The sequence below is a fragment of the Megascapheus bottae genome, chromosome 2 (assembly GCF_031878675.1).
Source record: "Megascapheus bottae isolate mThoBot1 chromosome 2, mThoBot2.hap1, whole genome shotgun sequence".
Classification (NCBI taxonomy): Eukaryota; Metazoa; Chordata; class Mammalia; order Rodentia; family Geomyidae; genus Megascapheus; species Megascapheus bottae.
Genome location: NC_143510.1, coordinates 7,850,990 through 7,923,078, shown reverse-complemented (window position 1 = coordinate 7,923,078; position 72,089 = coordinate 7,850,990). Strand labels below are relative to the sequence as shown.

The 72,089-nt window shown below is 40.9% G+C and overlaps 1 protein-coding gene and 1 pseudogene across 1 annotated transcript; one reads left to right on the top strand and one right to left on the bottom strand.

The window, feature by feature from the left end:
- Nucleotides 1–11,476, bottom strand: part of LOC150066345 (cytoplasmic dynein 1 light intermediate chain 1 pseudogene) — a 14,342-nt pseudogene extending 2,866 nt beyond the window's left edge.
- Nucleotides 11,477–40,641: 29,165 nt separating this feature from the next.
- Nucleotides 40,642–69,529, top strand: LOC150066344 (serine/threonine-protein kinase 38-like). The gene is made up of 11 exons (XM_090320098.1): nt 40,642–40,662; nt 42,090–42,234; nt 44,629–44,680; nt 51,573–51,695; nt 51,887–51,970; nt 54,133–54,256; nt 64,509–64,663; nt 65,295–65,397; nt 65,577–65,638; nt 68,418–68,535; nt 69,222–69,529. Coding segments are annotated over exons 1-11 (1,131 nt in total). The 5' UTR covers nt 40,642–40,661; the 3' UTR covers nt 69,386–69,529.
- The last annotated feature ends 2,560 nt before the right edge of the window (nt 69,530–72,089 follow it).

Genomic DNA, 72,089 nt, shown 5'->3' with positions numbered 1-72,089 from the left:
TCTGGGGCCAGGGTTACTTACTTAAAGCTGAAGGTCTCTAGTCTTCAGAAAAGAGAAATAAATAGGGAGGTAAACCAGCAAACAGACACACAGTTCCCCAAACTCTCTCCCCGTAAATTCAGAATTTCATCTGGGTGCCTGTGACTCACACCTGTAATCCTTGCTGCTCAGGAGGCTGAGATCTGAGGATTGCAGTTAGAAGCCACCTTGGGTAGGAAAGTCCATGAGACTTAACTCAAATTAATCACCAAAAAAACAAAAGAAGCTTGGGGATAGTGCCCAGGTCCTGAGTTTAAGCCCTAGGACCAGCAAATACATACATACATACATACATACATACATACATACATACATATGTATGTATGTATGTATAATTATTTCCCTTAAAATGTTCATTCCTAGTAGTAAAAATGAAATTATTTTCATCTGACTCCTATCAAACATTCTTGTTGTTACACTTGTACACAAGTTCCTGAATAATTTGAATATTCCCTTTCCTGGTCTACTGACCCCAATTTCTACATGGAAGAATCTCTGATTAATTTTCTTTACCTTAGGATTAAAGCATAAGTATATTTGATCATCCAAACACATCAGTTAAGATCAGTGAGAAGTGCATCAAGAAAATGGGCTTAGCAGGCTGAGAGCAAGGGGTGGAAGGGTTTAGCTTAGTTTCTTCAGGGTTTTTGCTTAAGTCATATCAAAGTTCAAAAGATACTCCAAAGAATTAAGTGTGTGTGGACATGAGTGTGCAGGTTTTCATTGGAGGGAGATGGTGGGATGGAACTCATTATTAGGACAGATGATCTAGTCCAAAATGAGAACTAGGAAAAGGAGAGCTGAAAAAAAATAGTGGTTCAAAATGATCACTTTAGGGTACCCCAAACTTTGATGCAGAACTTCTGTCCCAGATGTTTTTTCTAGGTGGCTCACTCCTTTTTTTTTTTTGGTGGCTTACACCTGTAATCCTAGCTACTCAGGAGGCTGAGATCTGAGGATCACAGTTCAAAGCCAGAAGACATGTTTGTGAGGCATTTTTTTTAAATCTCCAATTAACCACCAAAAAGCCTAAAGTGGAGCTATGGCTCAAATGGTAGAGAGCCAACCTTGTGCCAAACAAAACAAAACACTATGCTTTTTCTGCCAGTTTTTTACCTTTACAATTAAACAGGGCTCCCAAATGTCAGCAAGGTAAGTATTATTAAAATCATCATCTTCATCATTGTTCTCATCATTTTTCCAGCTGCAGTGGCTCAAGCCTATAATCTTAGCTGTTTGGGAGAAGGAGAACACTGATATTCATGGTTCAAAGCCAGCCTGGGCATACAGGTGAGTCTCCATGCACACCAATAGCTGGATGTGATGGCACAGGCCTGTCACCCCAAGTTCTCAGGGTGACATGGTTATGCAGTGGCGTGCACAGGAAAGTATACATAGGAATATTACAGTTCAGGTCAGATTAGGTATAAGCTGAGACATAACCACAAAATGAACCAACTAACTCTAAAACTAACTCTAGCTGCTTGAGTGGCTATGCTTGTATTTAGTGTACATAGCAAGTAGGAACCATCATTTTTTTCTTGTACTATCTATAGTAATTCAATAATTCTATCTGTATGTCTGTGTGTGCTTGCCAGTCTTTGAGCTCAGGGCTTAGGCTCTGTCCCTGAGCTTCTTTGACTCAAGGCCAGTGCACTAGCACTTGAGCTGCAGCTCTGCTTGTGGCTTTTTGGGTTCTTAGTTAGAGAGAAGAATCTCACAGACTTTCTTGCTGAGGCTAGCTTTGAACCATGATCGTCATTAGCCTCCTGAGTAGCTGGGATTACAGGTGCGAGACACCTGCACCAGGCACAAATGGTAGAGTATTAGATTTGAGCAAAAACTGCTCAGATATGGGAGTTCAAGGCCAGGCCTTGAGTTAATACAAACCTAAGACCTGCAGCAACAATGACAACAACAGCAGCTGCAGTACAACAACACAAAGTCAGGTATAAATTCTAAACATGTAATAAGCAGAAAAAGAAAACAGAAAGATGATTTAAAAAACAAAAAAATGGCAAAGAGTCCAGCCTGGTGGCTCAAACCTATAACCCTAGGGTTAGGGAAGAAGAGAAAGAGAAAAAGGAAGAGAAGGAGGAGGAGGAAGAGGAGGAAAAGAAGAGAAGAACTGTTCACATAGACAGCATATATACTAAATTGGAATGCTATAGAGAGGCCCAGGACAGCATCATATATGAATTTGGCAGGCATTCCACACTTTTGTTTATAATTGTGAGAGGATTCTGAAGTAGGAAAAGAAGATATTAGGGGCTGAAGAATACAAAAATATATTGCATCTTTGAAAGAAGGTAACAAAACAACTCACTGTGTAACCATAACCCTTCTATACATTACCACAATAAAAATTTCTTTAAAAACTCATTGAAACTTACTGAATAACTGCAGTGACGAAATTCAGAGGTAATGAGGGAACAATCTCATCAAAATATTTCCATTGCACCAGATCAAGCTGCCATTCCAGTTCCCTTTGAAAGTACTTACTAATGATTATACTTAAAGCATTTTAGAATAAGCAAAGGAAGCTGAGAGTTTGGCCTAGAGGTAGAGTGCTTGCCTAGCATGCATGAAGACCGGGGTTCGATTCCTCAGTACCACATACATAGAAAAAAGCCAGAAGTGGAAGAGCTCTATCCTTGAGAAAGTCCAAGGACAGTGCTCAGGCCCCGAGCTCAAGCCCAGGATTGGCAAAGAAAAAAAGAATAAGCATGGGGAACCAATTAATTTTAATCTGTGTTTTGACTGTGAGTGTGTGTGTGTATGTGTGTAGTACTTGTAGGGCTTGAACTCAGAGCCTGGCATTTTCTTTAAGTTGTTTTGCTCATAGCTGGCCCTCTGTCCCTTAGCCACAACACAGTTTGGCTGCTTAAATTTTTTTAAATAAATATTGAATTTACTGAGTTTTCAGTATTTTCCAAGGCTACCTTTCTTTTGGGGGTGATGGGGAGGGCAGTCCTAGAGTTGAACTCTGGGTCTAGGAGCTGTTTCCGAGCTTCTTTTACTCAAGCCAGCATCCTACCACTTAAGCCACAGTACCATTTCCAGTTTTCTGGTGGTCTCACAGATTTTTCAGGCTGGCTTCGAACTGCATTACTCAGATCTCTGCCTCCTGAGAAGATAGGGTTACAGGTGGGACCACTAGCGCTCAGTCCATGGCTCCTTTGTTAATGCCCAGTTGTCACCTGGGCACATGGAAGCCAACACCCATTCACAACACATGTGCCTCATTACAAATTTTTCATTGCAACTTATTTCAATTAAAGACAGAAAATAACTCAAATGGGGGGAAGAAGCCCCAGGACTGGCCAGAATAAAAAGAAAAAAGAAAAAAAGAAAGAAAAGAAAACCAAAAAGAACAAAGAAATAATGATCATTTCATGATCTGGGATGAGATTTTTAGATTAATGCACTACTTTGCTGAGAATTTAGGATGGAGTCAATCTAAGTTTATCCAATAGATATAAATTTGGGGGCTCATAGGAAAGACCTGGGGCTCCAGAAAACACAACAACACTCTCCCTGACGAAGATGTCTTTGGAAATTACAGGTGTGTTTTATTACTTGCCATAAAATACTCTGCGGGTGTGATTAGGGGTACTCTGTGTGACTTGGGGTAGGGGGAGGGTGTGACGTCATCACGGGGTCCTCAAGAAGGAAAAGCCTCTTCTCTCAACTATGGAAAGAGGGCAATGTGACTGTACAAACATGGCCAGGGAGATGGAACACGGATGGTGTGTGTGTACGACGCCAATCTTGGGGTTTGAACTCTGGGACTGGGCGCTTTCCCTGAGCTTTTTTGCTCCAGTGCTCCACCATTTGAGCCACAGCTCAACTTCTTGTTTTATTGGTATTTAATTGGAGATATGAGTCTCATGATGAGCTTTCTTACCCTAGCTAGCTTTGAACCGTGATCCTTAGAATATAACCTCCTGAACAGCTAGGATTACAGATATATAACATGGATAGTTCTGAAGAGAGGAACAGAGAGGCAGATGGAGACAAGGAACAGAAGCAGACTCCAGAGGCTACAAAAATACGAGGAGATACATTCTCTCCCCAAAGCTCCAGGCATCAGGAACACGTCACCTGTTTCCGGCACTTCCATTCTGGCTCTGCAGGACAGAGTCCCATGCACATTTCTGGGCCCAAATCATGGTATCAGAGCCAAGATGAAAGTGTCAGGAATGGGCTTCGGGTTTGTGATTTCTGACAAAGAGAACAAAGGAGTCGAATTAGAGAATCCACTTACCAGAACTGAGCCCAAACAAACATATTTGTTGTGTTTTAAGTTAAAATATGAAAATGTCCACATGTTTATATGGTATTACATCTTATTTTACTGATTTCAATGAACCGACAGCAATGTCTCTCAAGCACAATGCGCAAAACGAATGATAAGTGGGTGTGCAGGTATTTCTATCCCATGCTTGTTTATATTGCTTCAGGGGTGGTGTCATAAGATCATATTAAAATTCTATCTTGGGGCCAGGAGTGTGGTCTTGTGGTAGGGTGCTTGCCTAGAATGCACAAAGCCCTGGGTTCAATTCCTTGATATTACACAGAAAAAAACCCTAAAGTGGTGCAATGGCTCAAGTGGCAGAGCACTAGCCTTGAGAAAACTCAAGGACAATGCCCAGGCCCTGAGTTCATGCCCCAGGCCGGGCAAAAAAGAGAAGGGGAACGGAAAAAAAATCTATCTTTGGGACGTTTAAAAAAAATGGGACTTTCTCTGGGTAGCATGGGAGTCTGGCAGTAGGAGAAACATCTCCCTCGTTGAGTTAGTTCTGGGCTCCATGATCATAATATAGGCTGGTTTAAGGAAAAAAATGGGAACTTGTCTCAAACATAACTAGAACATGGCTCAAGTTATAGAGCATCTGCCTAACAGGCTCAAAGTAATATGCTCAAGCCCCAATACTGTCAAAAATTTTTTTAAATGAATAAACAAATAAGACTACATGTTACCTCAAAGAGACTTGAGGTGTTGAATGGAACGGGAAACTGCAGGATCTATCAGATTAATTGATGCTTCAAACTAGTTTGGGTAAGAGGGGCAGGGCTACCCAGGTGCTTTCTAGGTTTGAGTTAGCACAGGTCTTGCTGCTTCTAGAGGCCCCCCTATTTACAGATGATATGATGATATATTCAGAAACCATCCAGAAAGGAAGTCTTCCTTTCCTCATGTATATGAGCGAGCTTTTTAGTGGTAGATCTTGATTATTAAAACAAAGCAGCTATTGTTGTAGGGTCTGAAAGAGAAGGGGAAAATGAAGAGACATGTCCACCCCAGGCCTCCTGGAAAACACAAATCACAAACACAAGACTTTGGAATGAAAGAGGGCATTTATGGAGAAGACAATGGTGGTAGCAATGCTGTTAATAGATATTACAGGTCTGAAGAATGAAATAATTGAATTCTCCACTGCAGAGCCTAACCTTTTAAATCAAGTTGGAAAAATCAATACTAAAACCCCCAAAACAAACCAAAGAGGGGTGAAGAAAAGAAGAATTCTGAAAGGAGACAGGCTACTCGCAATATCAGTATTTGGGAGACAGAGACAAAAGGACAGAGTTTGATACTAACCAGTGAAAAGGTAGTGAAATGCTGTGTCAAAAATAAAATACAGGGTAGGCACTGGTGACTCGTTCCTGTAATCCTTGCTATTCAGGTGACTGAGTGCTGAGAATTGGGAAGTCAGTCTGGACAGGAAAATCTGTGAAACTGTGAGCTCCAACTAACCAGAAAAAAGGCAGAATTGGCGCTGTGGCTCAGGTGGTAGAGTGCTAGTCTGCAGCAAAAGAGTTCAGGGACAGCATGCAGACCCCAAGTTCAAGACTCAGGCCTGGCATCAAACAAGCAAAGCATCAAAGTAAAAGGGTTGAGCTTTGAGATTCAAGTGTTAGAACACTTGGTTAGCATACAGAATGTCTGGGTTTTATTCCAAGTACTGCCAACAAACAAACAAACCAGACACAAAATACAAAACACCCACTAGAAAACATCCTCATCCTCTGTTGACAAAGTGGTAATGAGACTCCTCTCTTCATATCTGCCATTGCAAGGTCTTCAGAACCAGTGTTCTAATTTACCTTAAAGGGGCATTGATCAAGAGTCACTATTCTCATAAACTGACATGTTGACATAAAGTTTCTCTGTACAACTACTTAAAGATAATGTTTAGTAAAAGATTAAAAAGATAGGCCGCATTATCTCTCCATCAATGTCTTTGTCCCTCGTTTTTATTTAAGTGAGAGAATACTTACATATTTGAGATAAAAAAAACTTTTCAAGCCCTTATTTTATACCATGGGGCCATAGGATGTAATGTGCATATTTGTTAGGGGATACAGTATATTTGCAGACATTAATAATTGGGAAAAGTGTCATTTTTTTCTTTTCAATTTTAATAAAATCCATTGAAAGCTTTTGATCTCTCTGGAATACTTCAACTGTATTGAAGTAACTTGTTATTCTGTGTTCAACTGTCATGGTTCTTACTGACAAACAATGATTGGCAGTCATTTGATGCCTTCATGTCATTTCTTATTGGATGCAGATGGGGACAGCAAGATGTTTGCAAGTGACAATGAAATCAAATGCCTTGAGCAATGGAATTTGTAGGTTTTTCAAAGGGACAAAAGAAAACCCTACAAAGACGTTTAAAAAATAACTATTAATCCATTCTTACTAATTTCTAAGACTAGAGTTATCCACTTCAATACTAGTCACACCCATTTCCAAATCTCTGAATTGATTACTTAGGAAGTAAACAGAGCAATGTCACAGTTCATTTCCAAAGAAGAAGCCAACCAGGCAACCTCAGCAAGAACTGCCATTCCTGAGTACCAGCCAGTGAATGCCAGCGTCAGGTCGGTACCATGCTACGACGGAGACTTCACTTAACACAGACCTTAAGGACCCAGGACACACTCACACAGGCTGTGGATAACTGGAAGCTCTCTGGACATCAGCTCACAATTCATGACACTATCAACCATCCCTGCTGGCTTGGGAATACACAACAACACTGTCAATTAGAGATACAAGTTCAAGCATGAAAATATGCAGCCTAAAGTGAAGACTATCAACTTGAGAATCAGAGCAACTTGAATTTTGATCCCAGGTCCTATTCATTATGGGAACATAGCAAGCTTATCTCCCTCTGGCAGGGTCACGGTTTTTTGTTTCCTGTGAAAGATTCATAATATGTACTCGAACTTGGAGTTTTATGAGTCAGCTGGATGGTTTTTCAAGAAAATGGGACTCAAGCGTATTATGCAATATATCTCCATCTCTTCATGTCATCTCCACAATAACTGTAATCTGAAAATTGTGTTCTTCACAATATAAATGGCACAAGATTCCCCGCATTCTAAAATGTTTAATAGTTAGTATCATTTCAATGCTAAATATGATAAGTGCTTATCTGATTAGAATGCTAAATGTAGACTTCATCTTGAATAACTTCGATTTCATTATAAAAATATAGATCTATCATTATTAAAAAGTTTGAGATTGGTGTATGGGGGTTATTTTTATAAGGAGTGTGTGTGTGTGTGTGTGTGTGTGTGTGTGTCCCAAGCTGGACCTGGGACTTGAACTCTGGGCTCTGTCCCAGAGCTCTTCAGCTCAAGGCTACCATCCTACCCCTTGAGCCACAACACCACTTCTGGTTTTCTAGAGGTTAATTCTTTAGTGCCTGAGCTGGCTTTGAACCTTGATCTTCAGATCTCAGCCACCTGAGTAGCTAGGAAGGTAAGCATGAACCACCACCCCTTCTCTCCCCTCCCCCTCCACACTCCTCCTCTCTCCTCTCTCCTTCCTTCATTCATTTTCTGCCAGTAATGGGGATTGAACTCATGGCCTTGGGCTCTCACTTGGCCTTTTTGCTCAAGGCTGGTGCTCTACTGCTTGAACCATGCCTCCAATTCTTTTGTGGGGGTATTTGGGAACAACAATCTCCTGCATACATTGATTCCAAACTTAGGTGCTAGCCTCCTGAATGCCTGAATGCCATTTTTTCTGGAGAAAAAATGAATATCTACCTTTTCTTTAGTTATGCTACATTTATCACTACAACAAATTCTGGACAGATGTGGGTGTTTTTTGCCCTTAAATACTTTAACTCACCAAGACTGTGCTTTGTTCATGAATATGTCCAGGTATTAGAGTTTTGTGTTTGTTTTTTTTTGATAGTGCAATGTATGATGTGATTACAATTTTAGAATCTAAAGAATAATTTATTTTCTAAATTTCATGTATATGGGTAGCTGCTGTAGTAATCTCTTCATTCCTATTAACTTCCTTCTGGAAAAGTAAGCCTTTTCTAGACACAGATTGCAGAGATGCAACAGTAAATGGATGTAACTTCAGAGGCTTATTCCTGTCTTAACCTAGCTGCTGTTCCTCAAAGATCCCATTTCATCAAGAGATTTAAAATGTACCTCTATCTCTGAACAGAATTAAATCTGAGTAAGGAGAACTCAGTATCTAATTCATTTGAACTTTATTTTGCAAGGCCAAGGAAATTGGACTTCTGACTTCAGTTTCTTTCCATTTTTAATATCTGTGGACTTTAGCTGACAACATTTATTTTATTTTTGAACCTTAAGTTACTCCTGAGAACTTCATGATGGGAATAGTTTATTTGCAAATTTGAGGCTCTTTGTAGAGAAGTAGTATTAGAATTATTTTAGAGCGATTCAATATTGTCATTTGATTTTATTGCAAAACCTGAAGTAGATAATTTTGAAGAATATGGCCGGGAATAATTGGAGGGGAGTTTTTCCCTACTGTGTAAGAATTGGAGGCTGACCCAGGTTAAAAAAAAGTTAGCAAGATTCTATTTCAAAAATAAATTGAGGGCTGGGCACATGGCCTAATGGTAGGGTGCTTGCCTAGCATGCACAAAGACCCATGTTTGCTTCTTTCATCCCACAAACATAGAAAAAGCTAGAAGTGGTGCTGTGTCTCAAGTGGTAGACCTTGAGACTTCAGAAAACCCAAGGACAGTGCTCAAGCCCTGAGTTCAAGCCCCAGGACTGGCAAAAAATAAATGGAGACATTATGGTTCCTGACTGTGACATGAGCAAAGCTTAGGGAAGTGGTAGGAAGATCACAGTGTACGGTTAGCACCAAGCACAAAGTGGAAGACCCTATTGGAAACATGAACTAAAACAAAACTGACTTGGAAGTGGGGCTCAAGTGAAATAAGCATGAGAAACAAAGTTAAAATCCTACTACATAAAAGAAAGAAAAAGAAAAAGGGGAGGAAGAAAGGATAGAAAGAAGGAAGATAAGAAGGAAGGAAGAATAAAAAAGTGACTCTATGTCAGGTGCTGATGGTTCATGCCTATAAACCAGCTAATCAGGAGGCTGAGATCTGAGGATCATGGTTCAAAGCCAGCCTGGCACGAAAGTCCCTGAGATTTATATCTCCAATTAACCACCAGAAAATTGAAGTGGTGCTGTGGCTCAAGTGGTAGAGTACTAGATTTGAGCTAAAAAGCAAAGGGCAGTGCCCAGGTCCAGAGTCCAAGCCCTACAACTGACAAAAAAACAAAAAACAAAACAAACACCCCCCCCCCAAAAAAAAACCAGTGAATCTAAGTCTCCCAGAGACTCTCCTTTATTCTTGCTCTTGATCCTATAGGATCTTCTTCATGTTGCCTTCATGTTTTGTTTTTGTTTTGTCTGTCGTGGGATGTGAACTCTGAGCCTGAGTACTGTTGCTAAACTCCTTCTACTCAAGGCTAGCATTCTACCACTTGAGCCACAGTATCACTTCTGGTTTTTCGGTGATAAACTGGAGATAAGAGTCTCATAGACTTTTCTGCTTGTGCTGGCTCTCAATCAAGATCCTCAAATCTCAGCCTCCTGAGTAGCTAGGATTACAGGGATAAGCCACCAATGCCCAGCTTTGCTGCCATAATCTAAAAAAATCAGTTTTGGGCCAGGAATGTGGCCTAGTGGTAGAGTGCTTATCTAGCATGCATGAAGCTCTGGCTTCAATTCTTCAGTACCACATACACAGGAAAAGCCAGAAATGGTGCTGTGGCTCAAGTGGAAGAGCACGAGCCTTGAGAAATCTCGGGGACAGTGCTCAGGCCCTGAGTTTATGCCACAGGACTGGCAAAAAAAAATACTTTGTTTTTTTCTTGGTAATTAGGACAAATTTTAATGCTTTATTTAATTTTTTTGTTTATAGGGTAATGAGAACTCAAACCTAGAGCCTTAAGCATACTAGGGAAGAAATCTTATTCCCAGTCCCATTCTTGAAACTATCACTCAACTCTTCTGAAAAGGCAAAGAAACTGTCCCTCTTAGTCATGAAATTGTATAGGCAGATTAAACATACTCAATAGCACTGCTAATCAAATAAATACAATTTGAAATCAAGAATTAATTATGAATCAAGATTCAAAAATTATGGAAGCAGAGCTGTGACTCAAGTGGTAGAGTGCTAGACTTGTGCAAAAGAAGCTTGGGGATGTGCCCAGACCCTGAGTTCAAACCCTAGAACCAGCACATACACACAGAAAGTCAATGGCTTTGGAAAATTGAAGGCAAATGGATTATCTGTGAAAGTCAGATATTAGTTTTATTTCCTCTTACAGAGGTTACTATAGGTTGCTAGGCTGCTTCTGCATGTAAAACTTTGAAATTGCCAGGTGCTAGTGGCTCATACCTTTAAGATTAACTACTCAGGAGGCTGAGATCTGAGGATCACAGTTCAAAGCCAGCTTGGGCAGGAAAGTCCATGAGACTCTTATCTCTAATTAACCACCAGAAAACTGGAAGTGGTGCTGTGGATTTAGTGCTAGAGCACTCACCTTGAGTTGAATAGCTGAGGGCCAGTGCCCAGGTCCAGAGTTCAAGCCCCACAACTGACACTCACACACACACAAACACACATACACACACACACAAACACACACACACACACACACACACACACACACACACACACAAAAGATATTGATTTGGAGAGAAGGCCATTGAAGAATAGTCCAAAAGCTTTTTTTTTCAGATCTTTTTTTTTCCAGCATGCACAGAAGAGAGGTGTGGATTCTCAATTGTGAACTAAAAAAAAATCTTGAAAACAAAACAAAACAAAACCCTGCATTGTGGAAATTAATGTGCACAGACAGACCACATCTTTAACAAAGATTTAGAGAGTCTTAATTTATGCAGAGAATGTTACATAAAATCTCTATGATGTGTAGATTTTCTAAATTTTTGAATAATGTCTGCTCTGTATGATTTTTGTCCTCATGGAGTTCACATTGAGATAGTAGTGAAGACTGTAAATAATAAACACATCAGTGACAGAGGCAGCCAAAACTAGTAAGGGACCCGTGTGGGTCCCCGGCACCCTGGTCCTCCTTGACAGTCGCTGGTGGCTTGGGGCTGCGCCATGCGCCCCGCGCCTCCAGCCGGCTTCTTCCAGGACAGAGCTGGGCTCGGCTTCCTCGGGTGTGAGGGCCGCCCCGGACCCTCCCCGGAAAATGGGGGCGCCCCATTGCCGAGCTCACCAGGCTTGGACACTGCTCACCGCGGGACGCCGGGACCTCTCCTGGTAACCCAGCCGTCCTGGAGGTGGAGGTTCAAAGCCAGCCCGGGCAGGGAATCTGGAAGACGCTTCCCGTCGGTTAACACCGCAAAGCTAGAGCTGCGGCCGGCGAGGTGGAGCACTAGGTGTGGGGACAGCGCCGAGGCCCCGAGTTCAAGCCCCGGTACCGACGCAAGCACGCATGCACACACAGACCACACGCCTACTGAACGAAACTCAGCAGTCCTCATCCCAGAAAGGCTGCTCCCCACTCCCCAGCTGGAACGCAGGGCTTTCGGCGTGGCTGTCGTCCCACTCGTCCTGTCATCCTTCCATCCTCCCACCACTTTTGGTCAGCTTTGGTCTCTAGAAAAACAGGTTTGATGTTTTATACGTGTAAAGGAAACGTTAGATCCATCGTGCAGGGGACAGTTCACCTTTAAAACGTTGCCGGGTCCACAGCAAAAGAGCCAACAACTTTCAAAACACGGGCTTTTGTATTTGCCTATGCAACTTTTTGTTTTGTGGGCTAGTGGGGTTGGAAGGTGGGGGCATATCCAAAGTTGCGATGGGACCCTCGTTGCTAGGTGAAAGACAGAAGGAAGACTTGTATTTCAGAACCTGAAATAGTTTCTGTGCCAGTATCTGGCTTGAACTCCGAGCCTCACACTTTTGCTTAGTTGTTTTGCTCAAGACGGTCTCTGTACTACTTGAGCCACACCTTTACTTCCTCCTTTCAGTTTTGTAATTAGACATGAGTCTCGGGACTTTTCTGCCCAGGTTGGCTTTGATCTGGGATTGTCTGATCTCAGCCTTCTGAGTAGTTTAGGATTATAGGTGTGAGCATCAGTTCCCTACTTGGGTAAGTTTTCATAGAAGCAGCTGACTTGGAAATGACCTGAGAATTAGCCTCATTCCTGCTAAAATCTGGGGAAAACTATTTCAGCCATGCTTATGACTTCAGGCTGGGAACTGATGAATTGAGACCCTGTTTTTGGTATGATGTTTGAAAATGGATAGGGCTTCTTCCCTCCACTGTAAGTGGAGGTCTGTTTTTGTTTTGTTTTTTTCAATCTCTGCTTTCCTTCAGTCTTTCTTTGCTTTCTTAATAGATGTTTGGAAGTACACTGTCTACTGTGTATACATATTGTATAAGGAACTGGAAACCTCTTTGAATTTGACTGGCCTTTTTCTCTCTGCCTCAGGATATATAAAACAAGTTGTTTGTAGATACTCCCCTGTGGCTCACAGGCATTTTATGTGAATTAGCCACTCTTCTTTTTGGAGGGCTTCTTGCATGCTAGGCAAGCATTCTATCACTAGACCATGTTCACAGTCCATGCTTGCTATTTTCTAACATTTCCCCTATCATTTCCTCCATAGAATAGTTCTGTCTAGGGGCCAGGAGTTTGGCCTAGTGCTTACCTAGCATGCACGAAGACCCAGGTTTGATTCCTCAGTACCATATACACAGAAAAAGCTGGAAGTGGTGCTGTGGCTCAGGTGCTAGGAGTGCTAGCCTTGAGGAAAGCACAAGGAAAGTGCTCACCAAATTCATGCCCCAGGACTGGCAAAACAAAAAACTTTCTACATCGAAAACCTCTTGGGTTACCTACCTCCATCTTAGATTATCTCTGCACAGATCTCAGAGAAAAACTTAGGAGAATTTAGGACATTTAGTGATCTGACCATTCACATTGGTATGTAAGTTCAAACATGCCTCAAGCTTTGTCAGTTGTCTGTGGTTTATGATAGCATCAATATTATGCTTTTCGTGTGTGCATGCGTGTGTGTGTCTGTGTCTGTGTGTGTGCTGGTCCTGGGGGCTTGAACGGAGGGGCTTGGGTACTATCCTTTTTTGTACAACACTAGTGCTCTACCACGTTGAGCCACAGCACTACTTCTAGTTTCTAGTGGTTAATTGGAGATAATAATCTCAGACTTTATGGGCCTGATTGGCTTTTGACCCACCATCTCAGATCTCAGCCGCACAGTGTCTGAGGATTACAGACAGGAGCCACTGGCACTCTGCCTAGACATGAGCATTTTTATTTAGGTTATCATTTACCCACTGACTTGCTCTTATTACAGAAATGTACTACAAAATGTTCTTTCTGACTTCTCTGTATTTGTACCTGTGTTTTGCAGGGGCTGGATGCTTAGTTTTAGGACCAGAGAGTTGCTCACTGTTGTGTTTTTACAGATCCATTTCATTTAGATACGTTTTTTTTGTTTTGTTTTGTTTTTTTGGTTTTTTTTTGCCAGTCCCGGGGCTTGAACTCAGGGTCTGAGCTCTGTCTTTGGGCTTTCCTCAAGGCTAGCACTCTACCAATTGAGCCACAGCACCACTTCCAGCTTTTTTCTATGTATCTTGATACCGAGGAATCGAACCTAGGACTTTGTGCATGCTAGGCAAACACTAGACCAAACTCCTGGCCCTAGATAATATCTTTTAAATCTTGTTGAGGTTGTCTCAGTATGTTGTTTATTATGTAGCTAGACAGATACTTTCTATTAGTGTGGCTGGAGTGAGACAATTTTAATACTACATTGGTTACATCCATCCCATTGATAACACTCTTACTTGGCTTTTAGCTCAAGGTTGGCACTCGGCTCTACCTCTTGAGCCACACTTGTGGTTTCTTGGTGGTTCATTGGAGATAAGCATCTCATGGACGTTCCTGATCTGGCTGGCTTTGAACAGCAATCCTCACATCTTAGCCTCACGAGTAGCTGGAATTACTAGTGGTGTTAGCTATTGATGCCTGGGTAACTATGTGTGTGCGTGCACACACATATGCATATGTACAGGCCGGTACTGGGGCTTGTACTCAGGCTTGGGACTGACCCTTAGTTGTTTTCATCAAGGCTTGTGCTGTACTTCTTGAGCCACATCTCAATTACTTCCCTGCTGACATTCAAAATGTTGGTTAATACTAAAGGTATCAAACCGTCAGAGCTTTAGTAAGCCTAAGAGACAACTAAGATTTAACTGTCCTTTCATTTAGTAAAATGCAATTGTATAAGAGATATAATCTGTGAGTGCAAGTAACTGAAGCAAAATCAATAAATGAGTACTGGAGTACGGTGAGGGTAGATTGCATCTGGATGGGCAGATTAGGAAAGCTTCCTTTATGAGTTGAAATACTTTTAAAGTGAATTTAAGCCTGTATTCCTGTTTACTCAGGAGGCTGATGTGTGAATTGCTAGAAAGAGTTTTACCTCCAGTTAACTAGCAAAAATCCAGATACGGAAATGAAGCTTAAGTAGTAGAGTACCAGCTTTGAGTGAAAGAGCTAAGCAAAACTACTGGTTGCGGGGCTGGGAGTTTAGCCTAGCCGTAGAGTGCTTTGCCTAGCATGCACGAAGACCCGGGTTCAATTCCTCAGTTCCACATACATAGAAAAAAGCCGGAAGTGGTGGTGAGGCTCAAGCAGAGCTCTAGCCTTGAGAAAATCCAAGGACAGTGCTCAGGTGCTGAGCTCAAGGCCCAGGACTGGCAGGAAAAAAACAAAAAAAAAAAAACTACTGGTTGCTAGAGTCTCCCACCTGTAATTCCAGCTATTTAGGTGGCTGATAGCTGAGGATGGAAGTTCCAAGCCAGTCTGGGCAGGAAAGTCTATTATAAGGTTCTTTACCTCCAATTAATCAACAAAGGAAAACAAAACTGAGGTAGAGCTTAGGCGCAAGTGGTAGAATACTAGTCTTGAGCAAAAAGGCTTAGGGATAATGGTCCAGATCCTGAGTTCAAGCCTCAGTACTGACACAAAGAAAAAGAAAAGATAAAGAAATACCACTTAATAGGGGCCTAGTGGGCAGAGGAATTGGAATAAGTTGGGTGCATCTTTTTTTGTTTTATTTTTGTGGGTCATGGAGCTTGAACTGGGCCTGGGTGCTGTCCCTGAGCTCCTCAACTCAAGGCTACTGTCCTACCCCTAGGCCTGGGCATTGTCCCTGAGTTCTAGGCTATAGCCCTACCATTGAGCCAAGCCCCACTTTCCCTTTTCTAGAGGTTAATTGGAGATAAGCGTCTCAGGTCCTCTGGGGCCTAGGCTGGCTTTGTACCTTGATCCTCAGATCTCAGCCTCCTGAGTAGCTAGGATTATAGACGTGAGCCACCTTGCCTGACTGGGTGTGTCTTTATGGCACCTGAAATGTTATTTCTGTCTTGGCCCTGTTAGGTACTTTGTTGTTATTGTTATTTTTATCTTTCTCTTTCTCTGGATCATCAACTACTGAGATTGGTATGTTTAATTAGAATTATTATTTCAGGAAGTAACAGTGGTAGTAATGTATCTGGAAAGCAGTCAAGAAAAGCAAGAGGAGAAATGGGAAGACCAAGGAAGAAGCTAAATCATTTAATACATAATAAAGTTCTCACCTGGGTAAGATAGCAAAGGACATAATGCATGGGGAGGTGGGTGTAGATGTGTTTGCTGAGAACTAGGGCAGTTCCTTCACCCCATGAATTACTGGTGTGTGCACCTGGTCATGTGGAATTAGGACCTGGTTCTCCCTCAGAAGATGGGTTGACAATTGCCTGCAGAGGGACTCCCATAGGGGCCCGAAGTTTGGCCTAGTGGTTCAGTGCTTGCCTAGCATGCACAAAGGCCTGGGTTCAATTCTTTGGTACCACATACATAGGAAAGCCAGAAGTAGTGCTGTGGCTCACGTGTTAGAGTGCTAATCTTGGGGAAAGCCCAAGGACAGTGCTCAGGCTCTGAGGTTAAGCCCCAGGACTTGGGGGGAAAAAGACTCACCATAGTTAAAGGAAAAATTCCAACTAGGCACCACTATTACAGTGATGGAGCAGTGAGAGGAATATGTGAGGAGAAGCAGCAGCTATTGGGTAAGAGACAGCTTTTCCATTAGATGATTGTGTTTCAGTTTAGACTGGGGGAGTAAGTAAGGGTGTTTTGTTTTGTTTTGTTTTTTAGATCAGTAAGCTACAGGAAAACATGATCATGTAACAATAGAAGAGACCAAAGAAGACTGGGTCTAAGAAAAAAACCTTGATAAGAGAGGATATTTTTCATTTGCAAATGTGTTTTGAGTTGGTAAGTTCCAGAAAGTCTTAGTCTCCTTAAGTGATTGGTTCTTGATTTCCCTCGATTGTGTCCACATTTGATTTATATTTAACACCTTTGTTAGGTTTGAATGTTCACTGCTTTTTAATTGTTCACATCTGATTTGCTTTCTACTTTGTTAAGATTAATTCCATGCTTCTTGTGCGGTTTGGGGGCTATGAAAGCCCTGTGTTCCTTGTATTCAGGGTGGAAGGGCTTTGTGGCAGGAGTCTCTTTGCTGCCTGTTGGTGCTCTAATAAAGACTCCAAAGTCAGCCTTTAAAGTAGTGGCTCCATGTTCTCATGACTGGATCAGTAAGAGAGCCACATGCACCTACATTGCTTTTTATTTTCCAGTACTGGGGACTGAACTCAGGGCCTGGGTACTGTCCTTAGGCTTTCTCAAGGCTAAAGCTCTACCACTTGAGACACGACACCATTTCTGGCTTTTTCTGTGTATGTGGTACCAAGGAATCGAAACCAGGTCTTCATGCATGCTAGGCAAGCACTCTTACCACTAGGTCAAACTCCCTGCCCTGCATTACTTTCTTGTTGAGATGTAAGGCTGGATAGGAGAAATAAACCTTTTTATTTGCTGTAGGTTTTCTTCTTTGCTTTGGCTTTTTTTTTGATTCTTCTTCCTTCCTCTGCTACTCTTTCTTTCTTTCTTTTGGTTTCTTCCCTCTCTCCCTCCCTTCTTTCTTTTTTGTGCTGGTCCTGGGGTTAAACTCAAGGCCTGGGGGTGCGGTTGCTGTGCTGCTTTGCTCAAGGCTAGTGCTCTACATTTGAGCCACAACTCTATATCCAGCTTGTGTGTGTGTGTGTGTGTGTGAGAGTGAGAGAGAGAGTGAGAGAGAAAGAGAGAGAGAGTGAGAGAGAGAGAGAGAGAGAGTGAGTGTGTGTGTGTGTGTGTGTGTGTGTGTGTGTGGTTTATGTGTCTCAGACTTTTCTGCATGAGCTGGCTTCAAACCACAATCCTCAGATCTTAGCTTCCAAGTAGTCAGGATTACAGGTGTGAGCCACAGGCACCCAGCTAAATGCCTGTCTGTCTGTGTGTGTTTATGCATCTGTGCTAGCCTGGCGCCTGAACTCAGGGCCTGGAGCTTTGTCCTTGAGCTTCTTTGGCTCAAGGCTAGCACCCTGCCACAAGCCACAACACTACATCTGGCTTTTTCTGTGTAGTTTATTGGAGAACTTTGCTGTCTAGGCTGGCCAATACTCAATCCTCAGATCTCAGCCTCTTGACTATCTAGGGTTACAACTGTGAGCAGCTAGTGTGGTAAATGCCTTTACTTTAATGAATGCCCAGAGATACTACGCTGGTTGTATAAAGAGAAGGCTATATAAAAGCATAGATAGTTTTACCACTTAAGAGACTGAGATCTGAGGATCCTGGTTCAAAGCCACCCAGCAGAAGAGTTGGAGAGACTCTTCAATTAACTGCAAAGTACCAGAAGTGGAGCTGTGACTCAAAATGATAGATTGCTAGCTTGGAGCAAAAATGCGAGTGAGAGTGTGAGACCCACAGTTGAAGCCACAATAGGGGCACACAAACACAAAAGTTAATGGTAAACTCCAGTTGGAATTATGCCAATAATATTTGTAGGCCAGGGGTTGGCAGCTGCTGTGTTAGCTTTATTACCATTACTGGTAATAATAAAAGTTTATGGGCTATGGGCACTTGCCATATGAAAGTGAAAGGTTAGAACAGGAGAAGGAAGCTTGGAGATGGGAAAGACTTAGAGTGAGTACAGAAATATTGTGTGGCTAAAAGAAGTCAAGTACTTCTGAGACCTGTTCCAGGTGCTACATGTCGAGACCAGTGCCATGTTAAGATTGAGCTGAATTGCCAACATCTTATTTTAAAAGTCATTGTGTACACAAGGCATGAGTGACTCACACCTGTAATCCTAGTGTGCGTATGTGTGAGTGTGAAACTTCATGTGGTAAGATACCTTTTTTAGCCATCTAAAGATGGCTTCCAAATTTATATCTTTATGTCTTGCTCAGACTTGTCTCCTGAACCAAGACTTATTTGCTATAGAGTCTCAGCTATCATTGTCTCCTAAATATCACTGCCTTAGTGTATTCATGACTTGACTGCCCAGAGCTGAACTTACTCCCTCCCTTTCCAAAACATCTTCCTCTTGCTCCTTATTCTCCCATCTGCCTCTTCTTCTGTTCTCCTCCTTCCTCCCCCCCCTCTTCATTTTCCTCATGTTTTGGCTGGCTTTTAACTCACAATCCTTTTACCCAAGCCCCTGGAAGTATTAGTTTACTTGGTGGTCTATACAAATCTAGAATTTACCCGTAACTCCAGCTTTTATCACTGATGTGTTAATCATAGATTTAATCTTAGGTTTGATTATATAGCTCGCCTACTTAAAACTTCCATGATTCCTCATACTCTCCTAAAACTTCCCATAATTCCTGTACCTTCCCATAGATTCACTTTTGTTTTGTGTCTATATTGGGGCTTGAACATAGGTCTGGGCACTGTCCCTTAGCTTTTTTTTTGTTCAAGGGTGCTGTTCTACTATCTGAGCCATAGAGCCCTTTCTGGCTTTTTTGTTTGTTTATTTAGAGGTAAGACTCCCATTGACTTTTCTGATCAGGCTGGCTTTAAATCCTCAGATCTCAGCCTCCTGAGTAGCTAGGATTATAGGTAGGAACCACCACCTCCTTCTACTCAGTTTTGATTGGATCTGTATAACTCTCAGCCACATATTTTATTTTTTGGCAACTTAAGGTTGCTTGCTAATTTTTTTTTGGCGGGGGGGTCATGGGCTTGAACTCTGGCCTTGGTGTTGTCCCTGAGCTCTTCAGCTAGAGCCACAGCCCCACTTCCCATTTTCTAGTGATTAATTGGAGACAAGAGCCTCATGGTTGTGTATTGCTCAGGCTGGCTTTGAACTGTGATCCTCAGATCTCACTCTCTTGAGGTAGCTAAGATTACAGGTATGAACTACCACACCTGGCTTGTTTGCTAATTTCTGCCACTATATTTCATTCATGTTGGTATTAATCTAGAGAGTGACTTTAATTTTCAAATTTTAGGGCACTTTCTCTTTCTGTGACTACAAGGACTTGAGTTCATCTCTGCCGGGGCCAACCGGCAGCAAACCAGGGCTCGCAGATTGGGGTTCCTGAAATAGGGGGCAAGGACTAGGAAGAAATAGAAGAGAGACAGACACACCGGGTCCGGGATGTCTGCAGTCCAGGTAAAGACTGCCGCGTTTATTTTTCACTCCAGCTTCTTCCCTCCTTCAGACCCAGGGAACTTCCAGGTGTTACATTCATATGGTAATTCTCAGGTCATTTAAACAGAATAAGGCCAGAAAACAATAAGACAATAAAGCCATTGTCTGATGCAAATCAAGGTACAGTTTGATTCCACTCTGGCTCCCAACACATCTCCAACTTTAATCTGACTAATATAGTGCAAAGTATAACTCCTTTCATGCTAAGGACATGGCACAGAGTCACTTTATGATACATCACTTTTTTCATTGTATGACTTTATCTTTCAACCTACTTATCTTTGCAGCTGAGCTAAACTGCCTTACCTTGTGTCAGACACACTACTTCCTGGAAAGCCCTTTTTCATAGTTGTCTAGTTTCTGTGCTTTTTTTTTTTTTGTACAGGACCTGGGGTTTGAACTGAGGGGGGGGGCCGGGGGGGGCCTAGGCACAGTCCCTGAACTTTTCTACTCAAGGCTATTGTTCTGTCACTTGAACCACAGCTCCAGCTTCACTTCTGGATTTTTTGATCATTCACTGGAGATAAAAGGCAAACAGACTTTCTTGCCTGGAGATAAGAGTTTAGAACCATAATCTTCAGATCTTAGCCTTTGGAACAGCTAGAATTACAAGTACAAGCAACCACTGGACGGCTAAGTACTGTTCTTTTGTTTCTTGTTGTCTATTTTATACAGCTTATTTTTCAAATTGGTCTTACGCATCTATTTAATCTGTGGTATGTGTCTGTCCAATCCTTCCTCTCTATCAATTCTGTCGGGTATCTAATCTACCTGCCATTTATCTAAAATCTATCAATCACATATCTACCAAAAACAATTTTATCAATCTAATCTATCTTATCTATCTTCCCATCTAATCTATTTTGTATGTCTTTTTTTGTGGTCTGTCTTTTATATCTTGTATGGATCTGTTATCTACTTTATCCATCATCATCTGTCTATCCATGTAGTCTGACCTATCTATCTGATCTATCTATCCATTTACCTACCTACCTACCTACCTACCAACTTACCATTCTACCATTTTCCTATGGAGTCCAGGCCATCCTCTTTCCCTTTCACCTCTTGAGTAGTGGGGTCACAGGCCACCACAATGACTGGCATCCCTCTTTAAAGGAAGCTTCCCTTGAATTCTTACTTCCTGGCAGTAGGTACATATCCTTGACTTAACTATAGTATCTTCTGTGTCTTTCAGGATTTTTGTTGAAATTCCTAAAACATAAGCCAGCTCTGGCAGACAAATCAGCAAAGAAAACTGGAAATTGATATGTGGCCCAAGTGGTAGAATATCAGCCTTGGGTAAAAAAACTAAGGGGGGGTGGTGGCAGAGACTGGAGTGTGGCCTTACAGTAGAGTGCTTGTCTAGTATGCACAAAGCCCTGGGTTTGATTTATCAGTACCACATAAACAGAAAAAGCCGAAAGTTGTACTGTGGCTTAAGTGGTATAGTACTAGCTTTGAGAAAACTCAAGGACAGCACCCAGGTCCTGACTTCAAGCCCCAGGACTGGCAAAAACAAAAACAGCAACAACAAAAAACCTAAGGGGAAACACCAAGGCCTTAAATTCAATCCCCCCAGTACTGGCACAAAAAGCCAGAATGAACGAAAACCCCATATAACTTGGTTTGCCTGTTAGAGGCTCAGGCAAGATTAGCTTTTCTTCTCTCTGAACATCTTGTAATTTGTGGTCTATAACTGTGTATTATAATCCCATTTCAAACCTGGTTAACAAATTTCCAAATTCCATAGTAAATTGTTCACAAGTTTCCTACTACTTCCCATTTAGATAACTAATATCCTCCCAGTAGTCACATTTCTATACAAATGTTATTATTTGAGGCCTTAGAGAAGGATTATCAAAGCATATACTAGATGTATTAATTTCAGCCGTGGGAAAAATCTCCTGGCTACCCCAATAGCCGAAAGCCCCAGTAGCTGCTTTCTGCTGTGGCTCTATCCCAGCTCCCTCTCGCTTTCCACGCAAATCTATGATGACTACAAGGGTCATGTTTCAATATTTGTAAAATACCAGCTTCTCTTTGATCATCAATATTTTGGGCACAAGTTTATAGTATATATTTGTGCTAACACCCTTCCATTTTGTTGTATGCATCCTATCATTTAATCAGCTATCCTCATTATTGTCATTTTCTTTCCACAGTAGGCTTACTTGCTTTCACGGGTCAGCGGTGGTGGAATTTTTTCAACCTTTCTTCCAAGCTAGTATTTGATCAATAAACTCAAGTTACATATTGATAAGCAAAAAGGCCTCCATCTACCATTTTAACTATCACTTGGAACAGGTTAATTTACTAAGTCTCCCAAACTTTTTCTTGCCTGTAAAATACTATTCCAGTCAGATTTCAAAGGACCTAGGGACACACATTGTTGCTAATAACTTTCTTTTCCCTCCCTTCCTTCCTCCCTCCTTCCTTTCCTTTCTTCCTTCCTTCCTTCCCTCTTTTTTTTCTTTGACAGAAGGGATTGAAACAAATCATTTACAAAGTAAAGTAATGCTTGCTACATAAAGGTATTAATCTTAAATTGATAGGAAAGGGATGATGATGGTATGTTAGGCAGTAGTATCTGTTCCCACTGTTGTTTTAAAAGCCTTGCAGATATTAACAGTAACATGATATCCCACTGTTTTTAAGGCCTTTCGGGTATTAACAGTAACATGATATCCACTGCCTGCCTGCTTTTCTTTCTTTCTTTCTTTCCTTCTTTCTTTCTTTCTTTCTTTCTTTCTTTCCTTCCTTCCTTCCTTCCTTCCTTCCTTCCTTCCTTCCTTCCTTCCTTCCTTCCTTCCTTCCTTCTTTTCCTTTGTTTCTTTGTCTCTTTCCTTCCTTCTTTCTTTCTCCTTCCTTCCCTTCCTCCCTTCCCTCCCTCCCTCCCTCCCTCTTTCTTTCTCTCCCTCTTTCTTTCTCTCTCCCTCTCCCTCTCCCTCTTTCTCTCTCTCTTCTCTCTTTCTTTTTCTCTCTTTCTTTCTTTCTTTCTTTCTTTCTTTCTTTCTTTCTTTCTTTCTTTCTTTCCTGTTTTACTCAAGGATAGCACTCTACCACTTTTAGCCACAGCTCTACTTCTGGTTTTCTGGTGGTTAATTGGAGATAAGAATCTCTTGGACTTTCCTGCCCCACAACTGGCTTTCAACCTCAGTCCTCTTATCTCAGCCTCCTGAGTAGCTAGGATTACAGGTGGGACCCACCAGTACCTGGCTCTATTGCATGTATTTGACTCACAGAAGCAACCAATGAATGTTTTTTTTTTCTATTAGCAGAAGCAAATTTTTTTTTGCATGTATGTGCTTCCTTCCTTCCCTACACCTTCCCCTTTTCTCTCTCTTCCCTTCTATTCCCAGGGGGTGGAGGTGGGGGGAAAAACACAAATACCCCGGTTCAAGTTACTGTCATTTTATTTCACATATTATAACTTCAGTGATGTAACCCATTTCTCCACATATATTGATATTATTATTATTACTATTATTATTACATCATGGAGCTTGAATTCTGGGACTGGCTGCTATCCTGGAGCTCTTCATCTCAAGGCTAGCGCTCTACCACTTGAGCCACAGTGCTGCTTCCAGTTTTCTGCTGATTAATTAGAGATAAGAGTCCCAGACTTTCTTACCTAGGGTGGCATCGAACCTTGATCCTCAGAGCTCAGCCTCCTGGATTAGATTGGATTAGCTAGGATTACAGGTGTGAGCCATTGTCCCTGGCTTTGCCCACAGTTTTGCATGAAATTCTAAGTATTAGATAGATAGGACCGAGGAGAGCCACTGAGTATATTAGGATGGTGACTCAGCAAGGGTGTGCATATTAGTGGAAAAATTTAAACCTTTGCTCTGAGCCTTAAATATTATGCTTTACCTCTTTTGCTTTCCCTCAAGAAAGGACCAGGAAAATAGCTCTTTTCCTTCTTTTGTATGGCCAAATAAAGGATTACAAACTAATTGGCTGTATTGAAGGCATGAAATGGACTGAATTTCCTTATTTGTCTTGGAAGGAAATTAAAACTTGAGTGTGGTATGATTGGATCTGTGCTTTGTGATGCTGGGTTTAATGTCCATGTATTTCAGGTTGCATCCCTAGTGCTCATGAAATGGAAGTCACCTAGGAAAAGTAGGCAGTTTTACTACTTCTTTTTTTTTTTTTTTTTGGTCTGTCCTGGGACTTGATCTCTGAGCCTGAGCCTGGGCATTGCCCCTGAGCTCTTCAGCTCAAGGCTACGACCTACCTCTGGAGCCACAGTGCCATGTCTGGGTTTTTTAGTGGCTAATTGGAGATAAGAATCTCAAGGTCTTTGTGCCTGGCTTTGAACAATGATGCTCAGATCTCAGCCTCCTTAGTAGCTTAGGATTACAGGCAAGAGCCACCACACCCGGCAGGCAATTATACTTCTGTGGAAGGGTTTGCCATTAGCCCACATGTGGCTTTTTGTTTTGTTTTGTGTGTTTATACTGGGTCTGTCTTTCTTTCTGTCTTTCTTTTTTTTTTTTTGCCAGTCCTGGGGCTTGAACTCAGGGCCTGAGCATTGTCCTTGGGCTTTTTCCTCAAAACTAGCACTCTGCCACTTGAGCCACAGCACCACTTCTGGCCTTTTCTATGTATGTGGTACTGAAGAATCAAACCCAGGTCTTTGTGTATGCTAGGCAAGCTCTCTACCACTAGGCCAGACTCCTAGCTCCATACTGGGTCTTGAACTCATGGCTTGGGTACCCTCAACCTGGAGCTCTGCCACTTGAGCCACATCTTTACTTCAAGCTTTTTGCTTTAATTGAGGATAAGAATCTACAGATTTTCTTGCCTGGGATGGCTTTGAACTAGAATCCTCAAATGTTGAGGATTCAAATCTTGAGAAACCATTAATTGTAGTGATTCTTTTCTGTATAGGTGGAGAGCAGTAAATTGCTCTCCAACCTTTTCTGAAGTCTTTGATATATAATGAAATGTGAATATGATATATAATAACTGTGGACTGAAGAAATACATAAAGAAGTCTTGGGTAAACATTCAAAAATAAATTTGTGGATTTAAAACCTGGATGATTCTTGTAATTCTAGCTACTTGGGAAGCTGAGATCTCAAATCATGGTTCAAAGCTAGCCAGTTAACCAGCAAAAAAAAGTCAGAAGTAGATCCTTGGCTTACATGGTTGAACACTAGCTTTGAGCACAAAAGCTAAGGGAGAGCATGAGTTCACGTCCAATACTGCATGAAAAACAACAAAAGAAAAAATATATAAGCAAAATAACAGAACAGAAGGAACCTTAGAGGGTTTAATAGTGTTAACTTACTGATTTTAGTGAGATTGCATAAAAACCAACTCAAAAGCAAGTTTTCTGTTTTCAAAGAAAATCCTTGAAGAAAGAAGAGCTGCGTACCTTGCCTGAGTGATGATTTCTGAAATAACATGGGTAAAGGAGTCAAGGGATCTCTTTGCTTTGCATCTTCTCATGCTTTTACAATTAAATGAGTAGGCCAGGTATAGCAACTCACATGTGTAGTCCCAGGTACTGGGGCCATCATGACCAGCCTAGGTAAAGAAAAAAAATTTAAATGAAAAAAAGGGATGTATGAGGCATACGTTCAAACCCTAGTACCATTAAAAAAAAAAGCTGCCAGGCACAATGGCTCACACCTGTAATCCTAGCTACTCTGGAGGCTGAGACCTGAGGATCTCAGTTCAAAGCCAGCCTAGGCATTAAAGTCTGTGAGACTCATCACCAATTAACCCCTAGGAAACTGGAAGTGGCCCTGTGGCTGAAGGGATAGGGAGGTAGTCTTGAGCTGAAAAGCTCAGGGACAGCACCCAGGCTGAGAGTTCAAGCCCCATGACTGACCAAAAAAAAAAAAAGCCGTGAGCTTGGCCTAGTGGTTGAGTGCTTGTCTAGCATACACAAAGACCCAGCTTCACTTCCTCCATAACACATATAGAAAAGGCCAGAAGTGGTATTGTGGCTTAAGTGATAGATCTCTAGCCTCAAGAACACCCAAGGACAGGGCTCAGGCCTGCCAGTTCCAGGATTGGCAAAAAATAAAAATAAAAAAAATAACAGGGCATGGTGTCTCACATCTGTAACTCTAGCTACTCAGGAAGCTAAGATCTGAGGATCACTGTTCAAAGCCAGCCTGGGCACTAAAGTCCATGAGACTCTTATTGCCAATTAGCCACCAGAAAACCAGAAGTGGCGCTGTGGCTGAAGGGGTAGGGCAGTAACCTTGAGCTGAAGAGCTCAGAGACAAAGCCCAGGCCTAGAGTTCAAGTCCCATGACTACAGCAACAACAAAAAAGCCATCCATATTTGAACATTGAACGATGTATATAGGTATCCAGAATACCATGGCTCCCATAAATTTTTATGTGTCAATTAATTGGGTTTATTATAAAGAATCATACAACTGCGGTTTGCATATAATTTTTTGTTGTTGTTGTTACAGTGGCTTGTGCTCTGGGCCTGGGCATTGACTCTTGGCTTTTTTTTCTTTCTTTCTAGTACTCTACCACCTGAGCCACATTTTACTTCTGGCTTCTTCCTAGTTAGAGGTAAGTATGTCAGATTTTTCTGCTGGGCTGCTTTGGAGTCAGTATCCTCAGATCTCATCTTCTAGCTAGGGGTAAGCCATCAGCATCCAACATAATAAGAGATAATATATAAATAATAATAGTCATTTGAGCCACAGCACCACTAATGCATAATTTAACCCCCCCCCCTTTTTTTTGAGTGTGGGGCTTGAACTCAGGGTCTGGGTGCTATACTTGAACTTCTTTGCTCAAAGCTAGTGCTTTACCACTTAAATCACAGCTCCACTTTTAGTTTTCTGGTGGTTAATTGGAGATGATTCTCACAGACTTTCCTGCCTGGGTTGGCTTTGAATCCTGATCCTCAGATCTCAGCCTCCTGACTAGCTAGAGTTATAGGCTTGGGCCAAAGGCGATGGACATAATTTAAAATTTAAAATAATTTAAACTTAAAAACTGGGGCACGTTTCTGTCCCAGTTCTGGAGTAATAGTCCTAGTTAAGTTTAGGTTTTCTTCCAGGAAAGGAGATACCATGCCCATCCTATTTATTCAACTAAAAAAAACCCTTTTCCCTGTTTTTGTGTGTGTTTGTTTTTTAGCGTAAACAATCCTAATATTGGTAAAAAGTTCTGACTCAGTCGTTGTTGGAATTACTTCACAAAAAATAGATGAGCTCACACACTAGATCTTCTGAGTGGCACAATAAGTTTCCATGATGCCAGGAAACTTGGGTGGCATTTTTGTGGATGCCAAGTCTCATGGAGTAGAAACTTTTCTGGGTTTGTTTTAGGTGATCAAGATCTGGTTCTGGTATGAATTAGACAGAGAGCCAAAGAACATTAGGGACTGGTTTGCTCTGACGTTAATATAGTGGTAGCTGCCGTTTTTGGGAATGATCTGAATAGCTATTGCCTGAATTCTAAGAACTGCTTGTTTATTGGGTCACCATCTGTGCTGGGAGACCCTTTTTGTAAAAAGCAAGCTGAGCCAGATGCAGTGGCTTATGCATGTAATCCTAGGTATTCAGAAAGCTGAGCTTTGAGCATAATTCCGAACCCGCTCAGGCAGAAAAATCCGTGAGACTCTTATCTCTGTCTGTCTAGCCAAAAGCTGGAAGTGGAAGTATAGCTCTAATGGTAGAGCCTCAGTTTTGAGGGAAAAAAACAAACAACAGAACTTTAGGCCCTATTTTTAAGCTCCAGTACCAGCACACACATGCACAGGCAAAAAGGCAAGTTGAGATCACTCTTTAATCCCACTTCCCTAAAGCCAGGGGAATTACTGGTTTACCTTGTTTCTGCTGGTGGTTTCCATCTATGGCTATCCTGAAAGCCCTCACTTCCCCATCTTCATGCCTCAGCCTCCCTCTAGGTTTATAGTTGTGCTCCTCCATACACCACTCTCTAATAAGTTATTTACTACTTACTTATTTTGTTCTGGTGCTGAGGCTTAAACTCAGCACCTCACTTTGTTGATTGGCTTACTCTCTCAAGGTTAGAGTTCTACCATTTGAGCCACCGTAGTACTTCCTCTAGTAGATTTTTTTATTGCCAGTCCTGGGGCTTGAACTCAGGGCCTGAGCACTGTCCTTGGGCTTTTTCCTCAAGGCTAGCACTCTGCCACTTCTGGCTTTTTTCTATGTATGTGGTACCCAGGAATCAAACCCAGGTCTTTGTGCTAGGCAAGCACTCTATCACTAGGCCAAATTCCTGGCCCCAGATTTTTATTTCATTTCCTGTCATCAGTAACAGGGTTTGTCAGGATACAACTCCTTCCTTCCTTCCTTCCTTCCTTCCTTCCTTCCTTCCTTCCTTCTTTCTTTCTTTCTTTCTTTATTTCTCTCTTTCTTTCTTTCTCTCTTTCTTTCTTTCTGTACAGAAAATTAGGTTAGATGTCAGAGAACTGTCTAATACTAAAATGGCCAAAGGGACAAGAAGGAGTCCTTTGTCACAACCAGAACACTATGCCAGTGGAACGTTCCCTTTTTAGCTTACTGAGGCCTTTTTCAGGGTTCCTGGGAAACTTATCAAGATGCAACTCAGAATCTCTGCCAGTAAATTTCAGATACCATCTATTGGTCCTGGTCATGTAAGAAAGCATTTATGATCTCCCTTTTCTTTTTGACAGTTTTAGGATTTGAACTTAAGAGCCTTGCTAGGCAAGCACTTTACCCACTTGAGACATGTATTTTTTGCTTCAGGCTATTTTTCAAGAAAGGGTTTCATATTTTTCCCCTTAGGTTGAGCCTGGACCATCCTCCTACCTACAGCCTTCCTTTAGGTAGGACTACAGGCTTGCACCACCATTTACAGTTCCTTTGTGAAATGGGGTCTTGCTAACTTTTGCCTGGGCAAAAGTGATCTTCCTGATCTCTGCCACTTAAGGAACTGGAACTGAAAGATACTTTTTTTCTTTCCTATTTTGAAATAAATAAATGAGGACAGCATAGCAGAGAATATTACTCATTTTTAAAATGCAGATGAATTATACAGATTCTTTTTTTTTTTTTTGGTCTGTCGTGGACCCTGTACTCTGGGCCTGGGCATTGTTTCTGAGCTCTTCAGCTCAAGGCTACCATCCCACTCCTTGAGCCACAGTGTCACCTCCAGTTTTCTTGTGGTTAATTGGAGGAGGAGGTAAGAGTCTCACGGGCTTTAGTGTCTGGGCTGGCTTTGAACCACTGTCCTCATATCTCAGCCTCCTGAATAGCTAGGATTATAGGCTGGAGCCACCAAGCCCGGCTGAATTGTACAAATTCTTTTTTTTTCTTTCTTTTTTGGTCATGAGGCTTGAACTCTGGGCCTGGGTACTGTCCCTGAGTGTTTCAGCTCAAGGCTACTGCCCTACTCCTTGAGCCCAAAGTAAAAATGGTGGAGAGCAAGGCTTAAGACCTTGAGTTCACACTTCATTAACTACCTCACTCAAAAAAAAAAGGAGGGAGGTGGGAGTTTGGCCTAGTGGTAGAATGCTTGCTGAGCATGCACAAGGACCGGGGTTGGAGTCTTCGGTACCACATACATAGAAAGAGCTGGAAGTGGTGCTGTGGCTCAGGTGGTAGAGTGCTAACCTTGAGAAAGCCTAAGGACAGTATTCAGGCCCTGAGTTCAAGCCCCAGGACAGAGAGAGAGAGAGAAAAAGAGAGGGAGAGGGAGAGGGGGGCAGGGAGGGAGGGAGAGAGAGAGAGACAGAGAGAGAGAGAAAGAAAGAGAAATGGATGAAGTGGATTTATTCATATTAACATCAAAGTATGTCTGCAAGATTATAAGGGAAACAAGTGAAAGAGACCTTACAGACCTGCTTCTTGTCAAAGTTTTTTGTTTTTTTGTGGATCATGGGGCTTGAACTTGGCCTAAGTATTGTCTCTGAGCTCCACAGCTCAAGGCGAGCACCCTGCTTCTTGTAATACCTAGTTTAAACTGCTGAGTGAGACACTGAAGTTCTGTTGCCTGGCTTAGATTCTGGCTTATTCTGCCCGGTTGATATGTTTTAGGTACTCAGAAAAGTGACTGAGACCCAATCAACTGTTAATTATTGCTATGTTCTTCTAAAACTCTAATGCACTTGAACTCACACACACTTTCATTATTAACTGTCTGTGCAATTTGCTTTTCCTTTATAATCTTGCAGATATACTATCTCCAGGTAACCAGCAAAAAACCAGAAGTAGAGGTATGACTTAAGTGATAGATAACCAGCCTCGAGCAAAAGAGCTAACAGAAGACGTGAGGCCCCACGTTCAAGTCCCAGCACTGGAACACACACACACAATTGGGGACATTGTTCAAATGATAAAGCAGCAATTATTGTTGCAGTCCCCAATACCACAGACATTTTTTTTTAATTTAAGTTTTGTGATGGATGATCTTACAACTGTGCCAAATGAAAGATGCTTCTTAGATCTCTAGTGGAACCTAGAAAAAGGCTGAACAGAGTTGAGCTCATGGGCTGATTTATGGCAGGGTTTGCCTGACCACTTACTTGAATTACAGGATATCCTTGATAACAGCCAACTATACAATTTAGTTTTTATTCCATTTTAGGCTTCTCTTTTTTCATCTTATATTTGTTTTCCAGATAATCCAGAATTAGATACTAAAGATCACAAGACAACAAAAATGGTATGGTCTTATTTAATGAATAGGTGATACAAAGGTCATTCATTAGCATTTAGTGTTCTTTCGTTTTTCTTTTTGGTTTTGTAGGATTTTGTTTTGGGGTGTCTTTTTTTTTCCCCATGGGTCATGAGGCTTGAATTCTGGGCCTGGGCACTGTCCCTGAGCTCTTTAGCTCAAGGCTACCAACCTACCCCTGAGCATGGGTGGTGTCTCTGAGCTCTTCAGCTTAAGGATATGGCCCTACCCTCGAGCCACAGCCCCACTTCCCATTTTCTATGGTTTATTGGAGAGAAGAGTCTCAACATTTTTTAGTGCCCAGGCTGGCTTTGAACCATGATCCTCAATCTCAGCCTCCTGAGTAGCTAGGATTACGGGTGTGAGCCACTGCACCTGGCAGGGTGTCTTAATGAAGTAGCTGTGTTCCAGATTTTCTCATGGTTGCTGAAGTCAAATAGTCTGTGTGGTTAATAGTGAAATATCAGTGTGATGAATCACATAGGCATGTCTGTTTTTAGTTGGGGGTTTTCTGTAGTTACTTGTGATGAGTCACTTGGGTGAGTTTTAAGTGACTTAAAAGCTAAAAGGCAAAAAAAAAAAAAAAAAAAGCTAAAAGGCTCTCATAATTCCAAGGCCTTACACTTAAGTAAGTGTGATCACATCAGGTTCTAATTTTAGTCTTACTTAATTTCTTTTCCCCCAAAGCATTACTGTTTCTAGTTCTAAATATATTCATCTGATGCCTTTTAAGGAGTAGTTTGCATGCTCGGTGCTGATGTCTCATTGTCGTAATCCTGACTGTTGGGGAGGCTGAGATCTGAGGAACCTACTTTGAATCCAGGCAGATAAAAATTAAGATTCCTTCAATTAAGCGCCAAAAAGCTTGAAGTGGAGATGTGGCTCAAGTGGTAAAATACCAGCCTTGATTGAAAAAGGTAAACAAGAATGTGAGACCCTTAGTTCAAGTCTCAGTACTGGTACATTCCAAAGAAGGAGCAATTTTATTTTATTTTTATTTTTTGTGGTTCATGGGGCTTGAACTCAACCTGGGCACTGTCCCTGAGCTCTTCAGCTCAAGGGAACCGCCCTACCCTTGAGCCAACCTCCACTTACATTTTTCTAGAGATAAGAGTCTCAGGTCCTTTTTTGCCTGGGCTGACTTTGAACCATGATTCTCAGATCTCAGCCTCCCAAGTAGCTAGGGTTACATATGTGAGCCACTGCGCCTGGTTCAAGCAATTTTTACTTGAATAGCAAACAAAATATCATAATAAACTAAGGTTAAGAAATATTAAGGATCTGAGAATATGGCTTAGTGGTAGACTGCATGAATTCCTGGGTTCGATTCCTCATTACCACATAAACAGAAAGCAGAAAGCCATACGTGGAGCTGTGGCTCAAGTGATAGAGTGCTAGCTTTGAGCAAAATAACCTCAAGACAGTTCCAGCTGAGAAAGAGAGGGGAGGGGGAGGGAGAGGAAATATGAATATTGAAAGAGACAGAAAATATTGAGAGTCTGTCTATCTATCTATCTATCTATCTATCTATCTATCTATCTATCTATCGAGAGTGAGAGAGAAAGAGAAAATATTAAGGAAGCCAGGTGCCAGGGGCCCATGCCGATAATCCTAGCTACTCAGGAGGCTGAAATCTGAGAATTGTAGTTCAAAGCCAGCCTAGGTGGCTGAAACTCTTATCTCTAACCATCAGAAAACCAGAAATAGAGCTGTGGCCCAAAGTGGTAGTCTTTTTTTTTTTTTGTGCCAGTCCTGAGGCTTGAACTCAGGGCCTGAGCACTGTCCTTGGGTTTTCTCAAGGCTAGAGCTCTACCACTTGAGCACCACTTGCCAGCTTTTTCTATGTATGTGTTACTGCGGAATTGAACCCAGGACTTAGTGTATGCTAGGCAAGCACTCTACCACTAGGCCAAACTCCCAGCCCCCATGAGTTAGTCTTGAATGAAGGAGCTCAGGGACAGTGTCCAGGCCCTGAGTTCAAGCCCCATGACTGACCAAAAAGAAAAAAAAAGAAAAGAAAAATATTAAGAAATAGGTGCAGTTGAGAATTGCACAAAAATTTCTCCCAAAGCTATTCAGTGTTATAGATTTGAATGTTTCAAATAGATGGGAAATTAGAATAGGACTGTATTTGAAATGTATGTTTTAAATTGTATATTTAAACTCCTCTCTTAATCTTGGTGTATTTTCAAGTTTAAGTGTGTATGCAAATATCTGTCTGACCCTGTTCATTCCTTTTAGAAGTTTTTGTTTTCATTTTTGTCAGTTATGGGGCTTGAACTTAGGGCCTAGGCTCTCTCTGTCCCTGATTTTTTTGCTCAAGGCTAGCACTCTACCACTTGGACCCACAACTCCACTTACAGTTTTCTGGTGGTTAATTGGGGGTAAGAGTCAGCAGATTTCCTTGCGAGGGCTGATTTGAACCATGGCTGTCAGGTCTTGGCCTCCTAAGTAGCTAGGATTATAGGTGTGCACCTCCGGGTGCCAGTTAGAAGTTTATTTTTAAGAAATTGAAAAGCAGCCTGGCACGGTGGATCACACCTATAATCCTAGCTACTCAGAAGGCTGAGATCTGAGGATCCTTGTTTGAAGGCAGAAAAGTTTGTGAGACTCTTATCTTGAATTAACCAACTAGAAGTGTGGCTCAAGTGGTAGAGCAACAACTTTGAGTAAAAAATGTCAAACAAAGCTGGATGCTGTAGTTCATACCTATAATCCCAGCTACTCAGGAGGCTGAGATCTTGAGGCCTGTGGTTCAAAGCCAGTCTGGGCAGGAAAGTCCCTGAGACTCTTGTTTCCAATGAACCACCAGAAAACCAGAAGTGGTGCTGTGGCTCAAAGTGGTAGAGCACTAGCCTTGAACAAGAACAGCTCAGAGATGGCTCCCAGGCCCAGAGTTCAAGCCCTAGGACCAAACAACAACAAAAAAGCCAAACAAGATTAAGAGGCCCTAGGTCCAAGCCTCAGTACTAGAGAGACAGAGGAAAAAAATGATAGAAGGAAAGGGTGGGAAGAGAGGGAGGAGGGAGGGATGGACAGAGGGAAGGAAGAAAAGAAGAAGACGATGAAATGAAATGTGAGTGTTCAAAGATGACTGAGCTTTTTATACTTAGCACTGGGTGATTCATCTGTCCAGTCTGCTTCCAAAGCTAGCTCCTCCTTTTCCTTTCCTAAGATGTCACACCACCTCTCACCACTCGCCTTCTTTCCTTGCCTAGTCCATTCATTGGCTGGGTTCTCTGCTCACACTAAACTCCTGCAACACAAAAATCTGCATTTTTGGCTGGACTAATATTTTGAATAAGACATTCTCTTCCTTAAGACAGGCCAAGGCTTTTCTTTGTTTGTGTTTTGTTTCATTTCATGGAACTAGGGATTGAACCCAGGGCTTTTGAGCTTGTTAGAAAAATATCTCTTGACCCATGGACTCAGTCCCTTGGTTCAAATTAAAGATAGGATCTTTAATTTTTCTTCCAGGCTTGCCTTGAACTTGGAATCCTGTCTTCACTTTCCTAGTAGCTGGAATTACAGGTATGTACTAGCTCTTAAATTAAGTCTCAAAAATGATTGAGATGTGTTTACACTGCGTTCTTTTTCATTCCTTTATTTCTAGTGCTAGTATTAAGAGCTCAGATTTAAGGTGTGGGTGTTGATGTTTAGTTTTGTTTTGTTTTGTGGATCAGGGGACTTGAATTCAGAGCCTGGGCACTGTCCTTGAGTATATTTGCTCAAGACTAGCTATCACTTTGAGCCACAGCATCATTTCCGGTTTTCTGGTGGTAAATTGGAGATAAGAGTCTCACAGGCTTTGCTGCCCCAGCTAGTTTCAAACCTCAATCATCAGATCTCAGCCTGTTGAGTAGCTAGAGTAACAGACATGATCCACCAGCACCTGGCTCGAGGCTGTCACTTGAATCATAGCCCCACTTTTGCCTTTTTGCTGGTTAATTGGAGATCAGAGTCACAGACCTTCTGCCCCATCTTACTTTGAACCAAAATCCTTAGATATCAGCCTCCATCATAGTAGTAATATATCTCTGAGCCATGGTGCCTGGCCCATTGCCCTACTTTTGGACTTTGATATGGGCTGTTTGATCACCAATAGAAAAGCCCTCGAAAAAGGTACCAGTTTGAGCCCTTGATTTACATGAAAGTCTCTGATACAGTTGGAATTGATTTTGTACAGGATGAGAGACAGAGTATTAGTTTTAATCTTCTACATGGGAATATCTCATTTTCCCATGTTGAAGAGGCTGATATTTCTACAATACACCTTTTTGGATGTTTTCTCAAGGATCTGATGGCTGAAGCTGTGTGTTTGTTTCTCAATTATCTGTATTACATTAAATTACATTTCTGTTTCTGTGTTAGTACCATGCTGTTCTTGTTACTATGGCTCTGTTGGACCCTTTGAAATCTAGTATTGTCTCATTTCTATTTTTTTTCAAGATTGTGTAGAATGTAGTAATTTGTGTATCAACATAAATTTTGTAATTTTTCTTGATTTCTATGAAGAATGACATTGGAATTTTTTTTGCATCGAAACTCTAGATTGTTTGGCCATGTAGCCACTTTCATATTAATTGTATTTATCCAGTAACCATGGGAAACATTTCCATATTCTAATATCTTCCTCAGTTCTTTTGTTTAGTGTTTTATAATTTTTATTACAGTGGTTTTCACCTTTTTAGTGAAGTTTATCCTTTGATACTTTTTGTTTTTTGATCTGATTGTTTTCTATATTATTTTTCACCCATGATTTGTTTCTTAATAATTGATATATAGGAAAGCTACTGGTGTGTGTGTGTGTGTGTGTGTGTGTGTGTGTGTGTGTGTGTATGTGTGTATCCTGGAGGTTGAATTTAAGGCCTGGATGCTGTTCCAAGCTTTTTTGCTTATGGCTAATACTATGCAAGTTGAGCCACTGTTCTATGTCTGGCCTTTGGTGGTTAATTGGACTTGTCTGCCCAGACTGGCTTTAAACCTGGATTTTCAGATCTCAGCTTCTTAAGTAGCTAGAATTATAGGCATAAGCTACAAGTGCCTGGTTAAGATTAGTTGATTTTGTGTCTATTTTTTCCTAATTTTAAACATTTGGTTTAAGTGGTTTAGTTTTATTAATATATAAATCATTGCAGTGATTTTGATTTTTCTTTGAGGTGAATTTCTGAAAGTAGAATTAATATGACAAAAGATAAAGATATCTTTTACTGTTTTTGCTACAAACTGCCATTTTCCCACCAGAAAGGGTTAACACAGCACCAATATTCCAGAGAAAGGGATCTAAGAACAACTAGGCTCCCCCAAGACAGTCTCCCTAAGTTGTGGCTTCTTTGATGTAGGGAAACTATTTTATGGCTGTAATGTTTCTTTGAAGTTGATAGACTAGTAAAACTGAACTTTTTTTTTTTGCCAGTCCCTTGGCTTTCTCAAGGCTAGTGCTCTTCCACTTGAGCCACAGCTCCACTTCTAGCTTTTTCTGTGTATGTGGTACCAAGGAATCAGACCCAGGTCTTCATGCATGCTAGGCAAGAGCTCTGCCATTAGGCCACACTCCTAGCCCTACTTCCAGCTTTTTCTATGTATGTGGTACCAAGGAATTGAATCCAAGTCTGGGTCTTTGTGCATGTTAGGTAAATACTCTACCACTAGGTCAAACTCCCTGCCCCCTGAACAATTTCTGTATGCTAGTAAAGCTATTTTTATTTTTAATTATTTACCCATCTTTATTGAGGTCATTTTTTTCTTTAGAAGTTGAATATAAAACAGCTATATGTAAGCTATATATAGATAGTGAAAGACTTTTTTTGTGAATATATGTGTAATATAAGGTTATTTCCCCCAACTAACCTTTTTTTTTTTTTTTGCCAGTCCCGGGGACTGACCTCAGAGCCTGAGCACTTAGTGATCTACCACTTGTGCCATAGTACCACTTCAGCTTTTCTATGTATGTGGTAGCCAGGACTGAACCCAGGTCTTCATGCATGCTAGGCATGCACTTTACCACTAGGCCAAATGCCAGGCCCCCAAATTACCATATTGGAAGCTTATTTGATTTTTTTTCTTTTTGCCACTCTTGGTGCTTGAACTCAAGAACCCAGTTTCTCTGAGCTACTTTTGTTCAAGGCTAGCACCATATCAGTTGAGCCAGAGTGCCACTTCCAGGTTTTCCTGTTTATGTGGTACTGGGGAATCAAACACCGAGCTTTATACATGCTAGGCAAACACTCTACCACTAAGCTACATTCCCAGCCATTATTTGAATTTGAAATAGTATATTTGTGTAATTATACCTGGCTTTACTCTTTCTTTCTTTTTTTGGTATGTCACTTCTATCCTTCCTACATTCTAGGAATGATGGCTGCAAAGTGTTGCACAGACACATAAAAATATGGAGGCAGGGGGCCGGGAGTTTGGCCTAGTGGTTAAAGTGCTTGCCTAGCATGCATGAAGACCCGGGCTTGATTCCTCGGTACCCCACATACATAGCAAAAAGCCAGAAGTGGTGCTGAGGCTCAAGCGGTAGAGCTCTAGCCTTGAGAAAGTCCAAGGACAGTGCTCAGGCCCTGAGCTCAAGCCCAGGACTGGCAAAAAAAAAATATGGAGGCAGGGATGTCAACTGTTTCTGCTTTTAGTTGATTTGTGGGCTCCTGTGAACAGCTTTGAAACCCCTCTTAAAATATTTGTTGATATGTTATCATCCAAATCTGAAACACAGAGATAATTGTAGATTTTAATCTTCATTGTTCTAAACTATGGACTATATTGAAAAATGCTTAATGGAGAGAAGCATGTGATAAAATGAGAAGAATCTAGACATGGTGGAGTAGAAAGGTGGACTCTAATGGATACAGAATTTCCAGGAACTCTGCTGCTCTCACTTCAGCTCTCAAGTTTTAAACAGGAAGAGTAACTCTATTGACAGATTTGATTCCAGATTTCGTTCCAGAGAACCCCAAATATGACTTTGGTGTGAAGTCTTCCAATTTCTACCTTCCCTATCACTCTTCCATCTCCCATTCCTTCCATCAGTGTTTTTCTCTCTCCTTGTTTTTGTTTGTTATTTATTTATTTTTGTGGGTCATGGGGCTTGAACTTAGCCTGTCTGTCCCTGAGCTCTTCAGCTCAAGGCTACCACCACCCCTCCAAAAAAAAAATAGAGGGAAAGAGAAAGATGATGGGGGAATACTATATAATATATATTATTGATATGCTACTTGTACCACTAATATATGTAATATTATATAGTATCAATATATATAATATGTTATACATTATTATATTAGATATTATATATTACTAGTTTTTATATTTATAAACATTTATAAATTGTATCATGAACATAATATATGAATTATGTTTATGTTGGTAAATATTTTTACATGACATATTTATTATACATTTATATCATTGATTTTAGAGGTATTATTATTATTATTATTATTATTATTTGCCAGTCCTAGAGCTTGGACTAAGGGCCTGAGCACTGTTCTTGGGCATTTCTCAAGGCTAGCACTCTACCACTTGAGCCACAGCACCACTTCCGGCTTTTTCTATGTATGTGGTATCAAGGAATCAAACCCAGGGCTTCATGGATGTTTGTCAAGCACTCTACCACTAGGCTACACACCCAGCCAAGGTTATTGTTTTATATTGCAAGGCTATATAAAAATAAAATAATATTAAAGATACTCCCCGAAATATATTGCAGGAGAACTGAAGTGAAATAGTTTTACCAGTCAATATTTTCTTCCTTTATAAGTTTTTTGATACTAAATGTTTGAGTTATTTCCATTCCCCAGGCTTTATATACTAAAGAATGTTGGACTTAGGTATTGGAAATATCAGTATTAATGAATAAGATAGCCTGGGGAAAACATGAAAACCAGAAGTTCAAGAGTAGATAGTGGGTTTTTGTTTTTTGTGTTTTTTTTTTTGATGCTTGTGGGTCTTGAACTCTGGGTCTAGTAGCTGTACTGAGCTCTTTAGCTCAAGATTTGGCTCTACTCCTTGAACCACAGCACCACTTCCAATTTTCTGGCCCAGAGTTTCCAGTTCTTTAATGCCAGGGCTGTCTTTGAACTGTGATTCTCAGATCCCAGCCTCCTAAGTAGCAGGATTACAGGTGTGAGCTGGCTCTCTTAATATAACAAAAATGTTTTTGGTTTCTCCATATAATTTTGCCAAAAGAATATATAGGCTGAAACAAATGCAGTTATGTGTGAGCCACTTTATCTTCGTAGAAACTAGTAAAGCAGTTTGAAAATTCTCCTTTTAAGCCAGATCTGGATAGTTTTCCTGCTCATAAATACCCTACCTGCTAGAAGAAAGGCAGAGCAAATTAAAGCATCCTAAAAACTTTAGGATTTAGGGATTTAAAGATACTAGAAAGTTTGTTTATTTTGCTTTTTAAAAAATATTTGGCTAGTTTTGTTATTTTATTTTGGATCACCACTGCAGTCTCCAGTCAACTTTACTGTCAGCATAACTTTGCAGATATTTTTCCAGTTTCCTGAGAGTGTTTTGCTTTTTTTGTATGAGGATATTGAGGCTTGAACTCAGGATTTCATGCTTTTCCTTAGCTTTTTCACTCAAGGCTGGTATTCTCTACCACCTGATCCTCATCTCTATGTCTCACTTTTTGCTGGTTACTTGGAGGATCTCTTTGATTTCTTCAGATCTCAATCTTCTGAGTAGATGGATTATAAACTAGCCATCCACAACAGGCTGGGAAGTCTTACAATAAACAACTTTCTTTCCTTTGCATAATAATTTATTATAGCACTTTACACATTTGAAAAATTAAGCTCAGTGCCTAAATATCTTAAATTTTCATAAGCCAGGTACCTTTCTTGTGTAGCTCCTATGTAGTTTCTAGATGGCCTTACACTAAGCAGATCAAATATTATGGTTTATGTCTGTGGGGAAATACGTTCTGAGGCAAACGGAACTTTTTTTTTTTTTTTGCTAGTCCTGGGCTTGAGCTCAGGGCCTGACCACTGTCCTTGGGCGTTCTTAAGGATAGAGCTCTACCACTTGAGCTACAGCTGCACTTCTGGCTTGTTTTTCTACGTATATGGTACTGAAGAGCTCAGGAACAGCACCCAGGCCCAGAGTTCAAGCCCCACAACTTACCCCTCCACTCCCTCCCCCCCAAAAAAAACAAAAAGAGAAAGAAATGGATGTTGATCTTATAGTCGATGTTCCAAGACAAAGGAGAAAATGTTGTTACTCAGGGAAGTTTCTAGTTTGGCGAGAGAAACGGAGTGGTAGCCTTAAGCAGTGGTACCTGAGATACATGGGCAGAAATGAAGAGTGACAGAGGGGTCTGGTAGAGATGTTGAGAAGTCACCACAGGGACATAGAGGTTCAGCTGGGTGCCTGCAGAGAAAGTGGATGTGACTGGTGTAGGGTTATGTCATGGGAGGGCTTAGGGACAGGAGTACCTCAGGGATGTTGGGACAGAAGTGAGTGGTGACAGAGTGGCGGATAAGCCTAAAGGCAAGCTGGAGTCCTGATTTCACAGCCTGGCTTTGTGACTTCTCTGCTATTGTCCTGCTTCACATGGCTATTCTGAGGAAGAAATGGGAAGTGTTTCCATGACATGTCCTTAAGGCTGAAATGGGAAGTGTTGTTAGCCTTTGTTCTAAGGATGGAAGGGGAAGTGTTGCCATGATTTGTTTTCAGGAAGAAGTGGGAAGCGTTGCCATTGTATATAGTTTATGCTTATAGAACTTACTTGTTAACCTGACTGGTTCATATATGTGTGATTCCTGCCTGATTCCTTGGCTCGGGGTGGGGGGGGGCAGCATCATAGGTCTTGAACTTGGCCTCGACATTGTCCATGAGCTCTTCAGCTCAAGACTACCATCCTATCCTTGAGCCAAGCTCACTTCCCATTTTCTAGAGGTTAAGAGTCTCAGGTTCTTTTGTGCCCAGGCTGGCTTTGAACCTTGATCCTCAGATCTCAGCCTCCTGAGTAGCAAGGATTACAGGCATGAGCCACCCTGCTGGCTCCTGCCTGATTCTTAAGAGCATTTGCATTTCTTTAGAAAACAAGATGGACTTCAGAGTTTAGAGAACTATGCTACTTTTTGTGAGGCACTGTCAGGAATGACATAATTCAGAATAAAAAGGGCAGTCTTGACCTCATTTAGAGAAGCCAATTCCTACTAGTAGTTTCTTCTAAAGTGTATACCTGTAGAAATAGTTTTAGACTGATACTTGCTTATATAGTTGACATAATATGTGTCATGGGGTTTATGTGGCAGAATCTACTTAGGATATACATGTGTGTGTGTGTGTGTGTGTATATGTGTGTGTGTGTATGTATGTGTGTGACATAGACCCCCATGAGGCAGAATCTACTTGGATACACACACACACACACACACACACACACACACACACACACACACACACATATATATATATAATTATACATAATAGGAAATGTTTTGGTGCCAGTACTAGAGCTTAAACTCAGAGCCTGGGCACTGTTGCTTAACTTTTTCACTCAAGGCTAGCCTTCTACCACTTCAGTAGCAGCTCCATATCTAGCTTTTTTGGTGGTTAATTGGAGATAAGAGTCTCACAAACTTTCCACCTGGATGCTTTGAACCTTGATCCTCAAGGTTTCAGCTTCCTGAGAAGCTAGGATTATTGACACCCAGATAGGAGATTTACATTTACAGGAGCAATAACCATAGCTATTAGGCACATCTTAAAGATTTTATTTAGTAATCAAGAAATCAGCCAAGTAGATTGACAAAATTCTTTTTAATGCAATTGAAAGTTTCTGTATATCAATGCCTATATTTTATGTAGATTTCCACTGCTATTTCTTTACTGTAATTAAGTCTGTTTCTGTAAATAAAAAATTAATTTTTGGCTGGGTGCCAGTGGCTCATGCCTGGAATCCAAGATACTCAGGAGGCTGAGATCTGAGGATCACGATTCAAAGCTAGCCCGGGCACAAAAATCCATGAGACTTTTTATCAGAAGTGGTGCTGTGGCTTCAAGGGGTAGGGCCTTGAGCTGAAGAGCTCAGGGACAGTCCCCAGGCCCAGAGTTCAAGTCCCACCACCGATAAAAAAATAGGAATTTTTCTGTCTTTTGTGTGCTGGCCCTAATCTCAGAGCCTGGATGTAGGCCCTGAATTTTTTGCTCAAGGCTGAGCACTCTACAACTTGCACTACAGTTCAGCTTTTGGCTCTATTGGTGGTTACTTGGTGAAGAGTCTGACAGACTTTATTGCGTGGGCTGATTTTGAATTGTGATCCTCAGATCTCCTGAGTAGCTGGGACTATAGGCATGAGTCACTGTGTCTGGCTCAAAATTAATACATTTTTTTTTGCTTTGTGAATAATGCCTCTCTTTTCATTGACTGTTAGATTTTTATTTAAATCTAATGTAGGTAAAGTTAAGCATTTCTAGAACTTGTTATAGAAAAGTTTTTTCCTTCCTATTGAATAATTTGTTTTTAATATGTCCTTTTAGTGTCTATTACTATGGCAATGATGGCAGGGACTGCAGCCTCCTTTCCTATGAGCAACCATACCCGGGAAAGAGTAACTGTAGCCAAGCTCACACTGGAAAACTTTTACAGCAACCTGATTGTTCAGCATGAAGAGAGGGAAACCAGGTATATAAAATACTGGTCACATGTAAACAAACTGTGCTGGGTGTGTTGGTGAACCTCCATAAGGCTGTAGGAGAATTGTGAGTTTGAGGGCTTGGTGATGAAACAGCTTAAAGAGAGGGGGTTGAAGGAGAGAGGAAAGGAGGAAGGGATGAAGGAAGAAGTAAAGGAGGGAAGGAGAAAGGGAGGGAGGGACTGGTGGAAGGAAGGAGGGAAGGAGCTAGGGAATAAAGGAGGGAGGAAGGGAGGAAATGGAAAGTAAGAAAGAAAAAGGGAAAGAAACAAGGAAGCAAACCTACCCTGTGATTGGACAGTAAGCTTATCTTTCACTAACAGATCTAATCTGTTACCTGTCACTAACAGATAATAGATAGTTGCCTGCTGACTTAATTTTTCTGCCCTGACACTGCATCTAGTTATATTTTTACAAAATAATTTTCTGTGAACCCAGTGTGCACTCTTCATATTTATATCTCTTGTCAGTTTGAGTCTTAAATAAACCTTTTCAAGCTCTAAAATTGTGGTATATCTCTTTGTATTTTCATTCAGAAGCCTGCTTCAACAGGATTGGCTTTAATTTCTAGTGTTTTCTTACAGGCCTTGAGTTTTTTCACTCAAGGTTAACCCTCTACTGCTTGAGCCACAGCTCCACTTTCAGCTTTTTTCCCCCTCAGTCCTGGGCTTGAGCTCAGGGCCGGAGCACTATCCTTGGGTTTTTCTCAAGGCTAGAACACTACCACTTGAGCCACAGCACCATTTCCAGCTTTTTTCTTTGTATGTGCTACCGAGGAATCAAACCAGGGTCGTTGTGCCTGCTAGGCAAGCACTCTACCACTAGGCCAAACTCCTAGCCCAAAAAGCAAATATTCTGAGTATATGCCAAAATGGCCTTCCAGTTTCTAAAGAATTTTAATAAAATTAAATATACCTGTTACACTGAACATCTATCCTTGAGTAAGTGTTGAAATCATGATTCAAACACAAGAAAGGATAGCTACCTTAAAATATATGCTTTCAACATCATTACCTACCTCTACTAGTATAAGCTTGAAGGAATAGTAATTTTCCTATTAAAACATTAGTCATCTTTATTAACTAATATTTATGCAGGGGGAAGTTTAGAAATGATGATTTGGGTGCTGGGAGTTTGGCCTAGTGATAGAGTGATGATTGCCGAGCATGCATGAAGACCCGGGTTCGATTCCATGGTACTATATACACAGGAAAAGCTGGAAGTGGTGCTGTGGCACAAGTGGTAGAGTTCTTGCCTTGAGAAAAAGCTCAAGGACAGTGCTCAAGACCTGAGTTCAAGGCTCAGGACTGGCAAAAATAAAATGGTGATTTGGGCTACCTACATCTGTAAGTAGTAGAGCACTTTCCACTTGCCTAGCTACTTAGGGGCTGAGATCTGTAGATCCCAGTTCACAGTCAGTCGGAGAGAAAAGTCCCTTGACATTCTTTACTTCAGCAGCAAAAAGCCAGTGGCTCAAGTAGTAGAGTGAAAAGTATTAGGGACAGTGCCCAGGCTCTGAGCTTACTTCCCAGTATGAACACACACATGCACATGCACACAGAGCATCTTTTGCCTGTATGATAAATTGTTGTTGGTCATGGGGCTTGAACTCAGGGCCTGAGCTATGTCCCTGAGCTCTCACTGAAGACTAGCACTTCACCACCCTGAGTCATAGTTCCAGTTCCAGTTTTTGAGTGGGTAATTGTCGGTAAGAGTCTCACACTACCTAGACTGGCTTCAAACTGAACAGGATCCTCAGATCTCACCCTCCGGAGTAGGTAGGATTATAAGCATGAGCCACTGGTACCCATCAAAAGCTTGTATCTTGAGAAACTATAGGTTCGGTTTTTTTTTTTTTTGGCCAGTCCTGGGGCTTGAACTCAGGGCCTGAGCACTGTCTTTAAGCTTTCTCACAGCTAGAGCTCTACCACTTAAGCCATAGCACTACTTCCAACTTTTTCTATGTATGTGGTACCAAGGAATCAAACTCGGGTCTTTGTGTATGCTAGGCGAGCACTCTACCACAAACTCCTTCCTGAGAAACTATTCTTTGTAAACACTTGAATCTTGATTCAGTTTGAAAGCTTCTTTTTAGCCGAGCATACAAAGTGGTTAGCTTAAATAATAAATATATGTCTTTCTTTCCCTTTTTTTAATGCTAGTTCTGAGGCTTGAACTTGGGGCCTGAGCACTGTCCTTGGACACTTTTTGCTAGTGCTCTGTCATTTGAGCCACAGAGCCACTCGCAGCTTTTTCTGCATACGTGGAATCTGTGTACATACTGAGGAATGCAACTCAGGGCTTCGTGCACACTCTGACCAATATATTTCTTAAACAGAAATAAGAATACATGTAAAATTTTAACTGTCTTTTCTTTTAAAAAGGCAGAAGAAATTAGAAGTGGCCATGGAGGAAGAAGGATTGGCAGATGAAGAGGTAAAGTGATGTTTTTATACATGTACAAAAAATAATCCCAGTGATTTTATCAGTCAGCTGGTTTTATAGCTTAGTACTTGTATAACTTTTAATTCTTTTGCAGCTTTAATGATTTCATCATTTGAATATGGGCTTGCTTGTTGCAATCCTAGCCACCTTTATAAAGAGGCAGTATTTAAAAAAAATCCAGCAATATATATTTGGTGAATGTTATTTACAGTATTCTTTCTCTCCCCTCTTCCTCTGTCCTTCCTTCCTTATACTGATTTCAGGCTCAAGGAATATTACAAATAAACCTGAAATAAAATGTGCCTTATATATTTTAATAAACGTAAAGCTTTAAAAAGGGATTTTTATACTGTCTCCTTCAGTAACACATATGCTTGTTTGTGTGTGCAATTATGTAAAAAAAATGTGTGTCTATGTTATAGTCCTAGAGGGATAGTTCATGATACAATCTTTGCTTATTATGTCCATCCCTAGCATGGCCAAAAATTAAGAAGAAAAGCCAGCAATAAATATGTATACACTGTAGGATATAGCAATCTTTAATAGAAGCAGAAGCTGGAAGCTGGTGGCTCACACCTATTTGTAATTACTCTGGAGGCTGAGATCTGAGGATTAAGCCTTAAGCCAGCTTGGGCAGACGAATCTGTGAGGCGGCGGCCTCCTCCTCCACCTCCACCTCTTCCTCCTCCTCCTCCTCCTCCTCCTCCACCTCCTCCTCCTCCTCCTCCTCCTCCTCCTCCTCCTCCTCTTCCTCCTCCTCCTCCTCCTTCCTCTTCTCCCTGTTCCTCCCTCCTCCTCTCTCCTCCTCCTCCCTCCTCCTCCTTGCTCCTCTTCCTTGCTCCTCCTCCTTGCTCCCCCTTCCTTCTTCTCCTTCCTCCTCCCCCCTCCCTCCTTCCCCCCTCCCTCCTCCTCCACCTCCTCCTCCTCCTTCTGTCATAAGACTTTAACTCAATGCCTGGACTCCAGCCCTCAGTTCTTTTGCTCAAGGCCAGCACTCTACCACATGAACCACCAGAGCCCAACTTGTGATATATATATATATATATATATATATATATATATAGACACACACACACACACACACACACACACACACACACACATATGATCTCCAATTAATCATCAAAAAGCCAGGAGTAAGCCAAGTGTTTGTGACTTACACCTGTAATACTAGCTACTTAGGAGTCTTGAGATCTGAGGATTGTGGTTCAAAGCCAGCTGGGGCAGGAAATTTTATCAGACTCTTATCTCCACTTAACTACTAAAAGAGTCAGAAGTGGATCTGTGGCTCACGTGGTGCCAATTCTGAGGTTTCAACTCAAGGCCTCATGTCATCCTTTGGCTTTTTCACTCAAGGTTGGTACTCTACCATTTGAACCATACCTTCATTTCTGGCTTTTTTTTTGAGGGAGGATGGTGATGTTCTAAGAAATGAACTTGGGGCCTGTTCAGAGCTAGTACTCCACCACCTGAGCCACAGATCCACTTCTGACTTTTAGTATTGTAGACAAGTAAAAAGCAAAATTATATGTATATATAATTACATGTGAACATGTCAATGTAAGTTGATAGCACTAGTGGAAAGCTGTCCTTAGAATAATTAACTAAGAAACGTAGACTTTATTTGCTAGATGACAGGGAATCACTACCTAGTTGATTAACAGCTTCCTGAGTATACTATAAAAAACAAAACTCTTGGGCTGGGAGTTTGGCCTAGTGGTAGAGTGCTTGCCTAGCATACATGAAGACCCAAGTTCGATTCCTTGGTACCACATATATAGAAAAAAGCTGGAAGTGGTGCTGAGGCTCAAGTGGTAGAGTGCTAGCCTTGAGAAAGCCCAAGCCCAGGACTGTCTTGGGGCTGGGAGGTTGGCCTAGTGGTAGAGTGCTTGCCTAGCATACATGAAGACCCAAGTTCGATTCCTTGGTACCACGTATATAGAAAAAAGCTGGAAGTGGTGCTGAGGCTCAAGTGGTAGAGTGCTAGCCTTGAGAAAGCCCAAGCCCAGGACTGTCTTGGGGCTGGGAGGTTGGCCTAGTGGTAGAGTGCTTGCCTAGCATGCACGAAGACCTGAGTTTGATTCCTTGGTACCACATACATAGAAAAAAAGCCAGTCATGGTGCTCTGGCTCAAATGGTAGAGTCCTAACCTTGAGAAATCCCAAGGACAGTGCCCAGGCCCTGAGTTCAAGGCCCAGTACTGGAAAAAATAATCTTGAGATAGAATTTGTTTTTGAACTCATGTAATATTACAGATAATTAATTCCCATTACGGTATTACATGATCCATAGAATGATGACACTTCCTTTTTGGTATGTACTGTTTGTATTCAAAACTTTGTAAGTATTGTTGATGGCCACATTATAGAAGCTGTCAGATATTCCAGTGTACACCGTCAGCATTGATTTGGTCGAGTCCTGTCTGTAGACTTTTAGTACATGTTCTGAAATGGTACAACTGGGGCTTGAACTCAGGATGTGCTAGTCTCATTTGTTTTTTTTTTTCCCACAAGGCTGGCATGCTGCCACTTGAGCCACACCTTTACTCCTAGCTTTTTGGGGTTAATTGGAAGTAAGTCTCATGGACTTTCATGCGCAGGAAGGCATCTTTAGATCTCACCTTTCCGAGTAACTAAGATTACACGTATGAACCACTAGGCTAGGCCTGTACTGTTTTTATAATCTGGAGAGAAAGGGGGGGGTGATTAAAAATTACCTTTCAAATGTGGTGTATTTATTTACTTACATCAACAAAGCAAAACCTTTTTTTATTTTTTGCTATATTCTTGGAGAACATGATACTATACTGCCCCCATGTGGTTTGTTCAAGTAGTCATAGCCTTAAATTTGAAAACAAAGTCCGTTAAGGCTGCAAATACTTTCGGGCACACCATCAATATCTTAGTAAAAAGAACTTAAAGAAAATTCTTGCAGTTGATTGTAGTTGATGTAGAATCTATCTTAGTTCTTATGTATAATTGTAGCTTTAATTGCATTTTATAGATTCAAAGCCCAGTATAATCTCTCAACACAAACCTAGTAAATCTGTACATCTCTTAGGAAAATGATTGTTTCATTTTAATGTTAATTCTCCTTATTACCTGATTTATGTTTGTGTGTGTGTGTGTCTGTGTCTGTCTGTACTGGAGTTTGAACTCAAGGCTTCATTTAGCTATGTAACTCAAGGCTAGTCACCTACCACTTGAGCAACACCTCTGCTTTCCATTTTTTGCTGGTTATTTGGATATAAGAGTCTCACAGACGTCTCTTCCCAGGCTGGCCTTGAAATAGGATCCCCAGATCTTAGTTTCTTGAGTACTAGGATTACAGATTGTGTGCCTCTAGTACCCAGCTATCATCTGATGTTTTACAAAAAATGTTCTGTTTTATTGTTGTCTAAATTTACCACAGTACTCTTATGGTATCAAAAGACCATTAAAGTTTCTTTTGTTTTGTCAGTTGTGGGACTTGAACTCTGGGCCTGGGCAGTGTCCCTCAACTCAAGGCTAGCTCTCTACCACTTGAGTCAGAGCACTACTTCTGGTTCCCTAGTGATTAATTGGCAATGAGAGTCTCATGGATTTTGGTGCCCAGGCTGGCTTTGAACCATGATCCTCAAATCTCAGCCTCCTTGAGTAGCTAGGATTACAGGTATGAACCACTGGCGCCCTGCTAAACCAAGTTGTTTTTGTTTGTTTTTTTTTTGCTTGAGCTCAAGGCCAAGGAATCAAACCCCGGTCTTCATGCATGCTACGCAAGCACTCCACGACTAAGCCAAACTCCTGGCCTAGACCAAGTTTTTTTTGTTTTGTTTTGTTTTGACATTAAATTTTTTTTAATTAAATGATTTTTGTACACAAAGCTCAATAATACTGAAAAGTCACAGGATACTTAGGGGGCAGTCAATGTGTACATTTTCAAAAGTTAGATATTGTTGTTTTATATGAATTTATAGTATAATCCATATGTTTTCAGGCTTTAAAATAAACTGGTAGTGTTTTATAAGAAATTATAGTATGGTCCAAATATTTTCAGGCTTTGGAATCAATGTTGAGTGACTTGGAGACAGTAGCACAGGAGTTGGCCCAGGTGTAGAAGGGTAGGGGGAGGTGCAGAGACTGAAAAAGTCATGTTGGGGATGGCACCACAGCCTTGTCAGTGTGCTCATTCAGGTGGCCCTTGAGAGAGGGAGGAAAGGACTTTAGCTAGACCCAAGAGAAGGCACTTGAGGGCCTCTTTTCTATTTATCTCCTTCACCAAGACATAGTTGTCTTAAAATTCCCCTCCCCTACCCCCATATACACCTTGCATTTCTTTGGAGAATCCAAGAATAGATACACTGCAGTACCTTCCAGCACAATAAACACAGCATCATTCCTTGACTAGGGTTCTGAGAAGGAAGAGGAAGGTGACCTCTGCCTTGGTAGAGGCCAAGATTTTATTCTTATGGAAGCAAAACTGGCACATACAGCCCCAGAGATTTCATGGTAGTCCTGCTTGTTGAGTTTCTATCAGGATGGTTTGAGGATCCTTGCAAACACAGGATATAGACAGGTGTCTGTCCCTTAGTTAAATGTTCCTAAATTGTACTTTTTTTTTGTCAGTTGTGGAGCTTGAACTCTGGGCCTGGCCGCTGTCCCCAGGCTCTTCAGCTCAAGACTTCTACCCTACCCCTGGGTCTGGGCATTGTCCCTGAGCTCTTCAGCTCAAAGCTACTGCTCTACCCCTTGAGCCACAGCACCACTTCTGGTTTTCTAGTGGTTAATGGGAGAGAAGAGTCTCATGAACTTTAGTGCCCTGGCTGGCTTTGAACCACCATCCTTAGATCTAGGCTTCCTGAGTAGCTAGGATTACAGGTGTGAGCCACTGTGCCTGGTTACAATTTTGTTTTTTGCTCAGTTCCAAGTATTTTGTTTAATTTTTGTCAGTCTCTGCACATTTTCAAACATGAGTTACAAGGACATTAGTAATTAGTAATTGTTTCCATAACTTACTGTTTTGGCAAGCAGAGATTATGTAAGAGGGAGTTCTCTTATTTCCTCACCTTTTAGCTGCTCTCTTGTCCATCTCTATTCTTAAAAGGAAGACTTTATTAAAATTACACACCAATAGAGTAATGTGAAATCTTATGAGATCATTTTGAGGTCTGCCATCTCCAGAATATGGCTATTTAATTTTCAGTCTACTGAATGTCAGTTCTTGGGTAGGTGAAGTGGCTTTTCATACCTCAGTGTCCTCTCTTTCCCTTTATTTTCTCTATTCCCTTTGGCTAGACCAAGTTTTTAAATTGCACTCATAACATTTATTTTCACAGGGATGTTTGAATCTAAGATGTAATGTCTTGATTTCATCATCTTTAACATTGCTAGAGGTATCTGACACTATATTGTATATATGATACATGCTTAAATATCTGAATAATTCACTTAACTCTTTTATAGAAGAAATTGGCAGGAGCAGGGATAGTGCTTATTGTTAATTTCGGCTGACTTAAAGAGCAATATTTCTGAGTCATTATGGACATTGTGACTTTCTTCTGAATCGAGCCAGTTGAAAATGAGCAAATGTCTGAAAAAATTCAGTTTGTATGTTTTCATTCTGTGTTATCTCTACTAGAAATGATCAAAACCCCAGAATTTTTTTTTTGTGTGTGTGTGTGAGGAAGAAGTAACATTTAAACAACAAAATGTCTATTTCAGTTGTAACCACAGGTCTTTTAAAAAAATGCTGCTAATTAATGCTAATTATTTTATTTCTATGCTCATCCTGGGGCTTGAACTCAGGGCGTGGACTCCGTCTCAGAGCTCTTTTACTCAAGGCTGCTTTTCTACCACTGGAACCACAATTTCTGGTTTTGGGAATCATAAACCTCAGTAGTTGTAAAGAGACATTTTGGGAATAAGAGAATTGAAGCAAAACAGATATTCTGACAATAAAAATCTATCAGAATTCTTAAATTATTTTTCTAAAGCTGAATTTTGTGTTAGACTTAAATTAGCATATAAAAGAATTATATATGGATGAATTCTTTTTATGAATTATGTTAATAAGTTAGTATATAGATGAAAAATGATTTTAATTAGATTGATCTTAATTAACTGAAACCTCAATTGCGATTGAGAGTAATTAAGAGGAAATATTAAAAAAATGATTCTTGGCCACATGCTGTGTGTGGTCTAGTTTTGTAAATCTTGGGAGGCTTTTCTGAGGAGTCTGATTCAAAGCCAGCTTGGGCAGAAAAATCTGAGAAATTCTTATGTCCAAGTAACCAGCAGTAAGCTGGGAGTGGAGCTGTGGCTCAAGTGGTAGAGCTCAAAGACAGTACCCAGGCCCTAAAATGAAGCCCCAGGATTGGCACAAAAATAAATAAATAAATGAAAGTGTAATATCCCAGTCATTTTGGGGTCCCTGAACTCCCCAGCAATAGAGGCACCAGCACTCAATGAATGGAGCTTGGAGTCAGTTTAATAGTGCAGTGGCTACTCTTAGCCTTCTGGCTGCTAGAGAGCAGTCCTGACCTCCCGTGGGGATGAGCTTTTAAAGGAGAGCACACACAGGTGGTCCTGTTCATCAGGAAAACACCACATGCCGGTGGTCAAGCAGTTTAAGTGTTGTCACAAAAAACCCAGAATTAGACAGCTAATCCCGACAGGCTACTACATAAAGAAGTGGGTGAGAGACGGAGGAAGGGAGTATTTGTTAGCAAACACACAGATACATGTTCACATATGTTTTAAGATTGTTTTATTCTTTCAGTGTTTAATAAATACTTGATGGTAAGTAGATTATAGTACAAGTGTTCAATAGTTAAAATATTTTACCTCAGTTTTCCCGTGTTATCTTTATTTTGAAATCCTTGTTTTAAACTGCCTCTTTTGTATAGAAAAAGTTACGTCGATCACAACATGCTCGCAAGGAGACAGAATTCTTAAGGCTCAAGAGGACCAGGCTGGGCTTAGATGATTTTGAGTCTCTGAAAGTTATAGGAAGAGGAGCTTTCGGAGAGGTAAGCTGTTTTTCTTCTGGTCACGGTTGTTGAAAGTATGTTATCCTAAAATGTTTTAAAATGTAATTCTAGGAATACTACCAAAGGCAAATTGCTCCTTTTTTTTTAAAAAAAAAAAAGGTATCTGCTTTCTACTCTTGAACAAATAGGTGTGAATGTTTTACTCTTATAATATATAGTTTATTTTCTAGGTGAGGCTTGTCCAGAAGAAAGATACGGGTCATATCTATGCAATGAAGATATTAAGAAAAGCTGATATGCTTGAAAAAGAGCAGGTACGGATTGATTCTTTCATAGCTACAGTGCAAAGGAGGAAATTGTTTTAGAGGGAGTGCTTATGTTGGAGTGTTTTTTAGAAGATATCTATTAGGTTATATGCTCTATTATTATTATTATTATTATTATTATTATTATTATTTGAGATACAGTCAAATTACATTGTTCAGGCTCGCCTAGAGCCCAAGATCATTTTCCCTCAACCTCTGAAGTACTAGGATTACAGATACGAACCACCACACCCAATTGTAACCTATTAATTTGTTGCAGCCTTCTAATTTAGTGCTTTTTAGTATATATATATATATATATATATATATATATATATATGCATGCCTTGGGCTCAAGTCCTGAGCACTGTCCTTGGGCTTTCTCACGTCTAGAGCTCCACCACTTGAGCCACAGCACCACTTCTGGCTTTTTTTCTATGTATGTGGTACTGAGGAATTGAACCCGGGTCTTCATGCATGCTAAGCAAGCACTCTACCACCAGGCCAAACTCCCAACCAGTTCTGATATTTAAAATATCTTTATATTTATAATCTGGGCATTAGTCTGCTTGGGGTATGATGACAAAATACCACAAGCTGTGTGGCTTAAATAGTAGAAACTTTCTCATTACTGTGAAAACTGGAACTCCAAGGTGAAGGTTCTGGCTTCCTGACTGGATCCTTCCATGGTGAGTATAGGAAGAAAGATTGCAAACACACTCACAGGAAAAGTTCTGGTGTCTTTTCCTAAAGATTGCAATCTCAACCTATGACCCCAGTTTAACCATAATTATTTTCTAACAATTTCATTATTTATTTTATTTATTTATTTGTGGGTCATGGGGCTTGAACTCTGCTTGGACACTGTCCCAGAGCTCTTCAGCTCAAGGCTACCACCCTACCCTTGAGCCAAGCCCACTTACTCTTTTCTAGAGGTTAATTAGAGATAAGAGTCTCAGGTCCATTTGTGCCCAGGCTGGCTTTGAACCTTGATCCTCAGATCTCAGGATTACAGGCGTGAGCCATCACACCCTACTTATTTTCTTAGAGGCCCTGTCTCCAAATGAAGTCGCCCCAAGATGGTAGGAATTCACTACCAAAATGAATTTTGGAGTGACTCAGTCTATCACATAAAAGCTTTCTGAAGTAATTTCTTTTTTGACTTCACTGAAAATAAGGAACAGATATCATTCAGCAGCTTTTAATCCTGTCCCATATCAAAGAAGCAGAATTTGTTTCCTGAAAATTTGCTTATTGCAAAATCTTGTGCTGTGCGCATGCATGCACAAATGTACTCTTACCAGTACTAGGTCTTGAATTCGGGGCCTTGTGTTCTCATACAGCTTTTTCAGCTTAAGGCTGGCACTCTGCCACTTGAGCCACACCTTCACGTCCATCATAAGAGTCTGCTATATTTTCCTACATTGGATGGCTTTGAACTAAGGTCCCCACCCTCCTGAGTAGTTAGGATTACAGGCGTGAGCCTCTGCTACCTAGCGTATCTACCAGATTTTTATCTTCTGTTAACCACCAAAGAGCCAGAAGTGGAGCTTCTGTGATAGAGTGCCATCCATGATGACACAGTTATGGAACAATGCGTAGGCCCTGAGTTTGGGCCACAGTACAGGCCGCAGCAAAATAAAATGAAATAAAAAATTAAATTAAGAAAAGTGTGTAATTTGAGGAAGACCTAGCAGAGTTTGCCCTGATGGACTGTTGAAGAGCTAGAGGATGAGAAAGAATATTGATGGGAAGGAAGAAAAATCAAGGAGAAAGTATTGGGACAAGATGAATTTCCTAGATAAAGAGTATAGATTCTAGCATGCAGCCCTTCTTTAGGTGATATCTTAAGTAAACCATGTTTTATTACCCTGGAAAAGTTTGCAAATATATGTTCTTACATGCTTTTGGTTGGAGTTCATAATAGTGAAATGTCAAAAAACCAAGCCAGGTGCCTGTGGCTCATAGCCTGTAATCCCAGCTACTCAGGAGTCTGAGATCTGAAGATTGCCATTCAAACCCAGCACATGAATGAAAAAGCAAATGAGAGCACAATGCCTGAGTTCAAGCCCCAGTATGGGCATAGGCATGCATGTGCACACTCAGATTGGATGGAAGCTTGAAAACTGTATAATGTGTTACAACTATTTTTTCAACACATTTTCATCCAGGTGACTCATATACGAGCAGAAAGAGATATTTTGGTAGAAGCAGATGGTGCCTGGGTGGTGAAGATGTTTTACAGTTTTCAGGACAAGAGGAACCTTTATCTAATCATGGAATTTCTCCCTGGAGGTAAGTAACAGTGGTTGACTAGCTAGGTACATCTTCATATGCAATAATGACATTAATTCTTGTACATATTCCTTCCTTTACACAATCTGTCAGGGTTTCTCAGTATTTACTTCCATAATGATGCTCATTTTTACTCTAAATTATATTATTGTGAAGGATTAGTTAGGTCAGCACATTCCAAATTTACTAGTTGGGGTCCATTGTAACCAGTTATCCTATTGTAAGTGTAGTGTTAAGAAAAATAAGCCAGTAAATCAATGGGCAATATAATGTACAGAAGAGATATTTTGGTTAGTTTATATAAGAAAGTTTGAAGAGTTTCCAGCATTTAGGGAAATGCAAATTGAAGATGAATTAAGATACCATTCTACACTCATCAGATTATCAAAAACTTTATAAACTCTCATAATACTGAGAATGGGTGAGGCTGTGGAGGTTACCAGCCCCTAGTAAACTGATTTCTTTTTGTTTCTTCCCTCCCCCTCTCCCAATCCTGGGGACTGAACTGAGGGCCTGGGCACTGTCCCTGAGCTGCTTTTGCTCAAGGCTAGCACTCTACCCTCTACCACTTGAACCACAGTGCTACTTCTGGCTTTTTCTGTTTATGTGATACAGAGGGATTGAACTCAGGGCTTCATACATGTTGTACAAGCACTCTATTACTAAGTCATAGTCCTGTAAACTGATTTCTAACTTCCTTTTTTTTATGCCAGTCTGGAGGCTTGAACTCTAGGCCTAGGCACTGTCCCTGAGCTGCTTTTGCTCAAGGATAGTGCCCTACCACTTGAGTCATAGCACCACTTCTGGCTTTTTCTGAATGGTTTTTTTGAGATGAGAGTCGCATGGTTAATTGCACATGCTGGTTCAAACTCGGATCCTTACATTTCAGCCTCCTGAGTAGCTAGGATTACAGGCGTGAGCTGCAAATACCCGGTGATTTTTCTCTCCCTCCCTCCCTCCTTCCTTCCCTCCTTCCTTCCCTCCTTCCCTCTCTCCTTCCCTCTCTCCTTCCCTCCCTCCTTCCCTCCCTCCCCCCTCTTTCTTTCTTTCTTTCTTTCTTTCTTTCTTTCTTTCTTTCTTTCTTTCTTTCTTTCTTTCTTTCTTTCTTTCTTTCTTTCTTTTCTTTCTTTCTCTAGGCCTGGGCCTTCAACTCAGGGCCTGGGTACTGTCCTTGGGCTTTTTCAAGGCTAGAGCTCTACCACTTGAGCCACAACACCATTTCTGTCTTTTCTATGTATGTGGTACCTAGGAATTGAACCCAGGTCTTTGTGCATGTTAGGCAAGCACTCTACCATTAGGCTAAACTCCTGGCCCCCAGTGATTTCTTTCATGGAGAGAAATGTAGAGATATCCAGTGAATCTGATAATGCATGTATCCACAGCCCAGCACTTTGAAGACAGCAGAAAGTTCACTAAACTGGGTGCCACTGACTCATACCTGTAATAATAGCAATGCAGCTAGCATGATCCAGAGGACCTTGGTTTGAAACTGGCCTGGACTGAAAAGTCTGTGAAAACCTACCTTGAAAATAACTACCAAGGGCCGGGAGTTTGGCCTAGTGGTTAAAGTGCTTGCCTAGCATGCCTGAAGACCCGGGTTCGATTCCTTGGTACCACATACATAGAAAAAAGCTGGAAGTGGTGCTGAGGCTCAGGTGGTAGAGCTCTAGCCTTGAGAAAGTCCAAGGACAGTGCTCAGGCCCTGAGCTCAAGCCCAGGACTGGCAAAAAAAAAGAAAGAAAAAAAAGAAAATAACTACCAAGAATGGTACTGGTGGCTCAGGCCTGTAAGCCTAGTTACTGAGGAGGCTGAGATCTGAGGATAGCAGTTCAAAGTCAGCCAGGGCAGAAAAATGCCCATGAGACTCTTCTTCAATAAACCACTCAAAAAAGCTGGAAGTAGTGCTGTGTCTAAAGTGATAGAGTGCTAGCCTTGAGCACAAAGAGACTGGGAAACAACGCTCAGGCCCTGAATTCATGTTCCAGGACCAGCAAATAAAAGCAAACCAGCCAAAAAGCTGGAGGCAGGAGCTCAAGCTGAGTCACAGCGGAGGTGCTTATAATCTGGAGGCCCTGAGGCCAAATCTAGTGTACTTAAAAAAAAAAAAACAACAAAAAACAAAGAAAAAAATAACAGGAAGGGGAGAGAGAGAGGGGGGGGATGTTGACTCCCACATTGAATTTATAATAGTGGAAACTTAATGCAAGATGAATTCCTATCAGAAGATATGAAAATGAAATCCAGCATAGTTACAAGGGGAAATATTTTTACAGCAGTTATAAACTGTTTTGACAGTTAAACCTCGAGTGAAGTGAAATAAAGGAAGCTATGAAATCATACTAATAGTTTGATACCATATATGTAATTTTACTATTATTTTTGAGTTAACATGCATTTGTGATATGTGGGGATTTCATATTGTACATTGTGATATTTTCATACATGCACATAGTACACTTAGAACAAATTCATTCATCCCCTCCACCATATTCCCATTCCTCCCCTCTAATCTCCTCTCCTTTTCCAGAATCATTTGTGAGGTTTCAATGAGTGGGGGGGGGGCCTGTGTGCATGTGCGCTAATTCTTGGGCTTAAACTCAAGGCCTTTGTGCTGTCTCTGAGCTTTTGTGCTCAAAGCGCTCTACCACTTGAGCCACAATTTTACTTTTGGCTTTTTGGGTAGTTGATTGGAGAACAGTCTCATAGATTTTCCTGCTCTGGCTATCTTCAGACCATGAACCTCAGAACTCAGCTTCCTAAATAGCTAGGATTAAGGTGTGAGCCAACAGAGTCTAGCTAATATTTGGCTTTTTAAGCTTGGCTTATCTCATCGAACATGGTGATTTCCAGTTTTATTCATTTTCCTGCAAATGACATAGTACCATTTTCATTTATGACTCAGTAATACTCCATAGTATACATATACACCATATTTTTTTGTGCATTTATTGGGTTATTCAGCACAGTTGATGCCACAATTTGTTGTGAACAGAATTGCAGTAAACATGAGTATGCAGTTCTCTTTCTTATATACTGATTTACTTTCCTTCAGATGAATGCCCAGAAGTGGTAAAAGGGGTCATAAGATAGGTTTATTTTTATTTTTTTGCTAGGCTTGAACTCAGGGCCTGGACGCTGTCTTTGGACTTTCTCAAGGCTAGACCTTTACCACTTGAACCACAGTGTCACTTCTGGCTTTTACTGTGTACTTGGTACCGAGGAATTGAACCCGGGTCTTTGTGCATGCTAGGCAAGCATTCTACCACTAGGCCAAACTCCCCACCCCAGGTTTATTTTTAGTCTTGTGAAGAACCTCCATACTTATTTCCATGGTGGTGACAGCAGTTTATATTCTCACCAGCCATATATGAGGGTGCCTTTTTTCCCCATCCATTCCTCTTCAGCATTAGTCCTTTTTTGGTTTTTGATGATTGCCATTCTTATTGAGATGAGATAGAATCTTAGTGTAGTTCTGATTTGTGAAATACAAGGGATGTCAAACATTTTTTTCCATTCATTAGTCACTTGTATTTTGTTTTCTGAAAGCTAAACATTACCCATTCGTTGGTTTATTTGTTCTTTCACTGCATTATTTTGTGAGCTCTTGGTATATTCTAGATATTAATCTTGTATCCACTGAATAGATGGCAAAGGTTTTTCTCCCATTCTTTGAATTAATATTTTTTTGTGTTCTGTTTTGGTGTGTTTATGTGTATGCTAGTATTGAGGCTTGTCCTTGCTTGAATTTTTCCATGAAAGCTGATGTTCTACCACTTGAGCCAACCTCTATTTCTTGTCTTCTTGTTCTTTTTTTTTTGTCAGTCATGGGATTTGAACTCTGGGCCTGGGCATTGTCCCTGAGCTCCTCAGCTCAAGGCTACCACCCTACCCCTTGAGCCACAGGTTAATTGGAGATAAAAGTCTCACAGACTTTATTGCCCTTGGCTGGCTGAGTAGTTAGGATTACAGGTGTGAGCCAACGCACCTGGCTCACTTCTTGAGATTTTTTTTTTCTGGTTATTTGGAAGTAAGAGTCTCACAAACTTTCTTGCCTGGGGTGGGTTCAGTCCTCCTCAGATCTCAGCTTCCTGAGTAGTTAGTATTACAGATGTGAACTACCAGGTCCAGGCGTGTGAGCTGTGTCTTGATTCTAGTAATTGCCCTATTTGATGTTCAGAAATTTTTTAAAAAACCTATACTCATCTGTCCTTTATTTTTAAATTGCTAGTATAAGGGTGGTATGTACAGAGGGATTACAGTTACATACACCAGGTAAAGAGTACATTTCTTTTGGACAATGTCACCTTTTCCTCACTCCCAGCCTTCTCTCCCTACCCTCAAATGTCCAGTGAGTATCATTCATTGCCATTTGTTCTTTCTTGTTCTTATTTCTGGGCAATTAGAATCCTATTTAGTAAAGTTACCTGCGCCTGTCTAGACATTTCCCTGTAGTAGTTTCAAGATTTCAGGTCTTACATTATGATCCTTGATCCACTTGGGAGTTGATTTTTCTACAGGATGAAAAATAGTCTTAATAGATGCTCAGTTTTCTCAGCACTATTTGTTGAAGAGGCTGTCATTTCTCCAAGATACTTTTGGCTACTTTGTCAACAATCAGATCACTGTAGTTGTGAGGTTTTATTTCTGAGTCTTCTAGTCTGTTTCACTGTTATTTGTTGCCTGTTTCTATGCAAGTACCAAGCTGTTTTTGTTACAATTTGAAATCCGATATTATACCTCTAGCATTGCTCTTTTTAGTCAGGATTGCTTTGGCTACTCAGGGTCATTTATGATGCCAAATGAGTTTAAGAATACTACTTCAGTCTCTGTGAGGAATGATTTGGGATTTGGGTGGGGATGTATTGAATCTATAGATTGCTTTCTGTAGTATGTCTGTTTTCATAATATTTATTCTGCTGACTCATGAACTTGAGGAAAATGTCCATTTTCTGCTGTCTTCTCCAATTTCAGGTTGTATAGTTTTCATCATAAAAGTCTTTTACTTCTAGGCTGGGAGTTTGGCCTAGTGGTTAAAGTGTTTGCCTAGCATGCATGAAGACCCGGGTTCGATTCCTCGGTACCACATACATAGAAAAAAGCCAGAAGTGGTGCTGAGGCTCAAGTGGTAGAGCTCTAGCCTTGAGAAAGTCCAAGGACAGTGCTCAGGCCCTGAGCTCAAGCCCAGGACTGGCAAAAAAAAAAGTCTTTTACTTCTTTGGTTAAGTTTATACATAGGTGTATTGTTTTTGAGACTATTGAGATTTTTTTTTCTTTTTTTGTCAGTCATTCAAATCTGGGCCTGAGCTCCTCAGCTCAAGGATACCACCATACCCCTTGAGTCTTCGTACCATTTCCCCTTTTCTAGTGGTTAACTAGAGATAAGAGTCTCAGGGAACTTGAGTGCTGGGCTGACTTTGAACCAATCCTCATATCTCACCTCCTGAGTAGCTAGGATTACAGGTCTGAGCCACTGTGACCTACTTGGATTGTTTTCTGCCTGTTCATTGTCACTATAAAGAAAAGCTTTTTTTTTTCTTTTTTTCTTTTTTGCTAGTTCTGGTACTTGAATTCAGTGCCTCAGCTCTATCCCTGAGCTTCTCTCTGTGCAAGGCTAGCACCTACCACTTGAGCTACAGCACTATTTCTGGCTTTTTGTTTATCTAGTATTGAGGAATTAAACCCAAGGCTTCGTGCATGCTAGGCACACAGTCTACCACTAAGTTAATTTCCCAGCCTGCTTTTTTTTTTTAAACGTATGTTTATTTTATGGTTATATTGCCCAAAATGCTTATCAGATCTAAGAGGATTTTGTGGAATATTTAGTCTTTTAAGCATAGAATTAAATTACCTGCTAACAGAGATAATTTGACTTCTTTCTAGGTTGGACCATTTTTCTTTCACTTGCTCAGCGAAAGTAGGGAGAGTAAACATTCTTCATTTCTGACTTTTTAGACGAAATTATTTCAATTATTTCCTGTTTAGTATGTTAGCTATGGAGTTATGATATACAGCTTGCTTTTTTTTTTCTAGTTGTCAAGCTTGAACTCAGGGCCTGAGCACTGTCCTTGGACTTTTCTCAAGGCTAGAGCTCTACCACTTGAGCCACAGCACCACTTCCAGCTTTTTTTTCTATGTATGTGGTACCAAGGAATCGAACCCGGGTCTTCATGCATGCTAGGCCACTAGGCCAAACTCCCGGCCCCGTGATATCCAGTTTTTATTATTGAGTTACATTATTTCTTCTCCTAGTTTCTTCATAACTTTTATCATGTTGAAGCCAGGAATGGCTTTGGACTATGATGTTCAGATCTCAGCTTTCTGAGTAACTAGGATTGCAGCTATGAACCACCAGCACCCAACTTGATCTTTTTAAAATGTTGATGTATTTGCTTTGCAAGTATTATATTTAGAACTTTTGCATGTTACAGGTTGGTCTACAGTTGTTTTTTGTCTGATTTTTTGAATGAGTGTAAGAAAATGACTTCATAGAATGAAGTTGGCGTGATGTTCCCTTGTACATTTCATGGGAATATCTGAGGTGTCCTGGTGTTAGTTTTTCATTAAAGTTTTGGTGAATCTTACAGAGCCTGGGCTTTTGTTGGAAGATTTTTCAGTTTCATTGCTTTTTTGTAGAACTGTGTATGTGGCTTATATTATCTTGGCTCAGTTTTGGTAGGTAAGCGTGCTAGGATCTGCCAGTTTCTCAGGTCTACCTACAGTGACGCTCAGGGGTACTGACTGCCAACCAGTTCCTTCACTGCCTGAGTTCCTGGTTGTTCTGTCTTCTTAGCTCACCTATATGAGCCATACTTTCCTGGGTGTTCAACTTCTCCAAGTATGTCAGTCTTAAAGAGGAGTCTCACTCTAAGTATGACACCTCCCTGCTACTTTCTGAGATATGGGGAACATTGGGTTTTCTCGTTTAACACTCTCCTGTCATGCTGGGGAAGTAATTGGTCCATGAAATTCCTGCAGTGAGGTTTAAAACTTTCTGGTAGTTTGGATTTGATCTAAAAGTAAGTTTGTCATTTCAAGGTTGCCTGAGTTATCTTGTGATGGAGGCCTTTGTTTTTCCTAACTCCACCGAAGCAGAAATACAAATTATTTATTTTCCTCTGTTGCCTTTCTGTTTTGCCACATGTTCATCTGTCCTTTTTCTGTGTTGTGGTTCTTAGTGTTCTTGCAAATATAGTCTCTTCTTAGGTTATCTGACTTTTCTTTCTCATGGAGTATTTTATAAGGAAATTTAAAATTCTTGTCCCTTTACCATTTATACAATTAAAAAACATAGAAGGGCTGGGAGTTTGGCCTAGTGGTAGAGTGCTTGCCTAGCATGCACAAAGACCCAGGTTCGATTCCTCGGTACCACATACATAGCAAAAAGCCGGAAGTGTTTCTGAGGCTCAAGTGGTAGAGTGCTAGCCTTGAGAAAGTCCAACGACAGTGCTCAAGCCCTGAGCTCAAGCTCAGGACTGGCAAAAAACAAAACAAAACATAGAAGAGTATAAGTTTATATAACAATATGTGTATATGAAATATACAGTATGTGTGTATGTGGCACATGGCACATGCCTGTAATCCTAGCTACTCAGGAGGCTGAGTTCTGAGGATCTCTATTCAAAGCCAGTCTGGGCATGAAAGCCCATGATACTATTATCTCTAACTACCAGAAAACCGGAAGTAGTGCTGTGGCTCAAGTGGTAGAGTGCTAGTCTAGGACTGAACAGCTCAAGGACAGTGGCTGGGCCCAGAGTTCAAGCCCCATAACCACCACTACCCCCCCCCAAAAAAGTAAGCTAGAAAAGCTGGCTGCCAGTTATCCTAGCTATTCACGAGGCTGAGATTTGAGGGTCACAGTTCAAAGCTAGCCCAGGCAGTAAAGTTTGTGAGACTTTTATTTTCAATAAATTATCAAAGAAAGGCCAGAACTGGAGTTGTGGCTCAAGGGGTAGTGTTTTCCTCCAGACACAGTGCCCAGCCCTTAGTTCAAGCCCTAGGACCAGTACTTCATAAAAACAAACAAAAAAAATGAAGTAAGCTAGAAGGATACACAACAAACCAAATCCAGCCATCATTGCTCTGCTAAGAGGAGGGGGAAATAAAATGGGAATGAAGGGAAAAGAATATCTCTAAATAATAATAACAACAACAATAATTTTTTTTTGGCCAGTCCTGGGGCTTGGACTCAGGGCCTAGGCACTTTCTCAAGGCTAGCACTCTACCACTTGAGCCACAGCACCACTTCTGGCTTTTTTTCTGTGTATATGGTACCAAGGAATCAAACCCAGGGCTTCATGTATATTAGGCAAGCATTTTACCAGTAGGCACGCTCCTGGCCCCACAATAGTAATATATTTTTTTTATTGCATAGTTTATTAACATTGATTTTTATATCATATTTCAAATGATGTGTTTAACAAACAGTATTCAAGAAGGGAATCTATATATACAATCACTGGCACTTAGATTTTAGAACATAATTAAAATTAGAGTGAGGGTTTGTATGTCATAGATACATATTAATCTATGTAATAAAACATGTCTATAGAGTCATGAAATTTTTATTAAAGAATTTATTAACATTGATTTTTATATCATATTTCAAATGACGTGTTTAACAAACAGGTATTCAAGAAGGGAATCTCTATATACAATCACTGGCCCTTATATTTTAGAACATAATCAAAATTAGGGTGAGGGTTTGTATGTCATAGATACATAATAATCTATGTAAAAAACAATATGTCTATAGAGTCATAAGTTTTTATGACTATGTAGTTGTGTTTATTTCCAATACCATGTCCATAGCATTGGGTATGCAACTTTTGAGTCCCACTCTTGTACTGTTTGGATCTGATAGCCACATATTAAGGATACCATGCGCCTTTTGTTCCTTTGGTCTTGACTTGTCTCACTCAACATGATTTGCTCTAGATTTATCCACTTCCCTGCAAATGCCATTATTTTATCTTGTCTGTTGGCTATGTAGAATTTCATACACACACACACACACACACACACACACACACACACCACATTTTCTGTATTCATTCTTCTGTAGTAGGGCATCTGGATTGTTTCTATCGCCTGGCTACAGAATAGTAATATTTTGTGTAACATACTACGGCTTAAATTCAGGACTGCAATTCTACCACTTGAGTCACAGCTCCATTTATAACTTTTTGCTAGTTAATTGAAGATAAGAGTCTCATGGCATGTTTTTGCTTGAACTGGCTTCACACTTTAGTCTTCAGATCTTGGCCCCATGCGTAACTGGGATTACAGGCCTGAGTCATCAGTATCCAGCTCACATATTATATTTTTCAAGACTTAAAGTATATATAATAAATGCTATCAGTTGTCAGTTTTGTGTCAGAAGTACAATAGTGTTTACAATGGTTAAAATTATTTTCCTTTTTAAAGAAAAAAAAAGACTTGAAAATGAAAGAATGTCTAGAAGTGACTTCTTTAGTGGGCTGATGTCCTATTATTTGGTCTGAGGAGCTCAACTGTTTGTTTCTGTGTGCCAGAACTGGGGCTTGAACTCACATAATTGGGTTCTTGCTTGGCATTCAAGGCTGATGCTCTACTAATTGAGCCATACCTTCTAGCGTTTTGCTGCATAATTGGAGATAAGCGTATCTCTTGGGTTTGTCTTCCTGCCTTGAGCCTTGAGCTTTACAACTCAACCATCTGAATAGCTAGAATATAGGCCTGAGCCTCCAGTGCCCATCTCAGGCTGTTTTTGAAACTTCAGAAGGAATGTGTTTGTATATTCTGATTCTTTTTGCACAATTTAGCATATTATTCTCATCAACTTATTCTGAAGGTTGACTGGTAGGTTATCAGATCTGCTCTAATTTAATTTGATACTCTATCCCCAGAGCCATGACACATTATGCAGTGACACCCCACCACTAGTTATAGGTATGAGTCGAACATACAAAGAAGCAGGTGGCTCACACCTGTGATCCTAGCTACTCAGGAAACTGAGATCTCAGGATCTCTCTAGCTCAGGCAGGAAAGTATGAACCTTGTGGCTCCAATAAACCAGAATAAAGCCAAAGTGGAGCTATAGCACTCCACTTTGGTAGAGCCCCAAACTTGAGTGAAAGAGCTAAGAGTGAGATCCAGGTCCTCATTTCAAGCTCGAGTACCGGTGCATGTGCATAAACACACACGCACGCACGCTTTTGCAATATTTTTCCCCTTCAAGGCCTTTTCAGTTAACATGGTCCCTTCCTTTATTTAGGTGACATGATGACATTGTTAATGAAGAAGGATAGCTTGTCAGAAGAAGAAACACAGTTCTACATTTCAGAGACTGTTCTAGCAATAGATGCAATCCACCAGTTGGGTTTTATTCATCGGGATATTAAGCCAGACAACCTTTTATTGGATGCCAAGGCACGTGACTCAACTAGAGGCTTACTAGGCTCTGCTGATTGTCTTACAGAAAAATAGAGCTGGTAGTATGGTTGGAAATGGTCATCTGCAATTTCAGATCATTGGTAAACTACATTGTTTCATAGAATGATATAGCAAATTAGGGCTGGAGGGGGAAGGACACCATGGGGTTACAGCTCCTAGCTCCTATTTTGTCTGTTTTCTACCTTTTAAAAAATCATCATCCTGAGATATTCATAATTTTTCATTTTTACCATGATGAATTTTTTTTTAATACTGGGGCTTGAACCCAGGGCCTGGGCTCTAGGCTCTGTCTTTTTCATTCAAAGCTGGTGCTCTACCACTTGAGCCACATCTCCACTGGCAGCATTTTGCTAATTCATGGAGTCTTATTGATATGTCTGCCTGGATTAGCTTCAAACCAGAATCCTCAGATCTTATCCTCCTGGGTAGCTAGGATTATAGGCCTGAGCCATCAGGGCCAGACAGTATGAGTTCTAAGCTAAGAAGTTTTACAGCTTTACATTTAAAAAGAAGAGTTTGTAATAAGATTTTTTTTTTGTTTTTTTTATTTTAGTTGCTGTTTTCAATGTTAATATAAATTGGTGTTCTTGGGACTTTCTGTTTTTAGGGACATGTAAAATTATCTGATTTTGGGTTATGCACGGGGTTAAAGAAAGCCCACAGGACTGAATTCTACAGAAATCTCACACACAACCCACCAAGTGATTTCTGTAAGTTTGCTTTGTTAGTTTTTTCCCCCTGTTCTGTTTAATTCAATAATGTTAAGGACAGATCTCTTCCTTAAATTGGTGTGTGTCTGTGTCTGTGTCTGTGTGTCTCTATCTGTGTGATTTGGGTTTCTGGTGAGAGTTTTCCCCTCATGATGACAGTTTTTTCCTGTTGAAATTAGCATTTCAGAACATGAACTCCAAGAGGAAAGCAGAAACATGGAAGAAGAACAGGAGACAGCTGGTGAGTCAACCACATTTTGTATATGAGTATTTGTGTCCATACCATGGATTGAACTCAGGGCTTGAGCACGGTGTTGTACCACTTGAGCCACACCTCCACTTTCAACTTTTTGTTAGTTGGTTGGAGTTAAGAGTTTCTCAGCTTTGTCTGCCAGGGCTGGCTTTGAACTTTGATCATCAAACATCAGCCTCTTGAGTAGGTATGAGCCCCCAGTCCCCAACCAAACTATGTATTCTTAAGAATATGTCTTTAAAAACACTAAATGAAAAAAATTAACTGCATTTTTATTGTTATTATAAAGGTTTTGAACAGAGGGCTTAACATTTTATAAGTCAGGTCATGAGTACATCTTTTTGGACAATATCAACCTGGATGTGCCTTTTGAATTTGTTTTCCTACTTCCTTTATTCAATGCCAAACACATATAAATGCTCCATAAATATTTGTCCAACCAAGTAATTAAAGGGGTACTAATTCAAATAATATTCTGACAGCCATTAAAACCGTATAAATGACCTCTGAATCATTGAGCTCATTCTCTCACTAACCCAAGTAATTATAATCTATGCTAGAAAGTCCTTTCTGGTTCATGGCTTATTTGTTTACATGTAACAAGATCTGACCATGCAGCCCAGGCTAGCCTCCATCCTACCATCCTTCTATTCAGTTTAGTTCAGTGTTTGTTTATTAAACATGAAGTTCTATATTAAGGTGAAAAAAACGTTTTATCTTTACATGTATCACTTTTAGATTAGATTTCATAGTTGAGAAAATAATAGCTGTATTCCCTACTTATAATAGGGGGGAAAAGGAATATGACTTAGAAATACGGCGTGATAGAGATCTGACATGTTGGTACATACCTGTAATCCCAGCATTCAGGAGATTGTGGTGGCTTCATAGTTGGGACCATATCTAAAAACCAAAACAAAAATATGGCAAGAGAATTCACAGATGACAGGTGATAAGTATGCATATTGATGTTTTCCAAAGGAGAAGTAGAGAGTAAGGTATTCATATTTGGAGCAGGAAATTTTCTCTGCCCACTAACTATAGTCATGTCTTTCCTCAGGTCACAGAGATGACAGAATCTGCTGTCACACATTGTCAAACAGCAAAACTCCTCATTAAAAACAACTGCCTTGGGCCCGGAGTTTGGCCTAGTGGTTAAAGTGTTTGCCTAGCATGCATGAAGACCCGGGTTCGATTCCTCGGTACCACATACATAGAAAAAAGCCAGAAGTGGTGCTGAGGCTCAAGTGATAGAGCTCTAGCCTTGAGAAAGTCCAAGGACAGAGCTCAGTCCCTGAGTTCAAGCCCAGGACTGGAAAAAAAAACAAAACAACTGCCTTAAAGATGCAATTTTTATAGGATTTTATGGAAACTAAGAATTGAAAAAAAAAAAGGCCAGGAGTTTGGCCTAGTGGTAGATTGCTTGCCTAGCATGCTTGAAGCCCTGGGTTCGATTCCTTGGTACCATGCACATAGAAAAGCCAGACATTGTGCTCTGGCTCAAGTGGCAAAGCTCTAGCCTTGAGGAAGAAGCCCAAGGACAGTGCTTAGGCCCTGAGTTCAAGCCCCAGGACTGGCAAAAAAAAAAAGGAAGGCTAGTCACCAGTTTGTAATCCTAGCTACTCAGAGAGCTGAGATCTGAGGATTATGATTCAGAGCCAGCATGGGGAGAAAAGTCTATGAGACTCTTACTTCTAGTTAACCACCAAAAAAGCCAGAAGTGAAGGTAGGGTTCAAGTGATAGAGCACTAGCCTACCTGAGTACTACCAGCACCCAGCTTACTTGAACTCTTCCTCTTCTTCCTCCTCCTCTTCTTCCTCTTCTTCCTTTTCTTCTTCCTTTCTCCTTCTCCTTTTCCCCCTCCTTCTCCTCCTTCTTCTCCCCCCCTCCTCCCCTCCTTTTCCTCTCCCTCCTTCTCCTCCTCCTCTCCCTCCTCCCCCCTCCTCTTCCTTCTTCTTCCAGTTCTGGGGCATGAACTCAGGGCCTGAGCACTGTCCCTGAGCTTCTTTTATACAGGCTAACACTCTACTACTTGAGCCACAGCTACACTTCTGGCCTTTTCTGTTTATGTGGTACTGAGGAATTAAATCCAGAGGTTCATGAATGCTAGGCAAACACTCTACCACTAAGCCACATTTCTAGCCCTTACTAGAACCTCTTAGAGGACAGAATCACATTTTTATAACATATTATCTTACTCAGTACCATCACTAAACCTTACACTTGATAAACATGGAAAATAATTATTGGTCAAAGAATTTACTTCCTCAGAAGTAGTGCTATGGTTCACTAGTAGTAGAGTACTAGCCTTGAGCACAAAGAGGCCCAGGGCTTCGAGTCCAAGACCCAGGACTTGGGTGGAATTTACTTTCTTCTTGAGTGCTATTTAATTTTTAATGGTTTGTTTGAAGCCATGCACCTATGGCTCATGCCTATAATCATACCTACTCAGGAAGCTGAGATCTGAGGGGCATGATATGAAGCCAGCCTGGGCAAAAATGTCCATGAGACTCTTATCTCCAGTTAATCAGCAAAATGCCAGTGTGGGGGTCTGGCTTAAGTAGTAGAATGTGAGCATTAAAGCAAAAAAGCTGATGGGTGCTCAGGCCTTGAGTTCAAGTGCCAGTACTGGCTCATGTTCGTGCACATGCATACACACACACACACACACACACACACACACACGCACGCACGCACACACGCACGCACGCACGCATGCACGCACGCACACAGAGAATGCTGATTTAACAAGCTGTTCCTTTGCAGGCATACTCCACAGTTGGGACTCCAGATTATATTGCTCCAGAGGTATTCATGCAGACTGGTTATAACAAACTGTGTGATTGGTGGTCTCTGGGAGTCATTATGTACGAAATGCTAATAGGTATGTTTTGTTCTTAATTTACATATACAATGTGGGTATTTCCTTGAGTGTTGTTGTTTGAACTTACTTACAGATATGAGCAAAAGTAGCTGAACTATTTTAAACTCATTTCTGCCTTCTCAGTATTAAGCACATAATGATAAATACTAGATCCTGTTGCCAGAAGCAAAGTTAACCTCAGCTCTCATGTACCAGAGTTGTAGCACAGCTGATTCCCAGTGATCATACCTGTAATCCTAGACAAATGGTAAGACCCTTATCTCCAACTGCCCAGCAAAGAGCTGGATGAGGAGGTGTGGCTCAGTTGGTACAGTGCTGACCTTGAGTGAAAAAGCTAAGCAAGAGCTCAAGCTTTCATGCCTCAGTACCAGGACAAAAAAAAGAAAGAGAGAAAGAAAGAAAGAGAGAAAGAGAGAAAGAAAGACAGAAAGAGAGAAAGAGAGAGAGAAAGAGAGAGACAGACAAGAAGAAAAGAAAAGTCTCCTTAGCTCTTCAGGTGACTTGAGAGGATGGATACCCTAAATCTATTATTGCTATAATATCACTTAAAGTATAAAACTATACATGTTGGCATTACTTTATTGTTATCATAGTATTCAGGGTTATTTTGTTATGGCAAGTATTTGGTAGGTGTAATTTAATTGATCATGAAAATGGATAGAACCTTTGTTTTTCTTACTATGTAGGCTATCCACCTTTCTGTTCTGAAACACCTCAAGAAACATACAGAAAAGTGATGAACTGGAAAGAAACATTAGTATTTCCTCCAGAAGTACCTATCTCTGAGAAAGCAAAGGATTTAATTCTCAGGTTAGTGGTTAACTTCTTGGAGAATTTCAGGATGTCCTAAAACCCAGTCAAATATCTGTTTCATTTTTGTAGAGGGGAGAGAATATTCCTGATCTATACAGACCAGCTTCCTAAAAGGAAGTTCACTGGGAAAATGTGAGAAGAGGAAAAGGAGCTATTTTATGGAATTGAAAACAAAAAAGATTGGTGCAGATACTGATATTTCTTTTTTTTTTTTGCCAGTCCTGGGCTTGTGCTCAGGGTCTGAGCACTGTCCTTGGGCTTTTTCCTCAAAGCTAGCACTCTGCCATTTGAGCCTCAGCACCACTTCTGGCTTTTTTCTATGTATGTGGTACCGAGGAATTGAACCCGGGTCTTCCTGCATGCTAGGCAAGCACTTTACCACTAGGCCAAACTCCCGGCCCTGATACTGATATTTCTTAAAAGCAATATGTCTGAGCCAGATATTGTTGTAATCTTAGCTACTCAGCATGTTGAGATCCAAGAATTGAAGTTTGATCCATAGAAATTCTTAATTTTTTTTTTTTTGCCAGTCCTGGGCCTTGCACTGAGGGCATGAGCACTGTCCTTGGCCTTTCTGAAGGCTACAACTCTACCACTTGAGCCACAGCACCACTTCCAGTTTTTTTCTGTTTATGGTACCAAGGAATCAAACCCAGGTCTTCGTACATGCTAGGCAAGCATTCTACCACTAGGCCAAACTTCCTGCCCAAGTTTCTTATCACCAGCTAAACACTAAAAAACTGGAAGTGGCACTGTGGCTCAAAGTGGTAGATGATAGCCTTGAGCAAAAAAAGCTCAGGTGAGTTCAAGTCCCACTACTGACAAAAAAATAAAAATAAAAATGACATTTGGGCCAGGAGTGTAACCTAGTAATAGAGTGCTTGCCTAGCATGCACAAAGTCCTGGGTTTGATTCCTTGGTACCACATACACAGAAGAAGCTGGAAGTGGCTCTGTGGCTCAAGCAGTAGACCATTAACCTTGAACAAAAGTATTCAGGAATAGGGACCAGGAGTTTGGCCTAGTGGTTAAAGTGCTTGCCTAGCATGCATGAAGACCCGGGTTCGATTCCTCGGTACCACATACATAGAAAAAAGCTGGAAGTGGTGCTGAGGCTCAGGTGGTAGAGCTCTAGCCTTGAGAAAGTCCAAGGACAGTGCTCAGGCCCTGAGCTCAAGCCCAGGACTGGCAAAAAAAAAAAAGAAAAAAAAGAAAATAACTACCAAGAATGGTACTGGTGGCTCAGGCCTGTAAGCCTAGTTACTGAGGAGGCTGAGATCTGAGGATAGCAGTTCAAAGTCAGCCAGGGCAGAAAAATGCCCATGAGACTCTTCTTCAATAAACCACTCAAAAAAGCTGGAAGTAGTGCTGTGTCTAAAGTGATAGAGTGCTAGCCTTGAGCACAAAGAGACTGGGAAACAACGCTCAGGCCCTGAATTCATGTTCCAGGACCAGCAAATAAAAGCAAACCAGCCAAAAAGCTGGAGGCAGGAGCTCAAGCTGAGTCACAGCGGAGGTGCTTATAATCTGGAGGCCCTGAGGCCAAATCTAGTGTACTTAAAAAAAAAAAAACAACAAAAAACAAAGAAAAAAATAACAGGAAGGGGAGAGAGAGAGGGGGGGGATGTTGACTCCCACATTGAATTTATAATAGTGGAAACTTAATGCAAGATGAATTCCTATCAGAAGATATGAAAATGAAATCCAGCATAGTTACAAGGGGAAATATTTTTACAGCAGTTATAAACTGTTTTGACAGTTAAACCTCGAGTGAAGTGAAATAAAGGAAGCTATGAAATCATACTAATAGTTTGATACCATATATGTAATTTTACTATTATTTTTGAGTTAACATGCATTTGTGATATGTGGGGATTTCATATTGTACATTGTGATATTTTCATACATGCACATAGTACACTTAGAACAAATTCATTCATCCCCTCCACCATATTCCCATTCCTCCCCTCTAATCTCCTCTCCTTTTCCAGAATCATTTGTGAGGTTTCAATGAGTGGGGGGGGGGGCCTGTGTGCATGTGCGCTAATTCTTGGGCTTAAACTCAAGGCCTTTGTGCTGTCTCTGAGCTTTTGTGCTCAAAGCGCTCTACCACTTGAGCCACAATTTTACTTTTGGCTTTTTGGGTAGTTGATTGGAGAACAGTCTCATAGATTTTCCTGCTCTGGCTATCTTCAGACCATGAACCTCAGAACTCAGCTTCCTAAATAGCTAGGATTAAGGTGTGAGCCAACAGAGTCTAGCTAATATTTGGCTTTTTAAGCTTGGCTTATCTCATCGAACATGGTGATTTCCAGTTTTATTCATTTTCCTGCAAATGACATAGTACCATTTTCATTTATGACTCAGTAATACTCCATAGTATACATATACACCATATTTTTTTGTGCATTTATTGGGTTATTCAGCACAGTTGATGCCACAATTTGTTGTGAACAGAATTGCAGTAAACATGAGTATGCAGTTCTCTTTCTTATATACTGATTTACTTTCCTTCAGATGAATGCCCAGAAGTGGTAAAAGGGGTCATAAGATAGGTTTATTTTTATTTTTTTGCTAGGCTTGAACTCAGGGCCTGGACGCTGTCTTTGGACTTTCTCAAGGCTAGACCTTTACCACTTGAACCACAGTGCCACTTCTGGCTTTTACTGTGTACTTGGTACCGAGGAATTGAACCCGGGTCTTTGTGCATGCTAGGCAAGCATTCTACCACTAGGCCAAACT

Excerpts from the sequence above, each read along its gene's own strand:
- LOC150066344 (XM_090320098.1), top strand. Across the intron at positions 64,664-65,294 it reads ACCTTTTATTGGATGCCAAG|GGACATGTAAAATTATCTGA; the intron begins GCACGTGACTCA and ends TTCTGTTTTTAG. Across the intron at positions 65,398-65,576 it reads CAACCCACCAAGTGATTTCT|CATTTCAGAACATGAACTCC; the intron begins GTAAGTTTGCTT and ends TGTTGAAATTAG.